Source organism: Mauremys reevesii, linkage group 5, assembly GCF_016161935.1.
Source record: "Mauremys reevesii isolate NIE-2019 linkage group 5, ASM1616193v1, whole genome shotgun sequence".
NCBI classification, from domain to species: Eukaryota; Metazoa; Chordata; order Testudines; family Geoemydidae; genus Mauremys; species Mauremys reevesii.
The window spans coordinates 121,365,295-121,437,383 of NC_052627.1; the positions used below are offsets into that span (position 1 = coordinate 121,365,295).

Consider the following 72,089-nt stretch of genomic DNA (forward strand, 5'->3'; position numbering starts at 1 on the left):
CACTGGTCTACAGACCATCAGTCTGTTGGTCAGTCTGTCAATACACAAAGGAATAGGGGCCGTATTTAGGTCTGGATCAGGATTTGAGTTAGGCTGACTGTTCAGGTTCAAAGCTGAACCAGAGAACATGGTTCCAGTTTGGATTTGACAGCACCAAAGTCCTGATATCTGTTCTCATGAGATTCCAGCCCTAAATGACAGAAAACCCACATAGTGAGCGGATACTGCAAGATTTCCTGACATCTACAGTCCAGGAGGTTTTTAGCTATATCCAAACTAGAACCATAAAATATATCCCTTCTGGTCTGGGATCTGACTTGAAACCAAAACCAAACAGGGTAGATTTAGACTGCCAAAATCCAAAGAGTCTAGACTGGAGGTTCTAGTTTGGTCATATATTTATGTATGAAAAATATTAGATCCTTTGTCAACTGAGATTTAGTGAGAGCAAACTGAAAAATGGCTAATAAAAGTATTACTGAAACATGACTGCCTGCTTCTAGATTATTATTTCAGACAGCTTAAAAAAGTAATGCTAGTGAAATGTAGTTAAACATGAATATCAGTTTGAGACTTCAGTTCTGATCACGCTAGATGACACTTAATAACCATGACCAACCTCTCCTCAAATCATTACCATTCGTATAGCCACAAAAGGCAAACTTGATGAGAGAATGAGGAGCTAGTAGGAGTCTCAGGCTAAGCGTACAACGGTGGGATAGCTATAAATGAACCTTTTCAACCATAAATTACATGTGGCCAGTAATTCCCTTTTCTCTCTCCCCTCCTCCCCTCTTCCACTCTGAAAACCTCAGGACAAAGGCTTGCCTCTCTGAAGGATGCCTTTCTGGAGGATTAAGCAGCTTTTGTTGACAAAATACAAATTACAACTCCTTTACTTAGTGTCCCGCCTTCTCAGCTGGGCTCCAGTCCCTGAGGGACAGGCTCTATTACCCCTGTGTAGATGAAGAGCTCAGAATGGGCAGATGTAATTATTAACACCATTCAATGGGGTGTCTTTCTGAATTATCAATTAAAAATCTTGACTGTTTTTCCTTGCACTCAATAGAATGGTGATGCCAGATAATCTATTGCACAGTGCAGCGTTATATGCATATTTAAACAGCGTGCTTCTTTGCTTTTTATTCCACGGGCTGTACGGGGGTGAGGAGGACTCCTAGGAGGCAGCACAAAGAGCCCCTGTCATTCGTTTGAGTCAAAATTCTTTGGGAAAATATTGTCGCCTTCCACCCTTGCAAACAGGTCCTGTAGCGATAGCCAAACAGGCAAGATGTGCCTAATATCTCCTAAAGTGACAAACGAGCATTCGCGAGAGTGCAGCGAAATGGCTCTTTTGATGTGGCTCCATTAAAATGCATAGTTCGCATTAGAGCGTTCATAGGCAACAGACACATGAGCATAGAATGAAAACAGAACTTAAACAATGTGATTAAAATTAAACAACAATATGCAAGTGGTGCCGAGAGTTGTCATGTCTGGACTGAAGGAGAAGAGGGATAAATCGAGCTGTTGGGGGAAGGGATTGGGTTCACTGGAGCAATGATACACAGGGTTCAGAGTTAGAGTTCTGTTAACCATGCCTCTGGAATCTGTATACTTGTACTTACAGTCTTTCAAGACCATTCTTTCTTGGGAGCTTGCTAGAATATATTGCTCCAGTGGCATTTGAAACCCCCAAATACACAATTATGTGAGTATGGCTGCATGTGTTGGGGAAACCTTATCCAAACAGTTTAGAATATTAAAAAAAAAAAAAAAAAAGCATCAGGCCCAATCCAGTCATATTGTTCTTAATTCTTGTCTCATTGACAACAGTTTGATTTGGGCCAGATCCTCATCTGGTGTAAATGGGCCTTATTCTCCATCACTGATGGCCATTCACAGTATCTGGCCTATTGACTTTAACAGAATTATTCCTGTTCACACAGGCATAGCTGAGATCAGAATCTGGCCCAGAATGCGTATGCTCGTGTAGGATATTTTATTCTCAATTTATGCATCAGTCAGCGACTAATGGGCATTGTCCATTCCAATCCAGTTAGTGTAAAGAAAATAGAGGTTTTCAAATGATCCTCTGAAAGACGACACTTTCCAGGCAGGGGGAATCGCCACTCACCAGTTTTGCTTTCAAAAACAGAGCAGATCAAAAACCAGACACAAATACTGGGAGCAGGGAGGCTGAGCTGAAAATGCAGCATCAGACAAAGAAACAACTGCTGGGCAATTGGAAACCCTTGTGGGCTGGACATGCGCCTTCAGCAGTTTAGGAGCTTATTTTATTAGCACTTAAGGCCTAGAAGTAGCAACTGAACTCTTGACATGCTGGACCCCTTCCATCCATTGCCTAATACAATCCCAGTTCTCTCCCCTCCGCTTTCCAGAATCATGCTTATTTAATAGTAGGCAATACCTAACCCCCTGTTTTGTTTGTGTTATTCTACCTTAACCCCGTAAAAGCTTGCCGACCATAATATACGTCTGAGTGCTTTTAAGTTGCATCGCTCAACTCCAAAGACTTTCTCCAAGATGAATAGCAATTGAACTTTATCCAATTTTTTTTTAATGTGGTATGTGCCCTTTACTTACTCCATCATTTATATCTCACTCCATTTAAAATATTCACAGTTTGTTTTCAATACTATCTGGCTGGGCTTCAATCTGGGTTTAACAAATGTTAGATGTTATATTCACTTGCATACTTCAGTTTTTATCCTGGGGGGGAAAATTGCCTGCACAATGATTTAAATAATATGTTTGTGGCCTTTATTTTTTATTCATTTTTTTTTTGTTTTAAATGCCTTCATCTCTTGACCTTATAAGGTGCAGACTGTCTTTCACTGAACTCTAGCTGGGTGGCCTGACTCAGCCAACAGCCCTGCAAGCTCATCCCATTAAAGTCATTATGTTTATTTCTTATTTCAACAAACCAACCTGGATTTCAAGGCAGAAAAAAAAAGGGGGGAGGAGAGGATGGCTGGGTGGAGGGATGCACTGCAGGTCCATTTGGACACCACGCTAAGATTTTCATATGTAATGCATGCAAGTTCCATTTACAGATATGCTGCAAAGCAGGAGCTGTCTGCTTTCCTTGTTGAGAATGTGTTTCTCCGAACTTGTAGGGGCTGTTCTTTTTCTTACGTAATTTGGGAAACATTTATTTCGGTTAAAAAGAGATTAAAAGGGATGGCCGCAACCAAAATGGCTTCACATTATCAACACCACCACTTAGCCCCCCATCCTGCAGACTCTGACATATTTCTCCTACATGCAACTGGTCTCATTCTCTTCAGAAGAACATGTGAACAAACATGATGACCATACTTAGCTCTTACTTAGCACTCTTCATTTGTAGATGTCAAAGCACTTTCCACAGTAGGGTAAATGGTCATTTCCCTCATTTGATAGGTGAAGAAACTGAGGCATGAAGACTTGTGTTAACTTGGCCCCAAGCCCATTGTCCTACACACTGGCACACATTAAGGATTACTTCCATGAGAATGGGTTAAAATGTAAGTGACTCCGGGCAAGGTTTTTCTTTAAAAATCCACTCTCACCCATGGCAACATAGAACTAGTAAATAACAACCCTCATTCTACACAGGGCACCATTGGCATGCATGGTGCTTTACAGGCATCACAAGACAAAGACCTTGCCTCGAGGAGTTTACAATCTAATGCAGAGAGGGGACACAATGAATAAAAGGTAACAGACCATCAGGGTGGGAGAAGCCGTAGAAAACAGACAGTGGAAAACAAATACAGCTGGTAGGAGAACTGAATGGGAGAAAGTGCTTGGTCCAGTAGATAGGGCACTGCCCTAGGACTCAAGAGACCCACGTATGCTTTGTTCACAGCCTTGCCACTGACCAGGGTTGTGACTGTGGGCAAGTCATGTAAACTCCGTGTTTGCCTGTCACTTCATCTGTCCTGTCTATTTAAGCTATGTAAGCTCTTCAGGGCATGGACCTCTTATACAGTTGTACAGTACCCAGCACAATGGGGCTCTGACCTGGTCAGCCAGTAGGCTGTACAGTAATACAAATGAAAACAATACAAATCCTGCTTATGTACCCCACACACCTTCTGGGTGTGGTGTTCTGACCCAACTAGTGGCTAGAGAGAAGGAGAGAGAGAGAGAGCAATTAATGAGTCTGCTCTACAGCTTTAGCTAACAGCCAGTTGGCTTTTAGTTCATGCAGTAGAGGCTCATGCACTAAGCTCCAGAGGTCCCAGGTTCGACCCTGCCCACCAATGACCGGGCTCTGTCGGCGTTATGCTTACAGCTATGGTAAATTGTGATGGTGGAGCTATGTCCCTCTTCAAGTCCCATACTGCTATGTGTCTTTTTTTCTCGGCCAATGATTATATGTCCCCCTTTGAGTTAAGCAGATCAATAAAAAGGAAGGTCGAGGGGTGACTTGATTACAGTGTTTGCGTATCTTAAAGGGGAGAAAATATTGGGTACTAAAAGGCTCTTTAATTTGGCAGAGAAAGGCATAGCCAGAGCCAGAGATTGGAAGTTAAAGCTAGACACATTCAAAATAGACATAAGGCACACATTTTTAACAGTGAGCATGATTCATCACTGGAACAAACTACCAGAGAAAGTGGAGGATTCTCCATCTTTTAAGTCAAGACTGGATGCCTTTTTGGGAAGAGATGCTTTAGTCAAACACAGGGTATTTGGCTTCATGTAGGAGTAACGGGGTGAAATTCTATATGGCCTGTGATATACAGGAGGTCAGACTAGATGACCTAATGGTGTCTTGTGGCCTTAGAATTGGTGAATTCTGTGGAAGTAGGGAAAGAATTAACAAGGATTTGAAGGGGATCTTAATGCATGTCAGTCAGTTAGCAAGAGTCAGGCTAGTAGTTAGCAAGAGTTAGGCCACACTGTAACCCTAATGACGTGAGACTTGTAGAAGCGAGGATGGTGTGAGGCGAGAGGGAAAGAAACTATGTGAGAAGTTGTTACGACCTTGCAACCGATAACCAAATATATAGACTGGCATCTCCTAGAAGTGAGAAAAATAAGATAGCAGGATGGTTTATGTATAAACAAAATGCAGTTGTTGCTCATTATTCTCTGTATTATTGCTTGCCATTGTATGTAACAAAGGTATAAATGCTTGCTGTAATTGTTTACCTGTTGAGAGACCTGTCCGGGACTGGGGCAACCCTATGTCCTAGGGCACTCCCTCCCTCTTTTGTAATTACTGGAGAAATAATAAAGTATTTGATTTTGCTGCACCCAAAGAAAAAGCGAGAACTGAGTTTTTCTCCGACAATTTGGAGAATTGCTCTAGCTCTGTATTGTTAAGTTTTTTTTGATGTACACAATCCTATCAGTTGCACAGTGAGAAGTGCCAGCACTGGCCCAACATGTCACACAGGGACTGTTCTCCTTTTGTTTCTAATAAATGTTTTTCTCATTTTCTGAATGTTCACAAAGACAAACAAACAAGCCAAGCTAGTGTGACTCACTCACCAGAATTCAAGAACAATGCCAGTCAATGTCTGGAGAAAGAGGTGCATCAGGCCAAAGCACAGAGAGACTGGGAATTGCTTAGCAAACCTTATTAGATTGAGTGGCAGAGAAGCAAATACAAATGGCTGAACTGGTTAAACTGAGACATCCCCTAATTAAATGTCTGTAAAATGGATACACTCTGCCAGATACAAGTGCTGTCAACTGTAGCATGTTTATCACCACTGGGGAGTGGATATAGTCTGAGTTCCTGTTGTCCCCAGTTACAAGAGACGGTCAGGATGAGTTGCAACAGGTAGCTTAATACTCAAGGGACATTCCTCACTGGGGGGTTCTCTAGTTGCTGCTTAAAGCATGGTTCTTTGTGTTTGTGTGCTCATGTAACGTGGTGGTGTCAGAAGTGAATGAATCCCTTTCTCTGAAGGAGTAAAGGAAAGAAAAGAGGCCCCTGGATTGGTGAGTGAGTGGGGGAAATGGAAAATCAGGGAGGAGACCTGTTAGGCAGTGTGTAATGGAAGCTGGGGGAGGCTAAGCCACCCCAAACCTCATGCTGCCACGGGGGGCGTCAGTGGCAGATTACAGCACGGGGCCCCCGGCCAATTTGGGGCCCCCAGAAAAATCTCATCTGCCACAGCCCTGGGGCTGGAGGAGCTCTTGCTTCCTTCTGCAGCCAGCACAGAGCTTTTACATTCTCTAAGAGCTGCAGTGGTGGTGGCGGTGGGAGGGCGGAAAGGAATTAGTGGGGACAGGGCCTTGGAGGGAAGAAGTGGAGTGGGGGTAGAATGAGGGCAGGGCCCAGCGGGAAGTGGCAGAATGGGGTGGGGTCATGGGTGGGGTGGTGGCCATGGGGTGGTGCCACAGTCCCGGCTGAGTTCTCAGCCCCTCCGCCCCCACTGCCTCGACTGGGGCCTTGACCGGAAGAGGCGGGACAAGGGGCTAGCCTCCCCAGTGGGAAGCTTCACCCACCACCCATGAGACCTGTGACAATTGCAGCAGGAAGGAGGCAGAGCCCTGTCTCAGTGCAGCAATGGAGCCCTGTTAGCTCTGTTAGAGAAGTTTAATTTTGGCAACTCAGGACTTGCTGGATCTGGAGAATTGAGTAATTCTAGATGGCTTCTGATTTAACTGAGGAAGCAGGTAAATGCCCTGATATTTGCCATATGTGATGCTAGTGCTGATACCCCTCTCTAATGAGGAAAAGGAAGAATACTCCAAATTGAAGGAAGGTTTTGGTGCCCTTGTCATAGGCAGACAGAATATTATATATGAAAGGGTCAAATGTAATAGGAGGTGCCAGGAACAAAGGGAAACAGCTGAGACTTTTATTACTGCAGTTCGTTGTCTTGCTGAACATCGCAAATACGGAATGTTAAAGGAAGAACTAATAAGAGTCAGGATATAGGTTGGTATAAGAGACATCAATTTATCAGCACAGCTTCAGTTAGAGCCAGATCTCTCACTAGAAAAAGTGAGAATGCGAGAAACCATAACGAAGCAGTAACGTGGCTAAGGGTTTGACTACACTGGTACTTCGTCAGCAAAACTTTTTGTTGTTTGGGGGTGTTAAAAAACCACACCCCCAAATGACAAAAGTTTTACCAATGAAAAGCGCCGGTGTGAACAGTGATCTGTCAGCAGGAGCGCTCTCCCACTGACAAAGCTACTGCCGCTTGCGGTAGGGTGGAAGTTTTTTGTTGGTGGGAGAGCTCTCTCCTGCCGACAAACAGCAGCTACACTGCAAGCCTTCTAGCGGCACAGCTGTAGTGGCACAGCCATGTTGCTAAAAACCTCGTAGTGTGGCCACAGCCTTACATGCTAGCAGCATAGGGGAGACTGTGTCAAACATTAATGACACAGTAAAGAGAGAAGTCACAAATGTAAAAGGAGCAGACAGACCAAATTTACCACATAGGAACAGTGCACAGCTAGAGAATGGGAGAGCAAAGAACCTTAATAGGAGGGAAGCTTGGAAAAGCCGTGGAAGATGTGGCAAGACCCCAAACCACTGCTAGCAACAAAGTCCAGCAGACGAGGTGCCATACAATGGGATATTTTACAATAGCATGCAGGTCACAAAGAGTAGGGGAAACAATCCAACATAGTGTGTTATCAGATGACAAATGAATCCAAACTTCCAGGAACTATATATCCTCAATAGAACAGACAACATCTTGGCCCACAAGCATGAATCTAAATGGTCAAAACCTCACATCTAAAATTAATACTGAAGCTGCAGTCACTGCAATCCGTTTCCCCCCAAAAGAGTATAATCAATCCTGGGATAGAGCTCTGCAAAGACCAAATACGATTCTATTGGGGCTAGTAACAATATATTGGAGATTAGTGGCCAGTTCCTTGGGAAACTGGAGAAAGGACAAAGTTCTTCAACAAATAATATATGTAATTCAAGGACTGACAAAAAGCAAGCTGTACAAGAGATGTATTCACACCTCTTCACAGGCCTAGGGAATCTGTCAGGGGAGTAAAAAATAAAACTGGTGCCACCAGTGATTCCTTTTGTTTTCACAGCCCCATGCCACATTCCCATGCCTTGCTAGGGAAAGTCAAAGAAGAATGGAAGAGAATGCAAGATATGGGGGTTATTTCTCAGATAGAAGAGCTCACTAACTGGTGTGCGGAGATGGTTTTAGTACCAAAAACCAATGTCAAAATCCAGATTTGTGTGGACCTTACACAACTTAATAAAAGCACGTGCAGAAAAAGACACATGATTCCCGCAATTGACCAGACATTAGCTCAGTTATCAGAAGCCAAAGTCTTCTCAAAATCATATGCTACAGCAGATTTCTGGCAAATTCTCCCTGCTAAAGAACCTATACCATAAACATATTCATCATCCCCTTTGGAAAAAAACTGTTTCAATTGTCTTCCATTTGGCATATCTTTAATCCCAGAACATTTCCAAAAGAGAATCTCTCCTATTGTGTTTGGTTTACCTAGCATCCTTTGGCATGCAGACGATGTGTTGGTATATGACAGAGATGAAAATGAACATGATGAGTTACTATATGCAGTTTTGAGATGCTTCCAACAAGCAGGTCTCACTTGGAATGAGAAATGTGAATTTGGAAAGGAACAGACGAAATTTGTAGGACACCGTTCAGAAGCAGGGAATTCAGCTGGATTCAGACAAACTGAAGGCACTATTCACCTTACCTGAACCCAAAGATCTTTCTGTTTTAAGAACATTCCTAGGAATGACAAAACTTTTTTTAGGAGTACTTGTGGCACCTTAGAGACTAACAAATTTATTGTTGCATAAGCTTTCGTGGGCTACAGCTCACTTCATCGGATGCATGTAGTGGAAAATACAGAAGGAAGATATATATATACACAGAGAACATGAAACAATGGGTGTTACCATACACATTATAAGGAAGTGATCAGTTAAGGTGAGCTGTTGTCAGCAGGAGAGAAAAATAACTGTTTGTAGTGGTAATGAAAATGGCCCATTTCCAGCACTTGACAAGGAGATATAAGGAACTGGGGGGTGGGGGAAAGATAAGCATGGGGAAATAGTTTTACTTTGTGTAATGACCCATCCACTCCCAGTCTTTATTCAAACCTAATTTAATGGCATCCAATTTGCAAATTAATTCCAATTCAGCAGTCTCTCCTTGGAGTCTGTTTTTGAAGTTATCACATATATATGCCATCACGTGCCAGCAATGCCCCTCTGCCATGTACATTGGCCAAACTGGACAGTCTGTACGCAAAAGAATAAGTGGACACAAATCAGATGTCAAGAATTATAACATTCAAAAACCAGTTGGAGAACACTTCAGTCTCCCTGGTCACTCGATTACAGACCTAAAAGTCGCAATATTACAACAAAAAACCTTCAAAAACAGACTTTAGTGATATTATTGGGTTCAAAACCATGGGATGAGCTTCCACCTAGGATTTAAAGATTTCAACTATGGCTGATGCGATTTTCTTTCAACACTGAACATATACCAAGAAAAGCACAAGTAGCAGCAGACTATCTAGAGTCCCAATTGAGCAGCCATCAAGAAAATAAGAAAAGGCTGTAGAGAAAGATGTCAAAGTCTACATTGACTGTGTTGTGGTAGCAATTCTAGCATCTGCCAGCCAACTTCAGCAAATTAGAAGATGAACAACTAAAAGACAAAACTTGTCAGAAACTGACTCAGCTCTGCCAAAGAGGGTCGGGGTGGGGTGGTTTCAAAAGAGCCAACTTCCAACAGACATACCAAATTTAGACATACCATATAGGCAGGACTGAAATGACCTTCCCATGGCTGATGGCCTGCTTTTGAAAGGACAATGATTTCTTACACCTATGGTACTTTGGGAAGAGATGCTCTCCAAAATCCATCAGGCAGACGAAGATATAAACAAGTGCAGGGCATGAGCACAACAACCTGTATGGTAGCACAGTGGGGAAATTCAGACTTTAGTAGAAGGCAGTAAGATATATAATGAGGAAAAAAAACCCACCAGAACCATTATTCTCTACAAAGGTACCTGACAGACGTTGGCAGCAGGTAGCCACAGATTATTTTTTTCTGGAAAGAATACACCAACATCATTGTACTCAATTGTTTCTCCAGATGTACTGACTTGGCTATATTGATACAGACTTCATCAACACAGGTCATCCAGAAACTAAATGGCAAGATTTCCAAGACATGGAGTTCCTGAAGTCCACATATCTGATAATGGGCCTCAATTTACCTCTGAAACATTCCTGGCATTTGCACAGAACTTTGATTTTGAACTTCATACCAGTGGTCCACGTTACCACCAGGAAATAGGGAGGTGGAGAGGAATATAGACTTTAAAAAGACTTCTGCAAAAATCAGTGGACCAGTGTAAAGCACTCATGGCACATGGGTGAACACTGCTTGTGTCTGGACTATCTCCAGCAGAATGTCTGATAGCAAGATGACTAAGGGCAACTTTATCTGTGACATTGATACAGCTTAAACCTTAGTGGTCCAACCTAAAGGAGTTTTGAAAACAGGATGCTGAAATAAAAATTTGGCAGCAACAAAGCTTCAATGTTTGGCACATAACAAAAGCACTACCTGAACTCAGACAGGGAACAAAGTTTGGCTCAAAAGCTCCCAGACATTTGGAACTGTTTGGAAATTGGCAGAAACTCCCAGATCCTACCTAGTGAAGATTCCAAAAAGACTTCTCTGGACTGGAGGAATTGTGTTTATCTTCAGTATTTCCCAACACTATGAAGAGAGAATCTAGGACATCATCAAGGGTGATGTCGTGGTGGGAGTCTGCTATAGACCACCAGACCAGGGGGATGAGGTGGACGAGGCTTTCTTCCGGCAACTAGCAGAAGTTACTAGATCGCAGGCCCTGGTTCTCATGGGAGACTTTAATCACCCTGATATCTGCTGGGAGAGCAATACAGCGGTGCACAGACAATCCAGGAAGTTTTTGGAAAGTGTAGGGGACAATTTCCTGATGCAAGTGCTGGAGAAACAAACTAGGGGCAGAGCTCTTCTAGACCTGCTGCTCACAAACTGAGAAGAATTAGTAGGGGAAGCAAAAGTGGATGGGAACCTGGGAGGCAGTGACCATGAGATGGTCGAGTTCAGGATCCTGACACAAGGAAGAAAGGAGAGCAGTAGAACAGAGACCCTGGACTTCAGAAAAGCAGACTTTGACTCCCTCAGGGAACCGATGGGAGAATAACACGAGGGGGAAAGGAGTCCAGGAGAGCTGGCTGTATTTTAAAGAATCCTTATTGAGGTTGCAGGAAAAATACATCCCGATGTGTAGAAAGAATAGTAAATATGGCAGGTGACCAGCTTGGCTTAACTGTGAAATCCTTGCTGATCTTAAACACAAAAAAGAAGATTACAAGAAGTGGAAGATTGGACAAATGACCAGGGAGGAGTATAAACATATTGCTCAGGCATGCAGGAGTGAAATCAGGAAGGCCAAATCACACTTGGAGTTGCAGCTAGCAAGAGATGTTAAGAGTAACAAGAAGGGTTTCTTCAGGTATGTTAGCAACAAGAAGAAAGCCAAGGAAAGTGTGGGCCCTTTACTGAATGAGGGAGGCAACCTAGTAACAGAGGACGTGGAAAAAGCTAATGTACTCAATGCTTTTTTTGCCTCTGTCTTCACGAACAAGGTCAGCTCCCAGATTGCTGCATTGGGCAGCACAGCATGGGGAGGAGGTGACCAGATCCCTGTGGAGAAAGAAGTGGTTCAGGACTATTTAGAAAAGCTGGTCATGCACAAGGTCATGGGGCCGGATGCAATGCATCCAAGGGTGCTAAAGGAGTTGGCGGATGTGATTGCAGAGCTATTGGCCATTATCTTTGAAAACTCATGGTGATCGGGGGAGGTCCTGGATGACTGGAAAAAGGCTAATGTAGTGCCCATCTTTTAAAAAAGGGAAGGAGGAGGATCCGGGGAACTACAGACCAGTCAGCCTCACCTCAGTTCCTGTAAAAATCATGGAGCAGGTCCTCAAGGAATCAATTCTGAAGCACTGAGAGGAGAGGAAAGTGATCAGGAACAGTCAGCATGGATTCACCAAGGGCAAGTCATGCCTGACTAACCTAATTGCCTTCTATGATGAGATAACTGGCTCTGTGGATGAGGGGAAAGCAGTGGATGTGTTATTCCTTGACTTTAGCAAAGCTTTTGATATGGTCTCTGTCAAGGTTCCTCCCCCACTCTGAACTTTAGGGTACAGATGTGGGGACCTGCATGGACACGTCTAAGCTTAATTACTAGCTTAGATCTGGTAACACTGCTACCATCCAAAAATTTCAGTGTCTGGATCACTTTCTGTCCCCCCAAAACCTTCCCCTCCCTGGGCAGCCTTGAGAGGCTTTTTCACCAATTTCCTGGTGAACACCGATCCAACAAGGAGAATTTAACCATTCCCCCTCCCTTCCCCCACCAATTCCTGGTGAGTCCAGATCCAATCCCCTTAGATCTTAACACAAGGAAAAAATCAATCAGGTTCTTAAAAAGAAAGCTTTTAATTAAATAAAGAAAGGTAAAATTTATCTCTGTAAAATCAGGATGGAAAATACTTTACAGGGTACTCGGATTTATATAGCCCAGAGGAACCCCCTCTAGCCTTAGGTTCAAAGTTACAGCAAACAGAGGTAAAATCTTCTCAGCAAAAAAGGAACATTTATAAGTTGAGAAAACAAAAATAAGACTAACACGCCTTGCCTGGCTATTACTTACAAGTTTGAAACATGAGAGACTGATTCAGAAAGATTTGGAGAGCCTGGATTGATATCTGGTCCCTCTTAGTCCCAAGAGCGAACAACCCCCAAAACAAAGAGCACAAACAAAAGACTTCCCTCCACCAAGATTTGAAAGTATCTTGTCCCCTTATTGGTCCTCTGGTCAGGTGTCAGCCAGGTTTACTGAGCTTCTTAACCCTTTACAGGTAAAAGAGACATTAACCCTTAACTATCTGTTTATGACAGTCTCCCATGGTATTCTTGCCGGCAAGTTAAGAAGTATGGGCTGGATAAATGGACTATAAGGTGGATAGAAAGCTGGCTAGATCGTCGGGCTCAATGGGTAGTGATCAACAGCTCCATGTCTAGTTGGCAGCCGGTTTCAAGCGGAGTGCCCCAAGGATCGGTCCTGGGGCCGGTTTTGTTCAATATCTTCATTAATGATCTGGAGGATGGCATGGACTGCACTCTCAGCAAATTTGCAGATAACACTAAATTTGGAGGAGTGGTAGATACGCTGGAGGGTAGGGATAGAATACAGAGGGACCTAGACAAATTAGAGGACTGGGCCAAAAGAAACCTGATGAGGTTCAACAAGGACAACTGCAGAGTCCTGCACTTAGGATGGAAGAATCCCATTAACTGTTACAGACTAGGGACTGAATGGCTAGGAAGCAGTTCTGCAGAAAAGGACGTAGGGGTTACAGTGGATGAGAAGCTGGATGAGTTGACAGTGTGCCCTTGTTGCCAAGAAGGCTTAACGGCATTTTGGGCTGTATAATAGGGGAATTGCCAGCAGATCAAAAGACGTGATCATTTGCCTCTATTTGATATTGGTGAGGCCTCATCTGGAGTACTGTGTCCAGTTTTGGGCCCCACGCTACAAGAAGGATGTGGAAAAATTGGAAAGAGTCCAGCAGAGGGCAACAAAAATGATTAGGGGGCTGGAGCACATGACATATGAGGAGAGGCTAAGGCAACTGGGATTGTTTCATCTGCAGAAGAGAAGAATGAGGGGGGATTTGATAGCTGCTTTCAACTACCTAAAAGGGGGTTCCAAAGAGGATGGATCTAGACTGTTCTCAGTGGTAGCAGATGACAGAACAAAGAGTAATGGTCTCAAGTTGCAGTGGAGGAGGTTTAGGTTGGATATTAGGAAAAACTTTTTCACTAGGAGGGTGGTGAAGCACTGGAATGGGTTATCTAGGGAGCTGGTGGAATCTCCTTCCTTAGCATTTTTTAAGGTCAGGCTTGACAAAGCCCTGGGTGGGATGATTTAGTTGGGAATGGGTCCTGCTTTGAGCAGGGGGTTGGACTAGATACCTCCTGAGGTCCCTTCCAACCCTGATATTCTATGATGCTATGACTTGCAGCTGCTCTGTCAAGAATTCTTTCCTGGGTGTTGGCTGGTGAGTCTTGCCCACATTCTCAGGGTTTAACTGATCGCCATATTTGGGGTTGGGAAGGAATTTTCCTCCAGGGCAGATTGGCAGAGGCCCTGGAGGTTTTTCGCCTTCCTCTGCAGCATGGGGCACGGGTCACTTGCTGGAGGATTCTCTGCAGCTTGAGGTCTTCAAACCACAATTTGAGGACTTCAATAACTCAGACATAGGTTAGGGGTTTGTTATAGAAGTGGATGGGTGAGATTCTGTGGCCTGCGTTGTGCAGGAGGTCAGACTAGATGATCATAATGGTCCCTTCTGACCTTAAAGTCTATGAGTCTATAAGTGAGCCCTCTCCACGGGGAACTCCAAGCACAAATTCAACAGAAGTGAGAACAGAGGCTGGAAGATAGATCAGACCCACCATGACCCGAAAGAGCTGATCTTTAAATATTGCTCACGACTTTAAATTAAATTGATAAGTGTAAATAGTTTTAAGGAATTTGACGTTTATTTTGAATTGCTGTGTGTACATACATTGGTTGTTAATTTAATCCTTTATTATAAAGAAAGGGAGATGTGTAGTGGACCTTCACAGTTACCAGGGGGGACCAGGCTGTGCTGCATCAGGGAGCTTAATAAATATGGAAACTTCCTGGGTTGGGAGTTCTCTGGTTGCTGCTTAAAGCCTGGCTCTTTATGTTTATGTCCTCACACAGCAAGCATGATTTTGGCCCTTGTTGCAGGCAGTCTCGTGATGATATAAAAAGCTCTAACCTTCATATGCAGAAAGCAACTCTTTCCCTGTAGTCTAGGGGAAGGTGTCCTAAGCTGCAAGCCCAGAGCCTGGGACAGTTCTCATCCCAGCTTTTTCACACATTCGAGTAAATGCTTCTCAGAATTCTTAAGAACCATGGCTGCATGCTCCGAGGGTGTAGAGGAGGAGACGACCATGATCTTTTCATAGGGAACTGATAGCTTGCTTAAGGTCACTTCAGACAGGGCTTGAAATAGCCGGTAGATTTCTAATAGAAAATATCGCCAAATCTCATCCAACTGGCTACACAGTTTTTCAGAAAGAGTATGCCAGATTAGGTGCTGCTGTATCCCATGCTAACACAGTATGGCTCCGTCACCCTCTAATAGTTATGCCACACTTTGCACTACAGTGTAGGCTCTTTTGGTCAAGGACTGTCATTTATTATGTGTTTGTACAGCATCTAACATGACAGACCCCTGATCTCAGCTGAAACTTCTAGCAAGAGCTCCAACTGCAGAGGCCAAAACCGCTTCACTCACTATACATTTGCAAATGGTGTCAAACAGTACACTTGTTACACACACATTGAGGGATGGGTGGCGGGGGCGAGGGGGAAAATACAAAAATAGAAGAGAGGCAGAAAATCCTAATGGTTTGGGGAAGGGGGAGTCTAACTCATGATTTCTGAACTATTGGGGTAGGCACTAGTGACGTCCTCAGCTGGCAGAAATCAGTGTATCTCCAGCGATGTCACTGGTGCTATGTCAATGATGTGCATCAGCTGAGGATCAGAAGCAATAAGGACTAGTTTACAGAGCAGGGATGGGCAAACTTTTTGGGGCTGAGGGCCACATCTGGGTGGGGAAATTGTATGCAGGGCCAGGGAAGGGGGGTGGGGCACGGGAGGGTGTGTGGTGTGCACGAAGGGGCTCAGGGCAAGGGTTTGGGGCAGAGGAGGGGTGTGGGATGTATGAGGGGCCTCAGGGAAGGGGGTTGGAGTGCAGGGGGGGTGCGGAGTGCAGGAAGGGGCTCAGGGCAGGAGTGCAGGACGGGTGTGGACTGTGGGAGGGGGTTCAGGGCAGAGCGTTGGGGGTTCAGGAAGGGTGTAGGGTGTGGCAGGGGTCTCAGGGCAGGGGCTTGGGGTGCACAAAGGTGCCGGGTGAAGCAGGGACATCAGGACAGGGAGTTGGGGAGCAGGAGGGGTGCAAGGTGCAGGCAGAGGGCTCAGAGCACGGGGTTGGGGTGCAACAGGGGGCTCAGGGCAGGGAGTTGGTGTGCAGGAGGGGTGCAGGGTATACGAGGAGGTTCAGAGCAGGGGGTTGGGGTGCAGGAGGGGTGCAGCAAGGGGCTCAGGGAAGGGAGTTGGGGTGCAGGAGGGGTGTGAGGTGCAGGCAGGGAGTTGGGGGGTGGGGTGCAGGAAGGGTTCAGGCTCTAGCCTGGTGCTGCTTACCTTAAGCGGCTCCAGAGTGGTAGCTGTGTGCACCGGGGCCGCGCCACTCCCAGAAGCGCTGCGGCCCCTGGGGAAGGAGGGGCTGAGGGCTCTGTGTGCGCTGCCGTTGTCACGTCTCCAGGTACCTCCCCTGAAGCTCCCACTGGATGCGGTTCCCCATTCGTAGCAATGGGAGCTGCAGGGGGCGGTGCCTGTAGGCAAGGGTGATGCACGGAGCCCTCGGCCCCCCTGCCCGGGGGCCACAGGGACGTGGTGCCGGCCACTTCTGAGAGTGGTGTGGGGCCTACGGCGCCACGGGGGACAATCCTGTGAGCCCCGTTACAGAGGGTTTGGAAGGCTTAGTCCATTACAGTGGTTATAGCGTTCTGAGGTTCTCTGATGGAAGGCAGTATAAAGTACATCAAGATCTTGCTGTCTCATAGTCCCACTACGTTAGAATGACTCACTTTTTGCTGTAATTACAGTACATAATCCATTCCTGTGTAATTTCCGGGGGGAAAAAAAGGTTAAACATTCAACAAGTTGAAATTTTAGTTGGCGCCCAGTGTGTTTTACCCACAAATATGAAGTTGGCAAAGCAGAAAAGCTGGGCCCGATCCTCTAGTGGTGTAAATTGACACAGCTCCTTTGAAGTCAATGGACCTATGCTGATTTACACCAGTTGAGGGGCTGATGTATATACCAGAATGAAGGGGGTAGCAAACGACTAAGGGGAAATATGATGAAGGTCTATAAAATCATGACTAGCGTGGAGAAAGTAAATAAGGAAGTGTTATTTACTCCTACTCAACACAAGAACTAGGGGTCACCAAATGAAATGAATAGGCAGCAGGTTTAAAACAAACAAAAGGAAGTATTTCTTCACACAACGCACAGTCAACTTGTGGAATGTTTTGCCAGAGGATGTTGTGAAGGCCAAGACTATAACAGGGTTCAAAAAAGAACTAGATACATTCATGGAGGATAGGTCCATCAATGGCTATTAGCCAGGATGGACAGGGATGGTGTCTCTAGCCTCCGTTTGCCAGAAGCTTGGAATGTACGACAGGGAATGGATCACTTGATGATTACCTGTTCTGTTTATTCCCTCTAGGGCACCTGGCATTGGCTATTTTTGGAAGACAGGATACTGGGCTAGATGGACCTTTGGTCTGACCCAGTATGGCCATTCTTATGTTCTAAGAATTGGGAGTAATTTAATGAGAGGATCTCTGCAAAATTGGTCTGAGGAATTAGAAATTTCAAGGCAATTAGATTTAAAAAAAATCATGTGTCAGGCCCTTCAAAATCATGAGATTGGCTTAGAAATCACAAAATATTAAAAATAATAAATATGGGATTCTTTTTATTTGTCTTTGGGTTTCTGAGCTATTTGGGGTCACATTTTGAAGCTTTCAGTCATAAGAGCTGGAAACTACTTTTTTAACAAAAGCTAAGATTCTCATGCCTCTCTCTTCATTCTCTCATTGCTTTAAAAAAACACCAACTATCACAAGACAGTCAATAAAATTGTGAAAGTTGGCAACAGTGCACTGCAGTTATGCATCTGACTAGTCATTTGCATATGCTGGTGTTGCTAACTTCTGTGATTTTATCATGAGTGGCCTGTGGTGTTTTTCTGAAGGCCCAAAAGTTTGGAGTCAGGCAATTACCAGAGAATCTCAGCTTTCATTTGATGGTTGGGTGAAGGAGAGGGGAAGTATGTTTCTAAGCCTTGTGGTCATGAAGAAAAAACTTGAAAATATGAACCACAAAGTCTCAAAAATCAGAAGGCAAATTAACACAATTGGCTTCCTATTGCTTTTTAAAGTGAAAGCTTATGATTTTAAGCCAATTTCATGATTTTGGAGGGCCCGACTTTTGATTTTTCAACTTTGGTGGTAGATTATTCAATCATGCAAATACCTGTTCTATCTACATGCTCACTGGTAAGGCACGTGCATATTAGATACACAAGTGCCATTGTGTTACATGGGTGCCTTTGCGCAGACTTTTTTTTTTTTTAATCAGGCCATTAGTGTCAAAGGGACTAGAAAAGCAAAACTAACATTCAAGACCAGTGATGGAAAATTTGTCAATATGGCCAGGCATTGCCACTCCTGTTTTCTAGTGAATGCAACTTTCCAAAGGCCAGAAGGAGTACCTTTGCATTGCAGCTGCAACAACTTCTCTGTCCTGGCAATTCATACTGTATCATGGAAAGAACAGTTACCTGGCCTAGGAGATGGGGGAATCAAGTGACAGACACTTTGACGATTCAGCTCATATGTTCTCCTACCCAGAACTTCAGTGACTCCCCCGCACCCTACAAACAGTTCAATAATTCATTAGGGCCCATGTATGAACAACTGAGCATGTGCGATCTTGTGATCTTAGAGTGTTGCATTCTGGAAACTGTACTCCCCAGTCAGCTTCGCTCTGAATTTAGACAGCAGACTATTCTATTTACGATTCATCTTAGGCAATTTCCAAACACTTCAATATACTGAATTCTTCCTGGGCGAGACTTTTGATATTTATGGAATCAGATTGGGCAAGGTCAGGCAAACATTATTAGGGTAGCTACGTATGCATGTTTTTCATTAGAAAAGAAGAACATCTGCTTTCTTTTCCTATTATTCTATAAATGTCACATGATCCGATACCGGTAATCTTGTGGCTGGAGAGGACATTTGCAATGTGTCACTTTGTTGTACTGCCAGTGTTTTATAGTTCAAAAAATATGACCGAGTTAAGTCCTGTGTAAACCTCTATTGCAGGGAGAAGGGAGAGGGAGGAAGACAGTGGAATGTTTAGGGATCGTTTTACCCTCCCTCCACTTGTCAAATATTTTTGCGATTGTGGGGGTTGGGTATTTTCAGTGTTTGTCAAATTTCAGGGCTGTGTATTGCAGTTCTACACATGCAAAGATACATTGATTTCAGTGGAAATTTTGCCTTCATAAGAACTGCAGATTAAGTTAAGGTTACACTTGAAAAGAAAACGTTTAAAAGTGTCATCACAGTTATGGTCATCCAGATAGCCTTAACTCTACCCCCTTAAGACTCCGTGTGTGAGAGAGATCCACCATCTTGGATGATGCCAAGTACGGAACAAGGGACCTCCAGAGCTAAAAATAGGAGTGTCTACAGTTTAAACTAGAAAACTAGGCTTGGTAAGGAGAGCTGTAACAGACTCTCAGCCTCTGGCACAAAGGGTGGCCTATAACACACAGTGACCAATTTAACCCACTGAAAGCCAAGAACAGTCCTTATTCCTGAACATAATACAGCCTCACTACTAACAAGACGAGCTACAACCATTGGAGGGTATCATTCATAATGGACATATTAAAATGCTAATATACCTAGAGATAATCTCCCATCCTCTCACCACATTAGTTTCCATTCACTGCAAAAAATAAAAAATAATCTGACCTACTGTGATTCATAAAGGTATTAAGGCCAAAGCAATGGGCAAAGCCCTTCAAAATTACCAACAGACCTGGCATTATCTGGGGACCTGAGTAAGTGTGTAACTGCACTGCTCCAATAGCAAGCCACTGACCTAATGTCTGAGTGGTCAAACTCCAGCCAGACTCCATCTGCCATCATGCAAGATGGTGGCTCAGCAAGAGGGGAAGCTATGGTGCATCACTGGAAACTGTGCGGGGCTCCATAGCCACTCTCCATGTAATGATATCCCCTGGGCTCCCCTCTTGCTGAACCCCTGTGGAGAATCATGGGAGATGTAGTCTGCCTGGGGAGCTGGCCCACAGAGGAGAATGGGGGCATGAGATACCTCAACTACAAGTCCTAGGAGGCACCACAGTGAAATTTCTGAATCAAATTTTTTCAGTTTTAAACTGAAAGTTTTCAGCCCAAAATGTTCAGCTTCTGACTTTTTGCCCAAAAGTCAAAATTTTCCATTGGAAGCTCTCCTTCTCCTCCCCTTTTTCCAAGCAGTTCTACTTAAAAACCTAGTGAAAGGCATCATCAATCCTCATTTGGATGGCTTTAGCTGTTTGAGATACGATGAGCCAAAACCCCCACAAATTGGGCAATCTCTCCAAAAGTGAAAACACCTCATTTGTTGAAACCTCCTGTTTCAAAGACGCTTTGTCCACTTTCAGAATGAAGAGTCTATTCTGTCAGAAGACCATGCATATAAAATTCCAGGTGGATTGTTATAGTATGAGAAAAAATAGGGTAAAAAAAAAATCAATCTTGTAATGGTCAGCTACTGTAACATCAATCTTAGCTGTTTCCTTCTACAAAACACCCACAGGAAAACAAGCCTGCTGCAAACGCTATATTTTGTAGCTTAAACAAATTAGCTGAAAGACAGTGTGTTCATTATTTCAGCCACACAAATTGTATTTATCAGTTATAGAAAGACTGGATACACTATGGTACATTTAAATACAAATTTCACAGGGTATTAAATGGGGCAGCATTCAGCTGGCTTTAGCAGCAGATTCACAGGCATAAATGTATTTATTTTTAAAAAAAGCTTTTTCATACATCTGAACACTAATTGAGTTTTCTGGCATGAGGATAAGTAAATGTTTAGTCATCTTGATTAGCAGGGTTGCTATTTTGGCAGTGAGAAAATATGACTTACTAGACACTCAAACATATTGTCTACCTATTACTGTGACTTCTCTCCTCATTTGCCTTCTTCCATCAAACCTCTCTCTTATCTCTGGTGCTGGTCCATCTCTCTCCTCCCTTGATAACATACTTGCTCTTCTACATCCAGTGCTCCTATTGGTGAAAATCAGTAGGATTTGAATCAGCCCATAACGAGGCCCTGCTTCCAGTTAGGATGATTTAGCATTTAACAGACAGGCTAGCCAGGACTAAGGTATTTAAACTCTGCATTTGGGGTGAGGTTTTCTGTCAGAAGATGGTATAAAAAATGCTCAGTAATATGCTTATTTTAACACCCTGATGGCTCAATTTTCAAAACTTAATGGGATGTTTAAATCTTACCTCTGTATCTCAGAATGGTGCTCAGGTGTGTAAAATGAGCTTTTATTCCCCTAGATCTTATACGAACATTGAACAAGATTTGAGCTACCTACTAAGATGCCCCAGCTGAAAACTGGGCTTCCTTGTTGGTGAGTTGACTGGAGTTTAACCCTCTCTGTTTCTCCCTACTCTTGTCATGCAGGCTAAAACCTGGCCAGCTAGATCTTTCATCAACTTCGAGGGCTAAATTCTGACCTCACAGGCAAGGATTGGTGTGCAATTTAGGACAAAGTTCGGCCTGTTGGCTGTATTCATCTGTAATTTTTACTTTTTGGTTAATATAAGGCTATAAAAATGATCAGTCTGAAGAGTTAGTCCAATACACACTCCCTGTTTGATATTTTCATAGCAAGATTTTTATTTAGCAATGGAGACTGGGGTTCGGGGGGGGGGGGGAGAAGAGAGAGAAGGAGGAGGTTATTTTGACCTATTCTGCACCAAAAATCTTGGCATCAGTTCAGAAAGTGCCTGCGCATTGTAAAACCGACTGAGAACATTATAGGTCTACAGTGCTTTGATCTCTGTACAATGCAGTCAATTACAGGGCGGGAATTCTCAAATAGAAGTTTTATTTTGGTTGCTTTCAAATTAATTATTTTTAAGGGTGGGAGGTGGAAAGCACCAACCGAAGGAAAGAATTGGTCACTATTTGCACATTTTGCTAAAATGTGAACAAGTGTGTGTGTGTCGGGGGGAGACAAACTTCAGAGAGTCAGTGTGGGTATTATTATTATTTAAGTGTTGAGACTGCGCTGAGTGCTGTAAAGGATACTGAAGATGACATGTGACCTTTTTTTCCTCTCTCTTAGATCCATTTTACATTTGATAATGAAAATACCTAGCTCTAATATGTAGATTTCATCTGTAGATATCAAAGTGTGTCACAAAGGAAATATTCTCATTTTACTATTGGGAAACTGAGGCACAGAGCAGTGAAATGACTTGCCCAGGGCCATCCAGCAACCCAGTGGTGCAGCTGCCACCAGAATCCAGCTCTTCTGAATCCCAGCCCAGTGCTCTAGCCACTAGGAAACACTGCCTTACTTCCATGGCAGTCTTCCTGACCGAAGTGAAAGGATAAGCCTGCCTATTATATGTGGGGTCCATTTTTGCCACTCGTATCCATGCTGAGTAATGTCAATGGGACTACTTGGGAATAAAGTACTGTTCACTGTGGGGAAAGGTTGAATCAGACTCTAGGGGCTAGATTTTAAACAGGTATTGAGATGCCTAGCTCCCATTGGTTTGGGAGCTAGGCATTGGTTTGGGAGCTAGGCAACCAAATATCCAATAAAAATCTAGGCCCACGTTGCTAATAAATCCATTAATGAGGTAGATATTATGATACCCACTTTCAGATGAGACAAATGAGGCACAGAGAGGTACAAATCCCACAGTGAATGAGTTGCTGAATCAGAAATACAACCGAATCCTGAGTTTATGATGCCATATAGCCAGGAGAGCACACTTGCTGCTGAGCACAGGCTACACTTTGAATGTGCAATATAACCTCAATTCTCCAAAGGCCTTGGGACACATTTAACATTCAGATAATAATTGTGGGGAGCAAGTTCTTTTAATCTATGCTTAGAGTCAGGGAGTGGCAGCTCTTACGAAACTCATTCCTGTGGATCTTCTAAGAAAGAATGACACTCCCAGAAAGCAAAAACAATGAGGCATCCTTGTGGCGCCTTAGAGACTAACACATTTATTTGGGCATAAGCTTTCGTGGACTAAAACCCAATGCATCAGATGTTTTAGCCCACGAAAGCTTATGCCCAAATAAATTTGTTAGTCTCTAAGGTGCCACAAGGACTCCTCGTTGTTTTTGCTGAAACAGACTAACATGGCTACCGCTCTGAAACCACTCCCAGAAAGGAGCTGCAGGGGCTTGATTCTTAGGTTGAACCAGAAGGACATGTCCAGTTTCAGATATCCAAGAATCTCGGTTAATGGGGCTCACTTAACAGAGGCCTGACTGTTCTCAAATTTCATCCTTCCTTAAAACCTGTAAGTTTTTAATTCTAAATTGGAAAGTTCATGTATTTTTCTTGTTCTCTTTCTTTCTCATTTCAGACAGTTCAGCTGGAAGCCAATTGAAACACTGGTGGGTGGTTATAGGCCCGTGGAAATGTTTTCTCCTCTTTCTTTTCTTTTTGTAGAGGTGTCTTAAAAACGTCCCCACAAAACCCGGATAGAACCTGACTGCTGAGACACACCAGTAATTTATAACGGATCTCGGTCTTTGATCACTATACGATTCTCTTCCCCTCTTCAGCACAGTTGCTGAAGCTCAACCATGCAGAGAGTAAGGTTAAAGGAGGAAGATTTTCATGGTCAGGCAAAGCAGCAAAATATATAATTTTTTCCTCTCTCATTCTTTTTAGCTGAATGTGATGACAGTAAATATACCAAAATACACCAACTTATATGCTTCCCTCCTCCACAAACATTTTTCCCATGAAGGGTGTGGCAAATGACAGACAATAAATGTTCATATATCTTAGAGGTTCTATGAAGGCAGTTTCACATATCCAATATGTCAAACAGGACTCTGGCCAAATTCAATGATACAGGTACTTGAAATAGAGACACTAAAAACATTTTAACTATACAGACATCTATATTAGAAATGGGCCTAACTCTCCCCTCCCTCCCTCCCAACAAAACAAAAACCCATCCAGATCCATCCTCCCCACAAGCCTTAGGAACATCCAAATTCGAAGGCTGCAGTTGGCCACTCTTTCTAAAGGGAAAAATGTTCCCCCAATCCAAACACCACTGGACTCTGGAATCTTGATCTGGAAATAAACTTTATGACTCTGTTTCATCTCGAGTCAAAATTTAACCCAAACAGGATCCCTGCAATGGATTTGGAGCAAACCTCTATGAGAGGCCACAATGAAACTCTGAATGTGAAATCTTCTTTAACTGGGAGGGAGAGAAGTGTGTGTCAAAATCGCTCTTTAAAAATGAAATAAAAAACAGTCCAAAGAGAGCTACTTTGCACATTTACAGCTGCTAGGCCAAACACCTTACACATATAACTAGATGCTCTGGCGCATATTATTGCATTCTGTACAGTTAAGGGCTGGGCCCTCAATATTCATCTTGCATGGGGAGGATGAATAAGCAGGTAGTATACAGATGAGCATATATCTAACAAAAAACATATGCCCTAATAGCAGGCTAACTTTGAAGGAAGGATGATTGTGTGGTTAAGGCAGTTGGCTGAGACCTGGGTTCAAATCTTGGCTTTGCCAGAGACTTCCTGTGTGACCTTGGGCGAAGTCACAACCTCATTTCCCCCTCATCTCTAAAATGGGGATAACACTATTTTGTAAGCTTTCCAGGGGCTGGAATCATCTCTTCCTTTGTGCAGAATGGGGTCCTGATTTCAGTCGAGGCCTCTAGGTGCTGTCATAATATAAACAATAATAGACATGCACAGGGACTAGAAGTACTTGGAATGATCCATTCTATTCAGCAAAGTGCTTCTATCACAGGCATTTCTAGGGTGCCGATCATTCTGGTATCTAAATCAAGATGTCTAGCCTCTTTCGTGGACAAAGCTCTGTTTCATTAAGGAACCAGGAGCATTGCAGCAAAGGCCGCATGAATATCTTGGCCTTTAAGCATTAAAGAGTTAAGGACAAAATTATTTTTGAACATACCAAGCTATGATAAATGGATTTAAGAAAGTGCAGGTCTTGACAGGGACTCTCAGCATCCACAAAAAGCCCCGCAGAATCACCTTGCTCCCAGGGCTGACTAATCTTCTAGCTTCATGCTGAATCAGAACACATTAAAAACCACACTCTCCTACTGCAAGAACATGTATTTGTTTTTGGTTAGACAGGTGAAATGTGTAACATCTGTCAGCATTGTCTGCAAGCATTAGGGAGGAGGACTTTGAGGCTGATTTGCATGGGGCTTACGGTTCAAATAATTCTAAACTGCAAACAGCTGCTGGCAAGTTCTCTCTGATTAAAAAAACCCAGCAACAACAAACCCAGCAGGTAGAGAGAGCTGCAAGCAGAACAGAACTTGTATTGCATCAGGCCAAAACAAACTCCAACTTAATCCGGTGATGAGCATCAACCTGATAATGAGTCACCTGCAAAGGGAGGATCTCGACTGTCATCACGTGGCTTTATGTAAAATGTGATCAGCTTTCATGCAGGGAGGGAAAAAAAAGCAAACAAATGAGTGCATTGCCGGTGATTTCAAACACAGCTCCAGTCCAAACCTCTCAGGGAGGAGTTTGCCACATTCATCATCTATCTTATCAGTGCTGTCTTGAACTAAATCTAGGCACAGCCTTTGTAATGCCAGAGCACATGAACAATGGTGAAATCCTCGAGGATGATAAAAGCAAATTGCAAAGCACATGCTTCTATTGCTACCTTTTTAACCAAGTGTTGAGGCCAGGGATCTGAGGCTGGGCTGCGTGCCAGCATTTCCTGCAATTTAATCACACAGCCCTCAGATCAGCAAGCCTGATATGCTAGCCTTATGCCAGTGTCTCCCCCTTATCTCACATTCTTAATTCTTTAACCACTTCAAACCAAAATATCAGTGAGGAACACTTCAGAAAATGTGTTTTCTTTTGTCTCCAGAAAACACTGATGAGAAGAAAAGTCCCTTTGTTTTGTGTAAGGAGGCTTTCAACAGCTCGGCTCTAAGTGCTCTCTTCTGTCCATTCACTTTCCCCAAAGTCTCACTCCGAAGACAAATAGCCCGTTCCTCATGGAAAGATGAAAACCTACGAGCCCTGTATTCAAGAATAGGACGCTTAGGCTATGGGCAAAGCACCATACAAAAAAACATTAAAGCAACACCAAGAGGCTGAGCAAGACCCAGAACAACAATGAAGTGGAGTTAAGACACTGAGTGACATGCTCTCCTTCCAAACCCTCCTTAAAGCTCCCCTTTGCCTTGATGCCTACAAAAGAGTTGACAACAGGTAGACCACTGGTGTGCTGAGACCTCTGCCTATTAGGCTGGCCAAGATGATCTCAGTGTTTCCTTGTGCTTCCCCATCTGTAGCCATCTGTTGTCTCTTATTTTATACTTAGATGGTTAGCTGTTTGGGGGGCAGGGACTGTCTTTTTGTTCTGGGTTTGTACAGCCCCTGGCACAATGGGGTCCTAGTTCATGGGTAGGACTTCTATCCACTACAGGAAAACAAATAAATAATAAGAATAATCATCCCTCAAAGCATGGCTTCAAGCTGGAAAGTCACTATGTAAACATGGCACCTTTTGTCTCTTTGAGCAGTATCTTACTACCAATGAGACCAAACCACACACCACAGGAGCGAGTCTCAGAGCCCAGTTCAGTTGACTGGGGCTTGAGCTACAGAGCTAAAAATAGCTGTGTAGACGTGCAGGCACACTTAAAACCCTAGAATCAGTACATCAGACCCCCCCATTTGCTTAGACAGGTTCCCTCAGAATTCCACCTTGCTGCGTGCTCTCAGATTCTCAATCAATCCCTTCCAGGACAAAATGGCAGGCAAGCAAGGAACCCATGCTTTGCACAGGTATTTCTTAAGCAAATGCACTTTTAAGAAAGCACTAGAGAGTTATAGATCTTTGGAAAACAACACAATCCTGAACACACCTCCTTTGGTCTGATCTCACCCCTCCTGAGAGTCTTCCTAGGTTTGGTCAACCCTTCCTGCCTTCCCTCTTTAACCTGATCTTTTTGCATGTGAGAGTGGCCTGGCCCCTTGCTCAGAGAAGCACCAACCCTTTAAAATAGACTCTCTCTCTGCTTTGCCTTTGTGTTTCAGCAAGGGGAAATTCCATGCTGGAGGCCTTCCCCGCCCTCCTGAGCTTCTGGGTAGACAGTCATTCAAAGTAAATGCAGGGGTGCTGGGGTGGCAGCATTCTCTGGCTTGAAGTGGTTTCATCCCTATACAGGGTTTACAGTTTGGTTCAATGGCTTTCAGTACCCCCACTACACAAATTGTTCCAGCATCCCTGAATGAGTGGCCCTACTGGTAGAAAATGGATTGCTTCAGTAGGGGAGACTCATTTAGTGTGGACAGGCCTGGATGGCTCTCATTGCTAGCCCTCTCTGAGGTGTCCATGTCCCACATCCCAGCATGAGGAGGAGTGTCTAGAATACATTCACCTTGTCAGAGCCAGGTTGGCTTTCCACACAAACTGGATGGCTTAATCCATTGTGAAGGTTACAATACCAAGTGACGGTCACAGTGAAGGTCGCAGCAAAAATGGCCTTTGCAAAACAAAATGACATAGACATACCTCTCGTCTGTCAGAAACACGAGAGTTTTAAATAGAATTAAATGAATTAATAAATCACTCTGAATCCAGGTTTGATTTCAGTCTAAATAAGGAGACTGAACTGTGACGTTGCACTCCATATTTTGTTAATGGAAATATGCTTATGATATGGATATGACATACTGACATGTACTTTATGGAGGATGGGTCCTCTAAGATATCATTGGAAAGGTTATAATTTATTGAATGTGGTTATCCAATTTGTATGTATGTATCATTTCTATATCTAAAGTTAGGATTATGGACTATGTAACAATCACAACTGGATGTGTATTGGGAAGACACCCACTGGACGACAGGCCATCAGATTTGATGAGCCATCGGGAAAGGACAACAAAGCCATGAAGATACTAATCTCTCTCCCTCCTGGGAGGATGCAACTGTGACACTACTAGGTCATGTGGTCTTGTCACCTGATACTAAACATTATCTGGGACTTCTTGTAACTTTCCACTGAGGGGTGTGTGTGTCAAATTTGGGAAACAAAGGATTCCCGCCTTATGTAAATCCTATTTAAGGGTGTCCAGGCTGGCATAACAGGCAGGATCATTGGCATCTCCGCACATTAGGGAGCACTTAAGGGGGACAACTCGTCAAATGAACTTTCTTAAATACACCCATATGTCCTTGGAAATAAAAAGAACAGTCATGTTATTTATTAAAAACGCAGGCTGCAGCATGGTAGAAAAACAATACCTCTTCGTATAATCCTTGTATTTTATAGTACCTCTGTCTCTGGCACTGGTGAGACCATTATGGACATGGTGGAGCCACCATCACTTGCAATAGTTAAATCAAAACTGGCTATTTTTCTAAAAGGTATGCTCTAGCTCTAAGTTACAGGTTTGACGCAGAAATTATTGGGGAGGTTCTATGGTCTGTGTTAGGCAGGAGATCAGGCTAGATGAACATAATGATTCCTTTTGGTCTTAAAATCTATGAATTACTGGAATCCTGTGACCCAGTTTGCATGTCTACACTTCAAAAAGGATTTTGAAAAACTCAAGAGGGTTCAGATAAGAGCTACGAGAATAATTTGAGGACTTGAAATCATGCCTTAGAGCAGGGGTCAGCAACCTTTCAGAAGTGATGTGCCGAATCTTCATTTATTCACTCTAATTTAAGGTTTCACGTGCCAGTAATACATTTTAACATTTTTAGAAGGTCTCTTTCTACAAGTCTATAATATATAACTAAACTATGGTTGTATGTACAGTAAATAAGGCTTTCAAAATGTTTAAGAAGCTTCATTTAAAATTAAATTAAAATGCAGAGCCCCCTGGACCGGTGGCCAGGACCCGGGCAGTGTGAGTGCCACTGAAAACCAGCTCGCGTGCTGCCTTCGGCACCTGTGCCATAGGTTGCCTACCCCTGCCTTAGAGTGAGGCGCGTGTCTTTCTAAACATACTAAAACTGTTTTACTAAAAATAAAAAAAATGTAAAATTAAGGGAACCTAATCTACATGATGGACGTGTGGTATGTTAATATTATATTCTGTACCAGGGGTAGGCAACCTATGGCATGTGTGCCAAAGGCGGCACGCGAGCTGATTTCCAGTGGCACTCACACTGCCCGGGTCCTGGCCACTGGTCCGGGGGGCTCTGCATACAGCAGTTTAGTTATATATTATAGACTTAGAGAAAGAGACCTTCTAAAAACGTTAAAATGTATTATTGACACGTGAAACCTTAAATTAGAGTGAATAAATGAAGACTCGGCACACCACTTCTGAAAGGTTGCCGACCCCTGTTCTATACTTTAGTAATCAACGTCCCTCTGAAACACTTGTGTATATTTAGAAGTGATCAACTGATTTTTAAATTTTGGAATTTTTTTTTTTTAAAGGTGAGAGGTTATTCCCTTCTTGAGGAAGTTGTTTTCAAAGTTTCATCTTACAGAACAAATTTTTATGGCTGACTTATAAAAGCCCTAAAATACTATGTTTATGACCTAAGTGCTGAGATAGGCTTTAACTAAACTACAGCAACACTAGCAGGCTTAACATACAAGGTCTTTGTCTGGGAAGATATATATATATATATATATATCTTTACAAGATGGCTGAGTTTTCAAATGTAGCTGCTGAGCATGTGCAGTAATTAGTTTTTATAATTTTGTTATTATGCTTTTAGTGTTATAGACTCATAATATACAAACCACTCTTATTGTGCTATGGCAAAGAAGCTCTTATAGCATATAGTTATTGCTCTGAAGGAGCCGTTAGGGTGTGCACTGCATATGACTGTGTGTGAACAAACAGCACTCTAAACTTGGCTAAATCTTAATGGGTCCATTGACATGGTATCAAGGGTGACCCCACAGCATGTTCAAATTACATTAAAAAAAACCAACCCTAAAGTGAATTTAGAGCTTATAAAAAGCTGGTTTGACAGCACAGAAAAGTCCTCTGTTTACCTTCAGAACAGAGATTACATGGACAGAGGGAGTGCAAACATAACCCCCACTGGTGAATGTATTACAGGTTCCCCTTTGTGCAGTCCCAGAAGAGATATGTTTTACAGCCCCTCCCTGCAAAGCTTTAGCTTTATTCTGGAGGTCCCTGATTCAATCCCTGGTGTGTTAGCTAAAAGGGAGTTCTCAAACTTCCCCAACAATGTCTTCCAAACCCTGACCCAGAGAAATCTTTGTAAGGGCCAAATTATATTATTCCATACCTGGTAAATCAAAACCACCGGGGGAGTGATATACCTATTGCAACAAGAGACCTGGGGCAAATTAGATAGGAGCTTGCAATGTGTGGTGGCAACAAAAAAGAAAAAAACAATCCCCCAAACCTATTGCAAAATAATGCTAAAAAGCTGCAGTCCAATAATGGCAAAGTCAGTCCGATATACATCTACCAAAGCAAAGGAATGAAGAGCTCAAGCTGTCACTTGTATGCATGTTAAGTAGAGGTTTCCAAACTAGAGCCAGGAGAATCCAGGAAATCTCCAGTTCTTCCCTTTTGCTCATGCAAAATTTGCAAGATCTCCCAAGGGAAGCAATGGAAAGGGCCTCTTTTCCCTATTACTGGGGAATATGGACAACATCAAAGACTGCAGTAATTAGTTTTGCACTGGCAGGGGGATGGATTAGATGCCTGCTGGCCAACTCCCCCAGTAATAAACAAATGGGTCAACTTCCCCAAAGCAGTCAGGCTCAGCAGAGATTCTAGAGAAAGGGTCCCTAGGACAGGGGAGAAGATGGATGGATGGGGGAGGGAAATGGGCTCGTGGAGGTCATAAGTAGACTAGGCAAAATTTTTCAGACAAAGTTTATTTGCCAAAAAATGCAGTTTTGGTCAACCCCAAACTATACAGACATTCAATGAATAGTTTTAGGCAAAACATTGTTTTTCAGGACTTAGATGCCATTCACAAAATAGCAAAGGGCAGGGGGAGGAGGAAAGTGCCACGCTCTAACCATTAGGGCACTAATCCATGATTCAGGAGAACCAGCTTCAATTCCCCCCTTTGCCTGAGGTGGAAAAGGAATTTGAACACAGGTCTCTCTCTAGCTCACTGACTGTGAATTGCCGCAGTGACTGACAATGAATAGTCACTGGGCCAGAGACAATGAGAATGACCACAGACTGATGGTTAGGGTATTTCCCTAGGATGTGGGAGACCCAAGTTAAAGTCCATTCTCCAATGACTATACAAAGTGGAATAGCTTCAACAGGAGAGACCCTACCCAGAATATGCCATAACCCAGTTCTTAGAGAACTCCTGAGAAGAGGGAGCCCCCTGTTTAAATCCCTTCTCCACATCAGGCAAAGGAAGGAACTGAACCTAGGTCTTTCCCACATCCCCATGTGAGTGTCCTAAACTCTTGGGTTAAAGGTTATAAGGAAAGGTCCCCCTCCTCCGGCCACTTTGTCAATCTAGTCCTTTAATAATGCCTAGAAACAAAACATTTTGGGCTGAACAATGTGTTTAGTTAGATCCAACATGGACTTTTTCAATTTGCCAGTTTTTTTTTTTAAATGATCTTTGGTTTTAGTTCAACCCAAATTATTTTTTTATTTTTTTTATTTTTGAGACCTGCTAGCGAACAAAAAGAAAAGAAATAATGTACCCAGCTCTATCCATAAGCTCCCCGGGCCAACATGTAGATGCTTACCTAGCTGCACACACATGCACAGTGGGTCTGCATTGTACTTCAGCACTGTTAACTTTTGGACCCAACCCAATTCCCATTGAAGTCAGCAGAAAGGCTCCCATTGACTTCAATCGGAATTGGGTCGGGTCCGTAGGGAAGCATTGTACTGCAACATACAGTTTTCAAGCTGCCATTCAATTGTTTTCAATCAAAGCTAAGATCTTTATTTCAGATCAAATAAAACTGCCAGTTCTCTGTGAGGGCTAAGCCAAGCCCACCTTCAAATGATAAATGGTTTGGGGATGTCCTGTTTAATTAGATGTGGCTCAACATTCTTTAAAATAGGGGACGTATTTCTTTGTTTTATCACTTTCCTATAACTCAAATGGATGAAGGAATTTCCCTCAAGCTTTAAAAAAAAAAAAAAAAAAAAAACCCACCTTTGGATAGAGATTAAGCATGGAAATATTCAACCCAGGTAGTCAAGATTTTTGGAAAGCTACAAGTGAACAAATATAGATAGGAACTGTTTATAACCTTGGGTCAGATCCTCTGCGGGGATAAATGTGCGTCATGACAACAGAACAACACAGATTGACACCAGCAGAAATTCTGGTACAGCAGCTGCCCAAGACCCATCCTGGGCACTCGCATTGCTTCACAGTTCTGTGTGTGATCACTTTTAAGAAGGTGATTGCTCTTTACTCTCCATCCTGCGAGGAGGCTGGATTCTGGTCATGCTTACGTTGGTGTAAACTGAGAGGAACTTAAATGGTGTAAGTGAGGAATCAGACATGCTGTGCTGTGAAACTGCTGAGAGTTCAGAATCAGACCCTCTTTACTTATATAGTAAGAGTGGAGGTGAATACTGGAGTCTTTTCTCCCCTCCCTCAAAACTAATTTTCCTCTGATTCTTTGATCCACTTGGTTGTTTATTTTAGATTTGGTTGCTGCAAAAAGGAGGAGATTTAAAAGCCTCTAACATTTTCAATCCTGTTTTACTTTGTAGCTCAGATTCTGATCTCACTTAACCTGGTGTTAATCTGGAGTAACTCCATTCAAGTAAATGAAGTTATTCTGGAAACAGAGAAGCAAATCAGGCCCTGTATGTTTTGTTTGGAAGCAGTGGCAGAGCGAAACAGCAGGCATTACACCCATTTGCTTAATGAAAACCCTCTTTCTTACTTACGAACTAATCACAGGCTTCTTTCACAAGTAATTGCTTCTAAAACGTACAGTATCGGCTTTCTAATTAAAAGGCAAACTACAGCAGTAATTTTATATTCTGGCTCCGTTTGGCTTTGATTGCATCAGCAGCAGGTAACAAGGGTGGATGAACAACATTTCACTGTTTGGTAAAATAATTAATGTCATAGCTCAACATTTCAATTAATCCTTTCAGTGCTGCTGAAAAACATGTGGGCCTGTGAGTCCTACCCATTCATAATCAAACTATTTTACATAGTGGTCTCTCATACAAACTGTGCCCCTAGACGGTGAGCAAATTAAATAAATTCCAATCATAAATAGCAGAAGAAGAGAGGAATTAAAAGGTACAGACAAGGGAGAAAAACATATGTTTTCAGCTGAGATCTGAAAGTAGATGGCTTCTAGCCCCTAGCTTCCAGCCCTTTTCCACTGCTCTGGTAGCACAAGAGACTTTAACACTGCCCTACCAGACAGCTGAGGAGTCCCCTGGTGTGGAGAAATCTTGTAGTGGCCTAGATCTAGCATATCTGTGCTTTGTCATGGATGTTACAGTGTATTACTTCTGTTCCCTAGGGGAACGTCAGGGGTGTCTGGAACATCCCAGCACCTGGCAATCCCCAGTTGGTATAAAGCCCACTGAGGACTGTTAACAGCTGGCATATATTAGAGTGGCCCTAAGGTTGCCCTAAAGGGCCCCTAAGTTGCACTGGGGGCTGAACTCGGCTTTCCCTGAAGTTGAAGACTGAGGCCAGAGAATCAGTGAGGTGGAGAGTTACAGGAGAATTATTCTAGACATCAGAAACTGCAGAGGTGAATTCTCTGCCACTAGTAGCACAGAGGCTGTATGAAAGGACACAGAGGAGCTCAGTGCTAGCTGAGTGGAAAGGGTGAAGATAGGAGTGGAGATGGGCAAAGTCTGTGGTGTAAGCCAAGGCAAGTCCATGGAGGCTTTTTTTTGGAAGGTTCTCATTACACAGTATCATTCATTATGCACTGATTGCCAATGGTGAGCTGAGACACAGACAGTACAGTTCATAGACACAGGGCCCAGTTCTGCTACCCCCTATTCACTCCGAGTAGTATGGTGATCAGTGATCCTGCAGTGCTTGAGGTGCTTGGAAGAGATCTGCTTTATTCCATGTCTGGTATCAAATGGCTGTGTGCATAACGAAAGCTTCACAGTGCCCCACCTAGACTCTCTGTCCGGGAAGCTCAACCCTTAAAGGCACAGTCCCCAATGCTACAAGTAGTACCATAGTCTATCCTACTGAAATTGATAAGGCTGCTTCCGAAGAAAGATACTCCTCAGTGTGAACAAGGATGGCAGAATCGGGCCCTGAAGGACAAAGCGCCAAATGGTTCAGTTTTCTGTTGGGGTGTAGAGGAGACAGTCACATAAAGAGAATTCCAGGACTTCTCAGCCAGGAAGTTGCATGTTTTCTGAACTAATGATTAATGTTGGAACTAATCATATACATTGTACAGATCTCATTAATATCCATGAAAATTACACGACTGCATTAAAATAAATAGCAGGTGAATATTTGAGCCCAACTAGATGCATACATTTTATAACTAGAAGGAACTATTAGATCAAGACTGACCTCCTGAATATCACAAGGTCATAAAATTTCACTCAGTTATCCCAGTATTGAGCCCACTAACTTGTATTTGACTAAAGCACCTCTTCCAGAAAGGCAGTCAATCTATGAGAGATTCAGAAGGTACAACTTCCCTTGGTTTGTTTCATTGGTTAATCATACCCACGGTTAAAAAGTTGTGCTGGATTTCTCTCAATGGAGTATAAGGAAAAAACATTTGTGAATATTTTTGATTTGACTTTGACTGTGTTCACTCCTCTTTTTATTTGCTTTTTGTGAACACTCGTGTGAGTGCAGTTCATTCAGATAAATGGTCACAAAAAATGTGACATTTGGACTTGGGGCTGAAATTCGCTTTTAAGAATGAATTGAAATTGGCTTTATCTGGGAAACAAAGGTAGTTTAGGACATCAAATCAGGAAACCAACACCGTGATCTGACTTAGCTCACCAGTTCACCTCTTTGGCAGGTAGTGAGCACCCCTGCCTGCCTGCCTGCCATATGGGAGACTGTGGGGTTGATTGCCTGACCAGGAAGAGATGATTTTTGGTTGCAGAAAGGATGGTCATGCAATTAAGGCACAGACTTAGAAGGAATGGGTTCTATTCCTGTCTTCGCCCCAGTCTTCCTGTGTGACCTTGATCTCGCTGTGCTACAGTTACCCCATATATAAAATGGGAGATACAAATTCCCTACCTCATCTGGATGTTGTGAGGATCAATTCACTATTTATGAGGCATCCAGATTTATAATTTTTATTAAAGCTAATGTTAAAAGTATATAATACACAGGCTGAGAAAAGAGTGTCTGTACATCTGGGTATAGTGCTTAGATCAGGGCTGGCTCCAGGCACCAGTGCAGCAAGCAGGTGCTTGGGGCAGCCAAGAGGAAGGGGTGGCATGTCCGGCTCTTTGGTGGCGGGTCCCTTGGTCCCTCTTGGAGGGAAGGACCTGCTGCCGATCGTGATCACGGCTCCCCCCCCCAACCCCGCCGCTTGGGGCGGCAAAAACCCTGGAGCTGGCCCTGGCATGGATTATCCACAAATACAAAGTTTGTTTTTCAAGGTCATATGGTACATAATGAACTACAGTCATTGAGCATCCAGATAGATACAAAACAGCTTGGATAATAAATATTCGCAACAAGCAGATTGCAAGCAGTCCATATGCTGACATTTGTCCACATGAGACAGTCACTGAACAGTTCTGGAGAGAGAACAAGTTCACAACACCTGCGGGCTATTCACAGATAATTAACACACAGAGGAAAAGGCTGAACTCCCCAAGTAAATTGTTTGCTGCAAACTGCTCACCTAGTTCTAATCCCAATACAAGGCTACTTTCATATTGCATTCATAAGGCCATCAGCCTTGCTCAGTGTCTGTCAGCACAAGGGATTTCTGTCTGTGAACAAAAGTCTTTACACATTCTGGCTCAGAATGTGTGCACTGTCCTTTCAAAGCCAAGAAAATCTCTCTCCTTGTGCCAAGATGCATTTCCAAAGTCACTACGCATCCTCTCCTCAGCCAAGCTGCTCTGAGTGTCTGAACTGCGGTTGTGGAGTTATGAAGAAAGTTGCTCTAAAGGGAGAATAAGGACAGGTTTTACTCGCACTGGGCCAGACCATGTCAGCCTTACTCATGTTGAGCAGTGCTTTATTCCAAGAGTAAGGGATTAGGCAAAGTGAATACAGCTGGCAGAATCTGGCTCAGTTACACTATGTTATATCCAGCATCATTCCACTGGACTTCGGTGAAGCGACTCAGGATTTACACTGGCATAACAGAGCAGGATCTGGCCCATCTGCTGATCAGAAATAATAAGATCTAGCTCATATCTGGGGTCCTTCATCTGTAGATCTCAAAGTACTTTGCAATGAAGATTAGTATCATAACCTCATTTTACAGGTGGGGAAACATTTTTAGAGGGGTGAAGCGATTTACCCAAGCAGGACTAGAAATCAGGTCTCTTGAGTCCAGTGCATTGCTCTAGCCAGTAAACCACATTGTCTCTCATATTGGTACATCTATACCAGTGGTCACCAACCAGTAGATTGCAATTGACTGGTTGATCGTGAAGCCTTTGACAGTCGATCTCAGTCTAGGGTTGCCAACCCTTCTGCATCCAAACCAGGAGATTGGCTGCTAACAGTCGGGTGGTGCAGTGGGCCTAAGGCAGGCTCCCTGCCTGCCCTGGCCCCGCGCTACTCCTGGAAGCGGCTGGCTAGCTCCTAGGAAAGGTGTCCACTTAACCTTGGCAGACTTGTTGGCTGTCTCAACAGAGAGCGAGGTCAAGGATGAAATTGGACACGGGGCTAGAACATGACTTCCTTGGATCTACACATGGATGGGTATGGCTCTTTCTCTGCAGTGTGAAAGAGGTTATTGATTAGCTGTTTCTGCAGCACCATCCACCCTCTGTAGGGTCAGGGACCCAAGCACAGGAAGGGGAAGGTGGTGGGGCGGGAGGGAATAGGACTGGCTGAAAACAGAGCCAGGCCAGACACAAAATTTCCCTCATCAGTTCCATGCTTGATCTGCATTAGACTTCCCCAAGCATCCTCTTCATGCTGTGCAAACCTTCTTCAGGTGGGAGGCTGGAGCAGGGAATAGAGCTCAGATCCGTTACAGTCACACTACCAGGTTTCTGGAGGGGTATAAAGTGCCCTTAAATGGATGTGGAGGCAAAAGGCCTCTGTGCAGGTGGCCCTGTGCCTCCATTAGATCAAATGACTCTTGGGGATTCTGTAGGTGCCAAACCTCTGGGCCCATTGTATGTAGGGGGAAAATCCCACCTCCACAATGGAGAGATCTGGGGGGAAATATAGGAAGGGAATTTGAGAGTTTTCCTCCTCCACTCACCACCTCCCATGGAATTTTCCTGTAGGTGAGGGTGATCTAGCCACAGAGAGTCATTTATCCTTCCTCCCAAGGTCCCTCTAGATAAGGGTCTGTTTGGGCGTGTTGATACAGAGGAGCAGGGGAGCTTACCCTCCCATTGCTTATTCTGAGGAGAGACAGAGGAATTCAGTGTCCATATTGTCCACCTGGCACTTTCCATGATTGCCAAACTCACTGAAGGGAATTCCCCCATCCCTCAAAATTGATTCTGAAACACAGGAAATAGTAAGTATTGAGCTCTTTCGTATGAAGAACCCTGCTACCTCCTCACAGAAGTCAGTGAATCTAAACTCACCATGTCCCTGCATAATCACCACAAAGTCACTCTCAATCATGATTTCACATGTGGGAGTATAGATGCCAGCCATGTTTCACAATCCACTGTCCTTAAAGAATTCTATCATACACCAGGGATGAGAACAGTGAGACGCCTCTGAGGTGTGATGTGCATGGTATCTAAGTAGGAAAATTCCGCTAACAGCTCTTCAATGTTTAGAACGAAGAAGCCTCAATGAAACCATTTGTGTACAAAACATATCTGACTACAGGCTAATGAAATATCATCGTAATGAGGTTTCTCACTGTGGATATTTATAAAGTAATTATTAAAAAGGTAGCCACTGTTACTGCTATTCTGTTCCCCACTCCTTGCCTCTCCTCCCTAGGTTCAGACCATAATCCAGCTGTTTACACCACACTGAAATTGCCATGCAAGGCACTGTGAAGAAGAATCAAAATTAAGTTCATGATAGTTTAATATTTCTTAATCTTCTTCTTTAAAAAGATTAGAACTGTCCTTGTGTGTCCTCCACTGTTTATCCTCTTCTTCCCACATACCATTATTTTAAATCAGCCACAGATTTTTTTAAAACAATAGAAGTGATGGTCACCAGGGCATGAATTTCTTTTGCTGTCCTCTATGCTGTATTTGAGACCTGGGGTGAAATGTTCCAACAGCGAAATATGCATCATTGACATTATATTAATATAGCATTTTTAGTGGGCAAAAGCCCCACTGATTTAAATCACTGGACAGACCAAATTTTGTGAAGCTTTACACAGGGCTATAAGGAATTGCTGCACCAGATGAGACCATTATTCCATTGAACCGGGAATCCTACCTCTGGCAGCAGCCAATATTGGACTTTTCAGAGGAAGGCAAAAGAAGTCAGTGGGAAATTCTTGAATGTACAACGGGAGTTTGGTGAGTGAAGTTAGTGAGAGGAGGAGATCCAAAGCTACACAGAAAGAACATCCTACCTGGCCTATTCCACAATGGTAGAGTGTTGCATCATGGAACAGGCCATCCAAATACCTTGAGAAAACCTACTTCAATATGGACATAAATCCCCCTCCGACCACACATCCTTAGTTATCATCTACCACCCCACATTGGAACCCATATGGGATATCATCAAACAACTACAACCCACACTCTATGGAGACCACATCCTGAAAGAATTTTTTCCTGAATCTCCTTTTCTGACCTTCCAACAACCCCCAGTCTCTCCAAGCTCATCATCAGAAGCAAGCTCACCTCAGACCAGGAGATACCAATTCAAACCAGCACAACCTGCAGACATCTCTCCACTGCTACAATGATGAATGCCCCACCCCCACAACACACCTTTCAAGATCCATGGGTCCTACACACGGTTATCACACCATTTTGTGCATCTCATCCAAGCTCACTAAATGCCCCAGTAACTAAGTGGGTGAAACCCAACAATCACTACACTCTCAAATGAACTCACACAGAAAAATGCTAAGACAAAAACACTCTACCACCCGTGTATGAACACTTTTCACAAAACAATCACTTTATATCTGACCTCTCAGTCCTCATCCTCAAAGGAAATCTGCACAAAAAATGAGCCTGGGAGTTTAAATTTATAACTTTGTTAGGCTTTGTCTACATACCACTTTTGTCGGTAAAACTTTTGTTGGTCAGGGGTGTGAAAAAAACCACACATGGACCGACACAAACTTTGCCGGTAAAAGTGGTGATGTGGACAGCACTGTGTCAGTAGGAGAGACTCTCCTGCTGACATAGCTAATGCCAGTCATTGGGGGTGGTTTAATTATGTTGGCAGGAGAGCTCTCTCCCACTGGCAAAGAGCGGCTACACGGGAGACCTTACAGCAGTAGCGGTACAGCTGTGCCACTGTAAGGTTTGTAGTGTAGACAGAGTCTAAGACACTAAAAATCATGGACTGAATAGGGACACTGTATTTATGGCTTATTACAACAATCTATAACCCACTAACAACCCCCTCAGCTACCCTCCCCCCTTTCCTTTTCCCTTATGACAGAAAAGGTCTTAAGGGGCCATTTCACCTTGAAAAGTTCCCTTGAAATGTGTTAACTGCTACCTTTTATGTAAATGTACCTTCATTGTCGCTGCCTGACAAGCAGGCTGGTCAAATACCCATTCTTTTCTGTAGGGCAGAATGGGCTTGTGCAGAGCTTGCCAAACACAAATGTAGCACATATCCATAACTCACACGCATCCTGTACATACATCACACAAGAATACTAATGATCAGTGAATTATTAGTTTTCCAGTGATATACGATATGCCACTTTTTGGATATATATCATCACAACAGTGTGTTAGGTGCAGAGCATGTCAGGCCCGACAAAAGTTGCTAACAGAGTAGCGAACCACAAATGGGCCTCAGTGTCACACAGCTCATCACATCCAAGTGCCTGTTCACAAGTGTATGTACCTCTGTCTGTGTGGGAATATGCTCTGGGTAAGACATAGGCTCCTATGGTTGAAAAAAATGGCCCTTTAATGCCATTTTAATATGATTTTTGCTTTTACAGCCTGTTCTTGAGAGGACAGTGCTCTTTGGCACTGAACCCAGTGAGAGCTGAGGGCTCTCAGCATCTGCAAGAAGTGGCTCAACACCTTCCCAGACTGGTCCCTCAGTGTATACAGTGTATAAAGCACGTCGGCTAATGATTATGTCCTTTAACATGCATTTTAAAAGTCTCTTGCCAAAAACTAATTTCTTAACTTCACTAAGCACAAAAGAAAACTCCCATTTTGAGCTATATCCAAAATGCCGATTATAAAAATAATAACAGGGTATTAGAGCCTGCAATTATAATTATGAAGCACAACATACTGTCTCCATGGACTATACTGCTGAGAATGAAAAGCTTTGCACTCCCAGCAACCAGGTCTGCTTACTTAACAACATGGAGGTGATTCATCCTAATGACCATGCAATGCATTTTCTTCCCTGCCTCCTTGTAACACTGGTGCCATAAGTAAACTAGTTTGCAGAGCTCCTCTATTTAGAGCGTGTGGCATAGTCAGCAATGCATTCCAGATTGCTTAATTCAGTTTGTGAGTCTGAAAGCTAAAGAGCCACGGCAAGGTACAGGTGCGTGTCCAGCTTCCTGAATCAAGCGTCCTCCCTTGTACATACTGTGCCGGAACTCTGTCTCTTTTCTGTTGCAAGGGACACTACAGACCCAGGCCCACAAACTCATTTCCCAGCCACTTGGCCTCCGCTAACATGGGTGCTTCTTCAGACTGTGATCCTAATTCAGCAAATTGCCTTTTTATGGGCTTGACTTTCCTTTTGCATTCTTTACACTGTGACCGTTCCTTTGATTTACAGGGGTGTAAGTGAGAGGAAGATCAGGCCATATGTGTGTAATGAGCTAAACCAATCCCCTAGATTGGAACACACCCAAATTTGGTGGGAGGAGTGTTGAAATCCATCAAGTTTTGTGGCTTGGACCCCTATTTAACATTTATCAGAGGGGTAGCGGTGTTAGTCTGGATCTGTAAAAGCAACAAAGAATCCTGTGGCACCTTATAGACTAACAGACGTTTTGCAGCATGAGCTTTCGTGGGTGAATACCCACTTCTTCAGATGCCATCTGTTAGATGGCATCTGAATACCCACTGAATACCCACTTCTTCAGATGCCGTCTGTTAGTCTATAAGGTGCCACAGGATTCTTTGTTATTTAACATTTGTTTACTGATTTGGCCTTAATTTTTAACAGAAGACTTAGCGGCAGAAGACTTACCTGGCCAGTAGAGGGTTACTCTTATGTAGGGAAATCTATGAGTGGCACAAGGCTACTGTAGTAGTTCCTACACCACCCCTGTTCCTGGTTACCAGAGCCCGGCTACCATAGCCCAGGGCAGAGCTACAACCTGAGAATTCTCAACTCCTAGATCAGGATCCTGGGAGCCTTTGACAACAAAGCTGCTCTTACTTGTGCTGGAGAGTGGCCTGCCACCAGGGAGATGGAATCAGAACTGGGGGGATTTTGAGTCACATTTCATGATCCCCTTCCTGAGTTGTAGCAAGGCTTCCTAGATGCAGCTTGGTATCTGGATCAAGAAGAATCAACTGCTTAATTTTCAGTGATAAAGCAGATGTAGAGACTGAAGATGATTCATCACTGCAGCACACTAATGGGTTTGTTTGCTTTCCTTAAGAAGGGGCTAAGAAGTAGGAGCTTGTAAAGTCTAGAGAGATGACTAGAGAGATGACCGTGCTGCTCCTTGCCAGATTTGCTATGGGGTAGGTGGAAAGTGCTTTCAGAAACAGAGTGAAACAATAAAAGTTTGGGAAATGAAAAAATTGTACTCGCATGTGACATTTCAAAGTTAATCCCATTGCTGCAAATTAGTTTTGTCATCTGTAAGAATGCATCAAGATGTTAGCAATGCCCACAAGAATTGTAATAATATAGCAATGTAAGTAACTGTTTTATTATACTTTCACCTGAATCTAATTTTCCCCACTTCTGCAATCATCCAGTCTATTGTTCTCCAGGGGGATGTTTATATCTTCCTTCAAATTTATAGGGATTTCCTCTGAGATTTAAAAAAAAAAGCAAACCACCTCTAAAAACAGTTGAATGCAGTTTCAGGCTAAACAAAAATCTTACTATACACCACAGGCACTGTGTGCTCTAAATCCCTTCTGAAGTGATAATCCTCCTTGGAGTCAGCTCGAAACAGTGGACATTTTCGAAATGACTCTTATTAAAGCCGCTTTTTTGAATGTCAGCTTCAGATTTAGGAGTTTACCTCCAAAAGGTAACACCAGGAAATTAAATTATATATACACACCAATAAAAGATAGTCGCTCACAACCTGTATTTGGCTGGATGGAAGTGAAAAGCAAGTCAATGAAAGATACATGTGTAAGTCAGTGAAAAAAATAATTTTTAAATTAAGACCATGTGTTACTATATTCCTCTGTAAAAGCAGCAAAGAGTCCTGTGGCACCTTTGCTGCTTTTACAGATCCAGACTAACACGGCTACCCCTCTGATACTATATTCCTCTGTGCTGCAAATTAGAGGCCTAAGTGTTTGCAGGATTATTGGTGGGTATACATCTTGCTAATGTGAGTTCATAGAAAATAACCTTAGAGAGGAAGGATGGTCCAGTGGTTTGATTGGTAGTCTGGGACTAGGATGATCTGGATTCAGTTCCCTGTGGTACCACAAACTTCTTACATGACCTTGGGCAAGTCACTTAAGGTCTGTCTATACGCCAAGCTGGCGGAGTAAAGTCTAGCTCGAGGCGACACCCATCAATTTTCCCCTGTGGGTGCTCCAGCCCCGGAGCACCCATGGAGTCAGCGCCTATGCCCCCAGTGCCACGCTGGCTGCTTCCAGGCGAGACGCGGGGCCGGGGTAGGCAGTCTGCCTTAGCGGCAGACACGCTGCACCGCTGGAGATTGTGATCGACCGAGAGATCCTCTAGGATCGACCAGTTGATTGTGATTGACCAGTTGGTGACCATTGCCCTAGATGCTACCTCCAGTGGTGTGTTGTGTAGACCTAGCCTAAGTTTTAGCGAACGTTACCTCCTTAGCATCCAAGTCACTTTAAAAATGGGGCTTAGGAGTCTAAGTCACCCTAAGTGCATTATGGATTTTTTGCCTTCCTCAGAAGTCTTAGATGTTAGCCACTGCTAGGGGATATGGCACTAGTGTCTGGACAGCTTAATGGTATGATCCTGTTTGGGATCGTTGGCCTCATGGCTAATACCAATGAACCATTATGTAAATATTACAATATGCTGCTTCTATGATTATGATTTGTGCCCCTTTTGCTGGTAAAGATGGAGAAAGTAGCTCCGCCCAGGCAATAAAAAGCAAAAATGTTTTTAAAATGCTTCTCAGTTTTGACAAGCTAAATGCAATAAAATACAGAGTTACGGCATGAGATTAGCTGCCAGTAAGTTCCAACAAGCAACCCATTTATCAAACCTGCCTATGTGCCAGAGGATGGGAGCAAGGGCAGCATGGGAGATGGATTTGTTCTATGATGACACATGCTCCTGAGGGGGTCATACATAAAATCATTTGTTTAAACCAGGGGTAGGCAACCTATGGCACGTGTGCCGAAGGCAGCACGCGAGCTGATTTTCAGTGGCACTCACACTGCCTGGGTCCTGGCCACCGGTCTGGGGAGATCTGCATTTTAATTTAATTTTAAATGAAGTTTCTTAAACATTTTAAAAACCTTATTTACTTCACATACAACAATAGTTTCGTTATGTATTATAGACTTATAGAAAGAGACCTTCTAAAAATGTTAAAATGTATTACTGGCATGCAAAACTTTAAATTAGAGTGAATAAATGAAGGCTCGGCACGCCACTTCTGAAAGGTTGCCGACCCCTGGTTTAAACATTTAACATGTTAGGTGATATCACTCCTGACACGTTTCAAGCGCTTCCTCAGGAATGGAGGAAGAAAAATGGAATTTGTCTATCTTAGGTCCTTAGATGGGCCCCATTTCCATAATACCTGAGGGAAATATTTTCAATAGTCAACAACATCATCTTTCTGCAGACACACTGCATAGAGTGACTCGATTCCAGTGCTTCTACTACCAGGCAAGATTGAAGGCAAACCAGGAAGAGAGAGAAACATCGCCAGATGGACTGAAATCCACAGGAGAGCAGAGGTTTTACAACTTTGTCGCAAGTGCGAAAGACAGAAGGTGTTGGTTGACAACCTCCCTATCAGAGATGGCACTCGAAGAAGAAGAATACTTTCAAAAGTGATGTAGGTACTTAGAAGCCTAAGTCAAATAGAAAGTTAGTGGGTCTTGGGCTCCAAAGCACCCAAGTCATTCACTTTTGAAAATGCAACTTGGTCTCTCTCAAAAATTTTACCATGAGCACCTCACAATCTTTAGTATAATTATCCATGCAACATCCATGTGAGGAAGGAAAATAATATTTGCACTATTTTACCAGTGAGGAACTGAGGCACAGAGAGGTTAAGTGACTTGCCCAAGGTCACACTGGAGGACAGAGATGGAGCAGGGAACTGAATTTGTGAGTCCCTGGATCCTAGGTCAGCGGCCTAGCCAGGGAGCCATCTTTCCTCTCAGCAACTGGAATGTCCAATTTCTGAGTCCTGTGCATCTTAGTTTTCTAGGGCAGGGTTAACCAGGGATGAGATGAGGAAGCTAGGGGAGTTTGGCATTTCGAGACACGATTTCCTGCATTTACAAAATCTATAATAAGCTGGTGCTTTGCCTCTGAGCAATGTATTTGGTTAATAAAAACATTTTAATTAGCTTGGATTATATTAATATTTTCACAATTTATTTATATTACAGTAGTACCAGAGAGAATCAAATCAGGGATTCATAGACTCCAAGACCAAAAGGACCCATTGTGATAATCTACTCTGACCTCCTGTATACCACAGGTCATAGAACTCCCCCAACACAATTCCTAGAGCAGATCTTTTAGAAAACCATCCAATCTCGATTTAAAAATCGATGTGATGGAGAATCCACCATGACCCTTGGTAAATTGTTCCAATGGTCAATTACTTTCGCTGGTATAAATTTACTCCTTATTTCCAGACTGAATAGGTCTATTGCATCATGTTATACCTTTCTCTGCTAGATTGAAGAACCCATTACTTAAATATTTGTTCTCCATGTAGATGTTTACAGACTGTAATCAAGTAATTCCTTAACCTTCTCTTTGTTAAGCTAAATAGATTGAGTTCCTTGAGTCTATCACTATAAGGCATGTCTTCTAATCCTTTAATCATTCTTGTGGCTTTTCTCTGAACACTCTCCAATTTGTCAGCATCCTTCTTGAATTGTGGGCACCAGAACTGGACACACTATTCCGGCAGTGGTCACACCAGTGCCAAATACAAGACACAAAATAACCTCTCTATTCCTACTTGAGATTCCCTTGTTTATTCATCTCATTATTTCTTTTGGTCACTAGGAGCTTGTGAAGGTTCATGCCCCACGTTGCAGGGTAGCACGGCCTAGTGGCCAGAGTCCATAGAATTGCCCCTGGTTACGGGGTAGCACGGCCTAGTGGCCAGAGTCCATAGGATTGCCCCTTACAGCGCCATAGAGCCTTGCCATGGGCTCAGTGGCGGGTGGGGGTGGTTCTACCAAAACACACTGAGGTTTACCGGGGGCCAGGTACCAGTCCGTCACTCCCCCTGGGTTGCTTCCTACATAGTCGAGCGTTGGGGTCTCCCATGAGTCTCCAGGTTCTCCGTGAGTCTCCGGGTCCATTGCCTCCTCAGGCTCCTCGGTATCTTCCTGCAGCAGGGCTTCGTGCCGGCCAGGGGAAGCTTCAGGCCCCAGCGAGTTCAAGGGCGGTGACTGGTCTTCCGCAGGAGCTTCCCACGTAAGTCCTTCCCCTATGGCCACCCGCCCAGACTGAGCTGAATTCCCTCTTTTTATACTCCCAGAGCACTTGGAGCATGCCCAGTACAACCGGGTCAGGACTTCCCCCATCAGAGCTACTGGTCTGACGCTGCTGGGGCTAGTGCGGGGCGGGGCCGCCCTGTCACAGAGCTTATGTTCAGCTGATTATCCACCACAACCCCAAATCTTTTCAGAGTAATTGCTTCCCAGGATAGAGTCCCCCAAGTATTCTTTGATTCCCCCACTTTGTGTGCCATCTGCAAACTTCATCAATGATGATTTTATGTTCTTTTCCAGATAACTGATAAAAATATTAAATAGCGTGGGGCCAACACCTGATCCCTGCGGAACCCCTCTGGAAACACACCTGCTTGATGATGATTCCCCATTCACAATTACATTTTGAAACCTATCTGTAAAGCAGTTTTGAATCCATTTAATGTGTGCCATGTTAATTTTATATCTAGTTTTTAAATCAAATAGCCTTGCAGTATCAAATCAAACACCTTAAAGAAGTCTGTGTATTACATCAACGCTATTACTTTTATCATCCAAACTTGTAATGTCATCAAAACAGATAAGTTAGACAGGATCTATTTTCTATAAACCCATGTTGATTTGCATTAATTACATTACCATCCTTTAATTCTTTATTAATTGAGTCCTGTATCAGCCACTCCATTATCTCGTCTGGGATCAATGTCAGGCTGACAGGCCCAGTGTTACCTGGGCCATCCTGTTTATACTTTTTAAAGGCTGGTACAACATTAATTTTCATCCAGTCTTCTGGAACTTCCCCAGGGTTCCAACTGGACTCAGTTGTGCATGACACTGCACAAATAAGACATGGTCCCTGGAGTCCTTCCCAGACACCCCTTTTGCTCCCTCCATGTTGGTGCTCAGTTCCTTAGACTCCCTCCTAAGTGGAAGATGAACACCAAAATGCCCATGTTCAGCTTGAATTTTCAAGCACGCTGTGTCCATGTTGGCTGAGAAAACAAGAAAGTGAGTTAGACCATGTTTGGAATTTAGACAAATTGGTATGTAGTTTACCTATCTGTTTATAGCAGACGTTTGGGACCAAATGTAGAGTGGATGCATAAAGTGTTGAAAAGCAGATTCTCCTTTACATGGATTTTGACTCCTTTATATTCTCTAAAAACTATTCCACTGCTGTGTGAAGGGGTCTGAAGCGTATGTAAGTCACATGCCGGAGAGTCAGAAAATGCAAGTTAAAACAGCTCTTACCTCGGCCATCATTCCTAACCTAGTTTAAGTGAAATATAAATCCAATAACTTCCAAGATCAAGTCAAATTATTATTTTCTTTCTGAAATGATAATCTGAGATCCCACAGGACTTTGATTTTCCAAGCAATCAGACAAGCCTACTACACATCATTGTACCTTGCCAAAAAAACTGCAAATTTTTGGAAACATTTTGGTTCTATTTCTCAGTTTTTCATTGGTGACATACTACAGAATTCCTGAAACCTATTTACATATGCCTGGGCTCTTTTCCGATTTCCACTATTGTACATTGGAGTTGAACTTTTGAGCCCAAGATGTTCATGAAGGTTTGAAATGAGGAAAAGCAACTTTGTGCAGCTCTAATAATGACTTTCTGGCAGAATAAATAAGAACCCTTTACTATTCCTTGCCCATTTCTGGAACTGAGCCCAAACTAAACGTTGTGTAAGGTTCTGAATTCTTCAATTCCATTTTCATGAATCCATGCTGGAGGATTCTGGAGAAGAGCTGTTCTTACAGTGCATCCAGTCTGGCTGAAAGCTGGAAGTACTGGAGATCTCGCAAGAAAGTCCATTCTCATTCAAGCAAATTTAACAGACTCAAGGGATATGGGTAGTTTGCATGAGCATCTCAGACTCTGGGCACTTATCTGAACCAAATGCATTTCTGGTGTGGTGGCAAGTACTCCCCTTGTTGAGAGCTGAGAGAGATCAGCATCTCTCAGAATCGGGCTCCTTCTGAGATTCACCCATTATTGCTCCTAATGTCCTGAGTTATTTCTAGGCCTCCATCGTTGCCACACCTGATGTGCAGAGGGTGGTTTTACTGGCCTACAGTCTAGGGAACACAATTCCAGCATTTATTAAGCAGAGTCAAAACCAACCTTTATTTTTTTTAAGCATCAGATGACTTATTACATTGAAGCAAATGAGGAAGCAAACATGAACGAGTAGTTGTGCCATTCAGATGCCTTCCCCAGAGGGAAAAGAACACGCACAGTGTTTTCTTTCTAGCTGGACTAATAGGTTTTTGGAAGGCTCCTTTGCCACAGGCTCCTACGGACATGAATGTTTTGCTGAACTTGCATGCACTTCCTCCAAAATGCAGGTAACTCAATAAAAGTTTACACTGATGTATGAGCGCCTGGGTGGCACCACGCACAAATTCCTCGCAGAAGGTTTGTACAGTTCATATTACAAACAAGCTATTTTACAAGCATTTGTCAGGGGATAAAACTGCACCATTCCCCCTTCCTTCCCCCCCAACGAGACTTCACTGAAAAATTGCATTAAATATTAGATAGCAAAAGGGACAGATTAAAACTCACTAACACCATTACAGCTTCCTGCCACTAACCAACATTAGCTAGTGAACTGTCATTGGTAAATCTAATTTTTCACACTGTCGTCCTTTCCTGAAGCAGCAATGACAGACTTGATGGATTATAGCTATGCCACATTTCTACTCAGTAGGGAGAACGCCAATAGGAAATGTTAATGCTATGCACACTGTACACAAACCTCTTCTAAGAGGTGAATTCTCTACTTGAAATGGAGACCACAGAACTTCTCACTGCTACCACTTTTTCTTGTCCTCATCCTCTTGGTTCTGATTGTCTGAAAGAGCCTCCCAGAGACATCTATAACCCTGTATTGTTATGCAGAAAGTGAGGCAAATCATTCACAAAGTGCTGGATCTACTCTGGATCTAGCCCTACTCTGTAGGCAGGCCCGTTGAAATGAATGGGATGGCTTGTAGAGTAAGGTGCTACTCAAAATCTTCAAAGGTGGCAGGATCAGGTCCCATGGCAGGCATTTGTCACTACACAGACACAGAATGATTAGAAAAACCTGCTGCCTTTGCCTACCCCTGGGCTGCCCTCTGCAACCCCCAGTGCCTGTTGACCTTATGCTAGGCTGCAGCCTGGGGCTTTCCAGGCTGGCGCTCCCCAGCTCCTCTGCCTTTCCCCAGCCCTGCTTCACTCAGGTACCCTGTCTCTAGCTCCCTGCAGCCAGTCCCTTCTCCGTCTACAGGCAGAGGGAGACTGCTGAGCTCCTGGCTCCCAGCCTTTTTATACAGGCCAGCTGTGGCCTGATTGGGGCATGGCCCAGCTGCAGCCACTTCCCAATCAGCCCAGCTTAGCAGCTCCCAGCCACAACCTGCCCACAGGGCTGTTTTAAGCCCTCCAGGGTAGGAGCGGGGTAACCACCCCGCTACACCCCCCACATACACACACACACACACACACACACACAATACTCACAAATGGCTGACATGACACAACTGTCTTATTTAGATCCACTAGTGTACTGTTCCTCCTTCCATTGTTGGGAACTGATGGTGTGGAGCAGGCCCTCTTGATCCTGTGAGATGATCTGAGGAGGACTGTAGAATCATAGAAATATAGGGCTAAAAGTCACCTCGAGAGGTTACCTAGTTCAGCCCCCAGCACGGAGGCTGGACCAATAAACCTAGACCATTCTTGGTAAGTGTTTGTCCAACCTGTTATTAAAAGATCTCCAATGATGGGGATCATGGGTGGTGGGTATAATAGGCCCGGGGAGGAGTTTTTGCTTTATTATGCCCATGCAGGTTCCAGAGCAGCTGAGGAGGTGATAAGTGCTATTCAGCTTCCTGGACACCAGAGAGATTACTGATGAGCCCTGGAAGCTGAGTAGCAAATACCACCTCCTCAGCTGCCCCGGAACCTGCATGGGGCATATGAAAAGCATCTTCGGAGAAGAGTGAGAAGCTTTTTCCCACAGCGACTTGGGGTCTGGGGAGGGGAGATGCAGCACGGCTGCGGCTGGCCTGGGGTTCCTCCGGGCAGGTGAGGTGGGGAGGCTCTGGGCTTCAGCTGGCCCTGGACTCCTCCAGCCGAGGGGGGAGGGCACTCAGGCCTTCGGCCAGCCTGGGGCTTCTCCGACCAAGTGGGGGCCCTTGGGGCTTCTTTGGGCTGGCGGGGGACTTGTGGCTCTGGCCATGGGGGAGGGGGTGAAAGAGGTGGAGCCGTGATGCCCATGATGGGGATTACACAATCTCCCTTGGAAGCCTATTCCAGAGTTTAACTACCCTTATAGTTAGAAAGTTTTTCCTAATATCTAACCTAAATCTCCCTTGCTGCACTTTAAGCCCATTACTTCTTATCCTACCTTCAGTGGACATGGAGAACAATTGATCACCATCCTCTTTATTACAGCACTTAACATACTTGAAGACTGTTGTCAGGTCCCCCCTCAGTCTTCTTTTCTCAAGATTAAATTTATCATTTTTGTTGCTCTCCTCTGGACTCTCTCCAGTTTGTCCACAGGTACTTTTGCTTTATTCTTCCTTTGGAAAATTGCTTTAAACTTCTTGGCAAAACCCTTCAAACTCCTTCTTGGTCACAATTTAGCCCTTAATCTTTTACATAATCTGATAAAAAAAAAAGAGCAATAGCAATAAAACTCGGCTCTCTGGATAGAAGCCACCTTGTGAAATAATACTTCAGTAAAGGATTATGGATCCAATCAGCGCCCCATTGTGCTAGGCGTTGTACAAATTCCTAGCAAGAGACAATTCCTGCCCTATGTACAATCTAAATAGGCAAGACAGACGAAAGTTGGAGAAAGGAATTATCAGATCTCTGAGGCTAAACTATGTCTAAACTATGAACTAGGGGTGTGATCCCCCTGCTTGCATACACCTACACCTCATTGAGCCAGTGCAAATATAAAGAGCAGTGTAGCTGCAGTAGTTAAGCAGAGGCATAGCCGAATATGTACCTGCCAGAAACCGGTGGGTACATATTCAGCATGGCTAATCTGTGCCTCCACTGCCATCACCCCTGTTATACTGCTATAGGGCATATGTGTATGAAGCAGGGCTGGCTCCAGGGACCAGCCCAGCAAGCAGGTGCTTGGGGCGGCCAACGGAGAGGGGCGACACGTCTGGCTCTTCAGTGGCAATTCGGCGGCAGGTCCCTCACTCCCTGTTGGAGGGAAGGACCAGCTGCCGAAGACTGGAGCGGCAGTGGTAGAGCTGATTGCGACTTTTTATTTTTATTTTTTGCTACTTGGTGTAGCAAAAACCCTGGAGCTGTCCCTGGTATGAAGGCAGGGGGATCACACCCCTACCTTGCAGTGTAGATATAGCCAGCTTGTCTGTAGTCACAGGACGCCTATGGCCGAGCTGGGAGTTGAACCCCAAACATTAACCACAAGATCCTCCTTCCTCTGAGCTCACACAATCAAGGAAGAGGAACAACATCACGAGACGTGTCTGATCAGTAACAACTAGCCAAGACAGCCTGAGTTGCAAACATACATACTTCAAATAATTTTGAATAATGAACAAACCCATTAAAATGTGTCTTTAAAATAGCAGCAATACACCTCTACCCTGAGATAACGCGACACGATATAACATGAATTCGGATATAAAGCGGTAAAGCAGCGCTCGGGGGGGGGAGGGCTGCAAACTCCAGCGGATCAAAGCAAGTTCGATATAACGCAGTTTCACCTATAACGCAGTAAGATTTTTTGGCTCCCGAGGACGGCGTTATATTGGGGTAGAGGTGTACTATAATCTCAGTATTCGAGGCATTTTCTATAGTAGTAAAGGGAAGTGCTAGGGCATATTGCAGGTACTAAGGTAACTTTATTTAGCTATCTAAAATAATTGACAAAAATTTAGATAGGTAAAACCTGCTGATTTTTAAAGGGCTGGCTATCACTACCTGAAAGGGGGCTCCAAAGTGGATGGATCTAGACTGTTCTCAGTGGTAGCAGATGACAGAACAAGAGTAATGGTCTCAAGTTGCAGTGGGGGAGGTTTAGGCTGGATATTAGGAAAAACTTTTTTACTAGGAGGGTGGTGAAGCACTGGAACGGGTTACCTAGGGAGGTGGTGGAATCTCCTTCCTTAAAAACCTCTAAGGTCAGGCTTGACAAATCCCTGGCTGGGATGATTTAGTTGGGGATTGGTCCTACTTTGAGCAGGGGATTGGACAAGATGACCTCCTGAAGTCCCTTCCAACCCTGATATTCTATGATTCTGTATCAGTTGAAAGTGTAATTATTTGCACACACAAAATTGCACCCTGGAAATGAATAGCAACCAGAAGGGGAAATGGACAGATGTGGGGCAACACTCAGTTTTTTTCCACCTTAAAGAAAGAATGAAGAAGTCCAATTTTAAGCCTCTCTCTCGCCTCCATCCAAGTTGCAGACATGACCAAAGCCTGAAGGGTATTTGACCAGCAGCTATTTTGGAATGTTTTCTCCTTCCTTAACTAAAATGGGCTATTTCTCTAAACCATTTGCTAATTAATATCCACAAGAATGTCCTTATAGATAGGACATAGCTGCAACACTTTCAACTGGTGCCAGGGTTTGGAACTAGACAGAAAATTCCACTGGATTCAAGTATTTACTTATTTAGTGAATCTTTCCAAGGTCATATTTTTTAAGCTGTAAGGGAAAACCATTCTGAAGAGTAAACGAACTGACTGGGAGCTGCAGAACAGAAGCTTGCTGTGGCGGGACTAGCAATGCTGACTTTAAACAGTGGTCCCACTGAAGAACTGAACTTAAGTGCCTCGGTGCAGTAAAGCCGACATGTTGTCTTTGGGAAGCATTTGCAGCTTAAGAGGGACGGGGTTTGCTTTAGGCCTGATGCAGCAACTCATTTGGTTTCACAGGTTTCCTTTCCCACCTACGTAAGCAATTAGATTGCAATGAAAGAGACTGTTAGATGGATAGTATTTCATCAGATGAGTATTTCCTTAGCGAAGCTATAGAAACTTTAGCCCATAGTTCCCTCTCCTATCTATAACCACCATTTTGCCTTTTGGCACAGCCATGAGGATTGGGATGTTGCCTAAGCCTTACCAACTCATCAGTAGCCTGAGACAGCCCTCCTCCCTGCTTCTCCCTTGGGGGCCTATTTCAGCAGCAAATTACATCATCTCCTCCTGTTAGGCTGGCTCATTTGAACTGGATGTTGCTTTGGGGTAAGGAGTAGAGCTGAGGGTCTGCTTATTCTACACTCCTCCGCACCCAGCAATGCTCGCTCACTCCTGTGCACTCGTATCCAAGTTCTGGGTAATCTGCACAGGTATTTGATGGAGGTTTTTACTCATCCACTCTGCCTTGCAAGTCATAACTGAACCCTGTAATAATGAGCCTTCTTTCTTGACAGATCTGCTGCTGTGTGTATTCCAAGGCCACTCTGCTTCTTTGTCATAGCCAGAGGAAGAGGAAGAGGAAAGAGGGGAAAGTTCATTCATGAAGGGGCAGAGAATGGATGTTCCTTTGGACAATATAGATGCAACGTTAGGGCCCAATTCTACTTCTTTTTCCCATGCTGATTAACTCCAACCCTGTGAGTTATTTAATTGACTTCAAATAAAGAGTGCTTAGAGCAATCACTTTGTAAGGTGCTCCCAAGGTGACCAAGGGACAGAATCAGGCCTGATTTGGGTTCCTCACCAAAGGCTCTTACGCAAAGTAACCTGTCATGGGATAACAGGGAAGGTTCTCTCATGGACTGGTAACTAATTAAAAGTTAGGAAACAAAGGATAGGAATAAATGGTCAGTTTTCAGAATGGAGAGAGGCAAATAGTGGTGTCCCCCAGGGGTCTGTACTGGGCCCATTCCTAGTCAACATATTCATAAATAATCTGGAAAAAGGGGTAAACAGTGAGGTGGCAAAATTTGCAGATGATACAAAACTACTCAAGATCGTTAAGTCCGAGGCAGACTGTGAAGAGCTACAAAAGGATCTCTCAAAACTGGGTGACAGGGCAACAAAATGGCAGATGAAATTCAATGTTGATAAATACAAAGTAATGCACATTGGAAAACATAATCCTAACTATCCATATAAAATTATGGGGTCTAAATTAGCTGTTACCACTCAAAAAAGAGATCTTGGAGTCATTGTGAATAGTTCTCTGAAAACATCCACTCAATGTGCAGTGGGAGTCAAAAAAGTGAGCAGAATGTTGGGAATCATTAAGAAAGGAATGGATAAGACGACAGAAAATATCATATTGCCTCTGTATAAATCCATGGTATGCCCACGTACTGAATACTGCATGCAGATGTGGTCGCCCCATCTCAAAAAAAGATATATTGGAGTTGGAAAAGGTTCAGAAAAGGGTAACAAAAATGATTAGGTGCATGGAATGGCTGCCATATGAGGAGAGATTAATTAGACTGGGACTTTTGAGCTTGGAAAAGAGACGACTAAGGGGAGATACGATAGAGGTTTATAAAATCATGACTGGTGTGGAGAAAGTAAATAAGAAAGTGTTATTTACTCCTTCTCATAACACAAGAACTAGGGGTCACCAAATGAAATTAATAGGCAGCATGTTTAAAACAAACAAAAGGAAGTATTTCTTTACACAATGCACAATCAACCTGTGGAACTCTGTGTCAGAGTTATTAGCCAGGATGGGTAAGGAATGGTGTCCCTAGCCTCTGTTTGTCAGAGGGTAGAGATGGAGGGCAGGAGAGAGATCACTTGATCATTACCTGTTCTGTTCATTCCCTCTGGGGCGCCTGGCATTGGCCACTGTCGGAAGACAGGATACAGGTGTCTAATTTCAGTGTAGACATACTCAGACAGACTGCAGCCAGTCTCAGGTGGATGGGTTACCGGGGCAGTGACTTGGCTGATAGAGCATTCCACTACAGCTATCCAGGAATTTTTTTGATGGAAAATGCCACTTCATCCAAGCCAAAACTTTTCACAGAAATGTATCAGTTGTGATGTAACTTCTGTCAGGAAGTTTTCTCTGGATGGAATTTCTGGACGGTGGGGGCAGAGACACCTCCCACCCTAGGATAGCCAATAACCCAGTGGTTAGAACATTCATGGGTACAGCACTCGAATCTGGCCTCCCATATCTCACTAACAACCAAGCGATTGGCTATTCTGGAATCGGTTGTCAGTCTTAGTTTTTCATGACAATTTTTGAAAAGTCTTAGTTCCATGCCGATGCTGAATGAAAACAGATTTCAAAACCTTAATTTTTATTTTTAAAGACAATTTTTTGTTTTCCAGCCAGCCCTACATTCCACAGCAGTGAAACAGGTAGCGCAACACAGCAGTAGTCATGCACTTGGCCAGGATGCTTTCATGTAGGTTTCCCGACTCTCTGGGGACATGATACTTCCAGCAATGCTGCCATACCACGTGTGTGTGAAATGGAGGTCAAACCCACATTAACAGTGTTACTCTATGAACTGAGGACCTCTGGATCTAAAAGCTCCTAGAAGGAAACAATCACCTGACTCGGGGACAGGGTTTAGTTACAGAGGCATGTGCATTGGGAACAGGGATTGTTCACATTTCAATTTAGAACTAAATCCTGTGGGTGTATTTTGCACAGACTTCTGATTTTTGACCTTGGCTGTCAGTCAGAAATTCCCACATCTGATTCCACTAATTCCCTGCTGTAGGTTCATCTCCCATAACCCCCTTAGGGAACTAATAAGGTCATGCCAAACTCTGACAAATTCACTTCAATTCAACTCTGATTCTGCCCTCTAGTATTAAAAATCAGTTCCCTGCTCCCTCAGATGAAAAGGAACAGCTTTATAGATAGAGACCAACATTTTCAAACAGAAACATGGACACTTAAGTCCATATTTAGGCTCCTAAATAAAAGTTGCCCTGATTGTTAGAGGTGCTGTGAACCCACACTCCCCTTAAAATCAATAGTAGTTCTGGGTACTCAGCACCTTTGAAACTCAGGTCAACTTTTATTCAGAAGCTAAGTTTGGCCATGCTGAAAATTCCACCATAAATGAGAGACCTGCTACTTCTTGGCAATACATTTAAGCCCTTGTTGCTCACAGGACAAGCTGCACCTGAAAAGGAAAATTTCCCTTGACCTGCGAAGCACCCTATAGTCTCCACTTTTGATAGTAAAGATCTCTCTCCTGGCAGGAATTATTCGAGCAGTAGAGCTGAATCAAATGCAAGCGTGCCAGGTTGACATCAGTGTTGTTTTAACTAACACTCTGCTTAGATTTAATTTTATGTTTTTGCGTTGTCACTGTGATTTCTCAAATCTTGAAAAGTTAAATCCAATTAAAATGTGAAGTAGACTGCAATGATCCATCCAGCAATGATTTCAAGACATGCTTGCCTTCTGATGGAAGCTACATTGTGAAATCATCACTGACCCAAGGATGAGGCTGTACCCAAGTGGCATACCTCATGTGAGCTGTAGCTCACGAAAGCTCATGCTTAAATAAATTTGTTAGTCTTCAAGGTGCCACAAGTACTCCTGTTTTTTTTGCAATAAGGATTAGTAGATCCACTGAGTTATCACTGCCACATGTGGCTATTGGTGTTATTCCATCTTCCCTTAAGCAGAGACAGCCAACCTTTCCAAACCAGGAGAGGGATGTGGGAGCTAGGTGAAGACAAACAGTTATTATTTGATCTTTGGATGCCTGTGTTCAAATTTTATCTCCACTCTAAAGAGGAAGAACTAAAGCACTAACACGGGATTCTCCAACCTGGCCCACGACCACCACCTAGAAGCACTCCACCTCAGTCATCAAACTGATATAACATACCTCTCCTTGTGTCAGCTTTTCTGACTACTCATGCAAACGTGTGTGCATTTTAGTAGGCAATTTTTCCTGCAAACATGTTCTGGAATTTGGCCCTTTCTCTACTAGAAATGCAGTGAGACTGCATTACCTCCAGGAAGAAGGAATGGTGCATAGTGGCTGGCAGACTCTCAGAAACAGATCTCCTGTGGGGAAGCTCTCAATAATGAAAACACTTTCCAGAAGTGGTAAAACAGGTAACAGTATGCAATACTGTACGTTCACATATTCACTACAGAACTGCATTAAGAACACAGGAATTGCAGTACCTTAACAGAGCATCAATCCATTTAAGTATGTCCACATAGCACTTAGAAACATGTCTTTCAGCTCGGGTCGACAGACAGTTGTCGCAGGGCTCATGCTAGCACTCTAAAAGTAGCTGTGCAGACAATGCTTTGGAGTTGCTGCTTGGCTGGAGCTCAGGCTCTGAAGCCTAGGAAGGAGTGAGGGTACAGAGCCCAAGCTCCAGCTGTTTTTTTAAGGGTGCTAGCTCAAGCCCCAGGAACCCAAGTCTGTCAAGTTGGGCTGGAAGGTTTGCTCCAAAATACTGTGTAGACATACCCTAAGTCAATGCAAACTCCTCAGGGCAAAGATCTTGACTGAGATGAGACACTTTAAGGAGGGCTGATTTTCAGAGTGCAGGTGCTCAGCACTTTTTGAAAATCAAGCTCCTTTAAAAGTATCCCTATGGGCCTACAAAAATGGAGGCTCTCAAATTCAGAAGCCACGTGAAAATCTTGGCTCTTGTCAACAGACACCAGGCACACTTTGATCACCACATAAATAATGCCCTGTTTCCAACAGCACCCCGTGCCACAGATTTAGGATGACTGTAGAAAAAACATAGTGCTTCTAGTAATTGTGCAAGACACTACAAATCGATATGAGAGCTTTTTTCCCAAATATATGGGGTGTCAGCTTATGTCCTGAAGCATGAAGACTGAAAATCCCTGTACTTTGTAACCCTTACTTACTGAAATACAGATGATATCCACATTCATGTGCGTCCAGTCCTCTCTGAACCTTAATAGTATTATCCTTCTGCCACAAGACTAGCTATCTAGGTGCCTACGCTGTGCCTAATCACAATAGTATCTAACTGAGGGCCTGTGGCATGTTGTACTGAAGAAACCCTAAACCTTTCCCACCACTGTTTATGCTTCTGAAATACTTTACAAAGCTCAGTTGAAATATAAATTCACTTTGGACAGATGGCTGCTTCGAGTTAAAGTTTATTTTCCAGGAGCTAGCTGTACTCTTTCCATGGCTACTTGAGTCATTTCTTGATATTATGATGCTGTTAGTCCTTCAGTAATCTTCAGAATTTCCATACCATTTGCCAAACGCTATGAATCCATTTAGCCTGCTGTTGACCCATGTGTGTGAATATTTCAGGGTGAATTTCATCACCGAGCAGGGATTTACTATCCTTTGAGTTGCCAGTAGTAGCCTGTGACTTCTCCTGTTATAAGGTTGTGAGGTTCACTGGCAGTAGGGAGTCAGATGGACAGACCACACGCCCAAAAGTCTCGGGAAGTCTGTTCACTTTTCCAACTAGGTCACTAAAAGTGCCCTTAATTATGCAGGGCCAAATTCTGGCACCCTTCCTCATGCTGAGTAACATCTTACTTTACAAGTAAACTAATTGGAATCAGTGGAACTACTCATGGAGTAAGAGACTATGCAGCATTAGAGGGGCAGAATCTGGTGTGAAATAAATGCACATAAAAACTGCACATTGTTGTGTGTAGGACACGTGAATAGTTAAATCTAAATCAATGGACCAAATTACCACTGATGCAAAGAGAAGCAACTCCAACGTGAAAAATGGAAGTGCACTTGTTTTTACAGGCTGAGAGTTTTGACCTTTTTATTTTTTAACATAATACAAACTAGTACATGGGCTGTGTGGGGGGGAATAAACTGAAATATAGATGTTTTCTGAGCAGGAGAAACATGCAAAGCAGAAATTCCAAAGAGAGGCTTGAGGTGAGGGTGGGAAGCAAGTTAGACAAAAGCGTGTAGTGCAACTTGGTGGACTCAAGGCTAATGCAGTTTGTGACTGCATGTGAAGAGGTGTGATAGTTATTTATTTCTCTGGGGCTGGAGCACCCATGGGGAAAAATTAGTGGGTGCTCCACACCAACCGGCTGCCAAGGTCCCCACTCCTTGCCTCCTTCTCCCCCCTGAGCACGGCACATCCCTGCTCCTCCCCCTCCCTCCCAGTACTTCCCGCCCCCCACTGCCTAACAGCTGTTTGGCGGCGCTTAGGACTTTGCGGGAGGGAGGAGGAGGAGCATGGATGCGGCATGCTCAGGGGAGGAGGTGGAGAAGAGGTGGGGCAGGGGGAGACTTGCGGGAAGAGGTGGAATGGGGACAGGGCGAGGATGGTGCAGGGGCAGGAAGAAGCGGGGCCAGGGCGGCGGGGGCAGGGTGTGTGTGTCAAGCACCCACTGGGCAGAGAGTCAGCGCCTATGATTTATTTGTATTATAGTTTGTAGCACATAGATTGTGGTAGGCCCTGTAGAAACACATAGCGAGGGACAGTCCCTGTCCTGAGCAGGGAATCTGCAATATAAATACGACAGGACAGACAATGGGAGGGAGGGAAAAGAGTGGCATAAAGTAATGAAATAACTTGCTTAAGGTGACATAGTAGGTCAGCACTAGGGAACAGAATCTAGGTCTTCCAACTTCCAGCCCAGAGCACTACCCACAGGACCAGACTCCTCACTCTTGTTTCCTCTCTCTGACTCCTGTGAAGTGTATTTGGACCCTGTGTTCAGTTCTCAGTATCTCGAGACTCAGACAGTCTCTCCAGTTTTATTCACAAAGCTACACCTCAGTGGTAGCTGAACAGTTGACAAACTGCCAGGAGTTTATAGAAAAGCAACAAAAATGGTTAGGGAGATAGACACCCCAAACACCCCATCCAACAGTTCAAACACATGGACTTCACAGGGTCAGCAAACACAGGAAAGGGCCCTGCCAGAGGTCCAGTCTCTTTTATACCGAGGAGAAGGATCTAGCTTAGTCACCTCCACTGATCTCAATGGTGACTATGACACATGTAAACGGGTATTTGTGTGTGTCTCTCAGCTCAGATGGTCCAAGGCCATTTATGGCCACAAATGAGCAATGGTCACTATTGTATAAAGCAGTGACTGCTGAAGGTGCACACCAGCCCCATTACCAGACCTTAAATAAGAATAATAATTAGTATCTAGCTCTGGTATAGCACTTTTCATCAGTAAATCTCAAAGTACTTTACAAAGGAGGTTACTATCATCACCTCCCATTCTACAGATGGGGAAGCACAGGCACAGGGTGGTGAAGGGACTTGACCGAGTTCACCCAGCAGATCAGTAGCAGAGTTGGGAATTGATCCCAGGGCTTTTGAGTCCCCGTCTAATGATTTATCCACTAGGCCACATGAGATTGGAACTTTATCCTCCCGCCAAACCTCAGCATAAGGCACAAGCGCTCTGGTTTTATGAGGGTTTCCAGACATTTTAAGAGCATTATTATTTTTGTAGAAGAATATTTGTACTTGATGGACTTTATTAGATGAATATGCAGGTAATTGCTTTGTTCAGCTCTTGACAAATTGTTCTAATCCTACCTTTAACTCCAAAGGGGCCAGGAAATGAAAATATAACTTCATTGCTCATTAATTATTCATTTCCTGTCCCTATTTTCCTTACTTCAGGCATTTGGACTGGCTAAAAGGCTTGATAAGGAGAGTGTGTGGGGGTGGGGGGAGAAGAGAAATGTTTCTGAACACTAAAAATAGTTTCAAATTCCCACCAAGAAATGACAAATTGCTACATACACACTCAGACGTGGAGATGTATATTTTGTTTTAAATTCCGATTTCCAAATGCGCGGTGTGAAGAAAAACCACAAATTGAAACTCCATGTGCTCCTACTGGCAGGAGCGCCAAAGTTAGTATTTTTAATAAGAAGAATAATAAAAAAACCAGCAAAAAAATCCACCCTTTTTTACATAAAGTTGTTTTGGCCTATCACTGTTTTTTTCCCTTCTTTATCTTGAATGATTAATGATGGGCCAGATTGTAAGATCCTTACTCAAGCAAAATTCCCATCGACTGAAATGGGAGACTTGCCCAAGTGCGAACGGCAGGTTTGGGTTGCCAATTATATAAACAGAAGCAACGGGAAAGGTCTTAGCGAGAAGGCTAAAAGCAAAAACCATTTAAAAAAGAAATGGATGTCAGGGGAGGAGGAGAACAATAACTTGGGGAAGCTCTTAGGAGAATACGCACCCCTGCTCTCTCTCCTCTTAGCAGAAGGGACTCTGAATCCGACACAAGTTTCTAAAGAAAATGAATCTCTGGGGACTCAATTCAGACCACAACAAACAAGCCACATTAAAAAATCCAAATAAATCACTTCTAATCTGGGCACAGCGATCCCAGGGACGGAAGACAAACTAGTCCTTTCAGCTCTCAGAAATGGAGCCAGCATCAAAGTCAACAGAAGAGGAATCCAAAGGGGAAAACTGACTTTCTGGGCTTTGCTGGTCTCTTCACACTCAGATTTTCTCTCTCCCTCCAAAATTATATATACACACACTGAAAAGAGGAAAAATATGGTTTGAAGCAAGGGAATGACTTATTATTTACTAAGGGGTCACTTGTCAGTAGTTGGGGTGATTGAAGAGGCATTGTACATATTGGTGGGCAATTTTGTTTGACCTAATATTGATTGCTCTGCCTTGGAAGTTTTAGTTTGCATTCCATTTAGGAGAGCGTGTGGAAAAAGGAGCCGAGATAGGGGAGATGGAAAATATCCCTTGGACACTTGCCAGAAACTTTGGCTGGTACTCATGAGGTGCTGAACACCCACCACGCCTATTAACGGGAGCAGCAGTATTCTAATTAGGGCTGTCGATTAATCACAGTTAACTAACTAAAAAAAAGTAATCACAATTTAAAAAGTAATCACAATTAATGGCAGTTCTAATCACATTGTCAAACAATAGCATATCAATTGAAATGAAACAACTATTTTGGATGTTTTTCTACATTTTCATATATATTGATTAAAATCACAACACAGAATACAAAGTGTATATTATTTTTTATTATAAATATTTGCACTGTAAAAATGATAAACAAAAGAAATAGTATCTTCACCTCATACAAGCACTGTAGTGCAATCTCTGTCCCGAAAGTGCAATTTACAAATGTAGATTTTTGTTACATAAAGGCACTCAAAAACAAAACAATGTAAAACTTCAGAACCTAAGTCCACCAAGTCCTACTTCTTCTTCAGCCAATTGCTAAGACAAACAAATATGTTTACATTTACAGGAGATAATGTTGCCCTCTTCTTATTTACAATGTCACCAGAAAGTGAGAACAGGCATTTGCATGGCACTTTTGTAGCTGCCAGATATGCTAAACATTCATATGCCCCTTCATGCTTCGGCCACCATTCCAAAGGACATGCTTCCATGCTGATGATGCTCATTATAACAATAATGCGTTAATTAAATTTCTGACTGTACTCCTTGGGGGAGAATTGTATGTCCCCTGCTCTGTTTTACCTGCATTCTGCCACATATTTCATGTTATAGCAGTCTCGGATGATGACCAGCACGTTGTTAATTTTAAGAAAACTTTTCACTGCAGATTTGACAAAAACGCAAAGAAGGTACCAATCTGAGATTTCTAAAGATAGCTACAGCACTCGACCCAGTGTTTAAGAATCTGAAGTGCCTTCCAAAATCTGAGAGGGGCGAGGTGTGGAGCATGCGTTCAGAAGTCTTAAAAGAGCAACACTCTGATGCGGAAACTACAGAACCCGAACCACCAAAAAAGAAAAATCAATCTTCCGCTGGTGGCATCTGACTCAGATAATGAAAATGAACATGCATTGGTCCACACTGCTTCAGATTCTTATCGAGCAGAACCAGTCATCAGCATGGATGCATGTCCCCTGGAATGGTGATTGAAGCATGAAGGCACGTGTGAATCTTTAGCTCATCTGGCACGTAAATATCTTGCAATGCCTGCTACAACAGTGCCTTGAGAACACCTGTTCTCACTTTCAGGTGACATTGTAAACAAGAAGCGGGCAGCATTATCTCCTGCAAATATAAATAAAATTGTTTGTCTGAGCAATTGGCTGAACAAGAAGTAGGACTGAGTGGACTTGCATTCAAAAATAAAACAATCTAAAATTTTAGAGCCTGCAGGTTTTTATTTTTTTTTTTACATAATTCTATATTTGTAAGTTCAACTTTCATGATAAAAAGATTGCACTACAGTACTTGTATTAGGGAAATTGAAAAAAATACTATTTCTTTTGTTTTTTCAGTACAAATACTTGTAATCAAAAATATAAAGTGAGCACTGTACACTTTGTATTCTGTGTTGTAACTGAAATCAATATATTTGAAACTGTAGAAAGAATCCAAAAATATTTAAGTAAATGATATTCTATTATTGTTTAACAGTGTGATTAATTGTGATACGTTTTTTTTAATCGCCTGACAGCCCTAAACTAACACACTCCCACGCCCCCAGTTCTAACAGGAGAACCCCTGTTATGCGAGCAGATAGTGGTTGGGGTTCGGGCTGTCAGTCCCACGCATTAATGACTAATATAGTTGCAAGAAAATGTCTGGTTATTAAAAAAAAAAAAGCAGGCATAACATAATACTTGAGTGTTTATATTATTCCAGCAAATTTTTCTTAAACAAACAGGTCTTCTCTGGTTTTTCCAAGTTACAGCAGTTAATAAAGGTCCATTATTACTTTTCCACGATTTTCCATGTCTTGTATGCAAGTCAGCCTCAATGATTTGACAATCATCCTCCAGTTCAAGTAGGCCTTTATTATAATAGCCTAAAAACCCTAACCAAGATTAGGGCCTCAGTGCTGTAAACTAATTACACATAGTAAGGGACAATCCCTGCCCCAAAGAATTTACAATCTAAATAGAAAAGACAAAGGAGACACAGAGAGGTTAAGCAACTTGCCCTAACATCACACAGGGAGTCTATAGCAGAGCCAGGAACTGAACCCAGATCTCCCAAGTCCTGGTCCAATGAGAAACGGAGCCATGTTCAGTGCCTCAGGAGACCGGTGCCTTACATGGTGAGTTTCCACAAGCGGTTTAAGGTTCACCCAGCTCTATAGTGAATCAATACCTGTTTTTTTGTGGGAGGGAGCTGTAGGAGGACAGGGAATCACGAAAGGTTTTGTTACGGCCTAGCTTAGGGAGTTCCGCTTTCTCAGCGCCCGGTTACTGTAGGGCATGGCATGCTAGTTCCAACCTGCCATAACCGGCTGGAACCGCTGTGTGGAAAGCCCCTAGGCTGTTGGCCAAGGGGGGCGGCCCCAGAGGGTGAAAAGTCCCTATTGCATTATGCATAAGATGCTTTGCTGCTATTTATATAAATATGAGCATGATTTGTGCTTGCTTTTGGACTCCGTACCAGGCCGAGCTCCGGGGCGCTGGGTTCCCCGCCTCCGTGACGGCAATGCTTGGAGTCCCCGTTGCAGGTGTGTCACTTTACCTTCATTAAAGCCAATAACTCACAGTGTGTGTGGGCCTCGTTCTTGCAGAGCACCTTAGGACGGCCTACGGCCTCCATAGAACCTAACAGGAGCCTAGAGCAAAACGTTACTGATGTATAGTAACATGTTCCTGCAGCTTAGCATTTCATTGTGAAGAGGGCCAAATGCAAGAGAGGGAGAGGAGATTAAAGTAAAACGTTTATAAATATTGATCAGGCATACTGATAACTGCTCCCTAGCCAGCCTGGTAAAGCATGGCAAGAGGGCAGCAGATCCAGCACTCTGCATTAGCATACAGGGCTCCTTTGTTTGCCACTCTACACCCAGATGCTAGAAACGTGCATAGAAACAGAGAGGAATTATTGCTGACTTATGCTGGCATGTAGAATTTGTGAGCCCTGACCAGGAAATACGAGAGTTTTAATCAGGGCCTTCCTTAGCCATAGGCAGCTGCGTAGGGCACCAGTATGTCTGGGACACCACTCTGCTGGGAGCCGGGAGGTACGGGAAGCATTGGAGCATGTAAGAGCAGGGTTGGGTCCTAGAGACTGACTCACAGCCAGCCCAAGCAACAGGGACTGGATTGGAACAATCACACACAGCTGGTAGCATGTGTGAAAAAATCAGGACGGGGGTTGGGGTAGGGTGACCAGATGGCCCACTTTTATAGGGACAGTCCCAATTTTTGAGTCTTTTTCTCATATAGCCAGGGGCGGCTCTATGTATTTTGCCACCCCAAGCATGGCGGTCAGGCAGCTTTTGGTGGCATTTCTGCGAGAGGTCCGCTGGTAACGCGGATTCGGCGGAGGTCCGCCAGTCCTGCGCCAGTCCTTGTGGGAGGTCTGCCAGTCCTGCGCCTTCAGCGTACCCGCCACTGAATTGCCACCAAAGCCGTGGGACCGGCGGACCTCCCGCAGGCAGGCCACCGTAGGCAGCCTGACTGCCGCCCTCACGGCGACTGGCAGGCCACCCCAGGCATGTGCTTGGTGCGCTGGTGCCTGGAGCTGCCCCTGTATATAGGCTCCTATTACCCCCCACCTCCTGTCCTGATTTTTCACAATTGCTGTCTGGGTACCCTAGCTGGGGGGTAATTGGTGCCTATATAAGACAAAGCCCCAAATATCGGGACTGGCCGTATAAAATCAGGACATCTGATCACCCTAGCTAGGGAGCGTGTCTTTCCCCTGGGCTGGCAGCAATCCATCTTATCTGGGGGGAGCTGCGCAGGGCAGGATGAGCTGCTTTGGCTCCGTGGGTGTCCTGTCCCTGAGATCAGATGCTGTGCTAACTTCACCATGGTCCATGGCGCTGGTGGTGGTGCCCAGTGGTGTGTGATCAAACCTGAGGGTTTGCTGCTGCTGTTGCCACTCTGCACCCCAAGAGGTGGATTTTGGGGTCCTGCAGTTTTCCACCTCTCTCCTCTTCTACTGCAGCTGTTGGACCAGCAGGCTGGGGGTGAGCCAAGCATGAAAACAGTACTGTTTTGCATTTAGATGGTCATTTAACAACTTTGTTTGCCAAAAATGCTTGCTAACAATCCTGAATCCAATTTCAATTTAAAAAAAAAATCCAAATATCTTAGCCAAAAACAGAAAATTAAGTTTACAAGTATTTGTGATAAGTTTGGTTTGGGGCAGGGAATGGGCCAGCTTTCATCAGAGAAACAAAAAATGTTGACTGGCTTTCCTATAGCCCTATTACTGCTCAATAGAGTCCTCCAACAACTGTCACATGCTCATCTTCTTACTAGTGTATAGAATGATCTTATGTTGTACTAAGATTCTCTTTCTTTTTTCCCCTCAGTGAGTCAGTATAGCTTTTGCCAGCCTAGAGGTTCGGCAGCCAATGTCTTATGCTTTCACAATGTTTTGTCCAACTTTCATAAAGTAAATACATGTTTAATATGAGTTAAAAAGGCCAGCGACACTTTCTTGTGAAGAATCTCTGCAACAGATCATGCTAGAACTGTGAAAATGTCAGTTTTTGATGGAACTTTAGAGGCAGTGAATTTTTATGTATTTCTGGCAGTGCCCAAAATGTGCTGCTATTGCTAACGTCTTTCCAAACAAAAAGACTTCTGTAACGTTTCTGTGCTACCTTAATCTAGATGAGATGATTTTGTGCTGACTTCATTTTGGTTACTTTGTGCTTTACCTAGGAATAAAACTAAGGTTATATTTTCCCACTGCTTGGAAACCCATCTTATTAAACTGGATAATGCCATTGATCTATTTACAGTATATGGTTGATATAGAGTTGTAACGAACATTAAGACTGATGCCCACTATACATTTAAAACTAAAAAGTGGCTTTGTAAAAATGACATGGGTTTCCAACTCTACTGTGTCTCAGTCAGGGCAGAGCGCCTTGTGAGGTGTCTTCACACTAGCTCAAGGTCACAGGCTCACGGCTATTCTATATTATTTATTTTAAATAATATTTCTGATAATCTGACAATAATTTAAACAGTTATTTCTTTAAAAAAACATCCTTATAAGTTATGTCATATTGAAAACAACCTTCCGGGTCACAAAAAAGAAAATGGAAAGATGAAATAGGATGAGCTATACAAGCACAGAAGGGCGGAGGGAATAGCTCAGTGGTTTGAGCATTGGCCTGCTAAACCCACGGTTGTAAGCTCAATCCTTGAGGGGGGCACTTAGGGATCTGGGGCAAAAATCAGTACTTGGTCCTGCTAGTGAAGGCAGGGGGCTGGACTCGATGACCTTTGAAGGTCCTTTCCAGTTCTAGGAGATTGGTATATCTCCTATTATTAATTAAGTTTGTAAGAAGTTGATCAAGATCATCAAGTAACTGCTGAAATTTTTTTTTTATGCAGACGAAGCTCTAGAAACAACAACACATGGAACAATCATTTTAAACAGATGCAGACACAAAACAAGGAATTACAACAGTTGAAACCGTACTAGCATGGGATATAGATAACATTGGCACATGGCTGCAATCTCTAAACAACGAATTACGTGCCATTATACTTGAGAAAGGCCCTATGAGAATAAAAGGTCTTGAATATCCTAAAGACATTAGAAGTAGGAAATTCACAGAACACAATTACTACAAAAATACTTTCTAACAGTGAAATTGTCAACAGACAGTGGCTTGTGAACTCTAAATGCTGTATTTTGTTTCCAATGCAAGATTTTCAATAGTTGCAATTTTAAGATAGCAACCATAGGTATTAATGATTAGAAAAATCTTAGTCACACATTACTGCAACATGAAAAGGCACAACACCACATTGAAAGTATGCAAAAATGGTGTGAGCTGAGAGTAAGGTTAAAAAAATCAGACAATTCTTGATGCCCAAAATCAAAGATTGCTGGAGTCAGAGAAGCAGCATTGGCATCATGTTCTTGAACATCTATTATTGAATATCTATCAACAAACAATCTTGCTTTTAGAGGAAGTGTTGAGAAATTATTCCAGCCCCAAAATGGCAATTTTTTGGGCCTTGTACAACTACTGGGAAAATTTGACACAGTGATGAGTGAACATCTCCAAAGATTAACTGAAAATTAAATACATGACCACTATTTGAGACCAAAAATTCAAAATGAACTGATCATGCTAATGAGTGATAAAGTGAAAGACAAAATTGTTTCATTGGTTACTTTGGCAAAATGTTTTGCCGTAATTCTAGATTGCACTCCGGACATAAGTCATCAGGAACAGATGTCGTTAGCAGTGAGATTTGTCGACATTAGTGATTCAGCACAGATTACAGTTAAGGAATCATTTATAATATTTTTAGAAGTAGAGGACGCTACAGGTTTTGGACTTCAAGCTCTCCTTGATGAACTAAAATGAATGGGATTGTCCATATTGAATATTAGAGGACAAGGCTATGATAATGGTGCCAATATGAGAGGATGCATTTCTGGCGTGCAAGCTAGATTGCTGGCAGAAAATCCACGAGCCTTTTTTGTTCTTTGTGCATGCCACAGCCTTAATTTGATTTTGTGTGATATGGCCAAGTCTTCTGTAGAAGCTATTTCTTTTTTTGGTTTGCTGCAACGCATTTACGTGCCCTTTTCAGCTTCCACTCAACGATGGCAAATATTCAAAGCACATTTCAATGGTATTACCATTAAGCCCCTATCTGAGACATGCAGGGAAAGCTGAGTAGAAAGTACAAAAACGTTGAGATATCAATGTGAGGAAGTTTATGAAGAACTGGTTGCTATTTTGGAAGAAGCCAGAGATCCAAAAGCTAAGTGTGAAGCACAGTCATTGGCCTCTGAAATATCCAGCTTCAAGTTTCTAACATGTGTCGTAATCTGGTATGACTTTCTTGTTAAAATCTCAAGTGTAAGCAAAATAATGCAGAGTCCAGTGATGCAGCTTGATTCAATACTTACCTTACTAAACAACACACAAGACTTTTTAGTGAAATACGGAGAAAATGGATTCAAAGCAGCACAGTTACAGCAAGAGAGCTTGCACAGGCACTCGGTGTAGAACCAAAATTTCCATGTCCAAATGTGACACGAGTTTCAAAGAAAAAATGGCAAGCGGAATATGAAGGAGCAGATGACCCCATAGACGATCCAGAAATGAAATTTGAGGTTGAATTTTTTAACGTTGTGATGGATAAAGCAATATCTGCCATTGATGAAAGGTTTAATACCTTACAAGTACACCATGAACAGTTTGGATTTTTGTATGACATAACTAAATTCAACGAAATAGGAAAACAAGAGCAGCAGATGACCAAGTGCAAGAACCTAGAGGCCCTCCTGAAGCACCATTTGATTTAAATGGACTTGAACTGTACGAAGAATTGAGTACATTGTCATCAATGTTGCCACATGCAAAATCAGTGATGGACATTGTACAGTTGATTCATACCAGCAAACTTCTTGACATATATCCTAATGTGTACATTGCCACTCGTATTCTACTGACAATTCCTGTAACAGTAGCATTGGGAGAATGGAGTTTCTCAAAATTAAAGCTCATTAAAAGCCATCTCCGTCCTACAATGAATCAGGAACGCTTGGCTGGTCTTGCTTTCTTGCAATCGAACAAGACATCACTTTGTCTTTGTCATACGATGACATTATTACTGATTTTGCGGCCAAAAAAGCCAGAAAGATTGCTTTTAATTAAAAACAAATCCTTGTTTTAATACCTCTTAATAGAAATTTCCAATAAAATGTTGACAAATTTTAATATTTGCATCCTTCTGTCAATAAATCAGATTTTTTTCTATAGTGCTACTTCTTTAGTGGAGGTATAGTCCATCAGCATTAGTGTGCTTAATTAAGTTAAACTGTTTTTAATAAAGTGCATGTGGCAAGTTTTCCAATACTGTAAGCTTATGTTTGTGTTGCTAAAATTAAGTTGGCCATAGGGGCACCAGTTTAATAATCCCACCTAAGGCACCATAAATCCTAAGGACGGCTCTGGTTTGAATTGTCTTGCTGAGGGCAGAGCTAACAAGGGAGTGGGACCAGATCAGTCCTGCAGAGAAGCCCTAGAAAGAGCTAGGCTTTAGGAGAAGGTTTAAACTTATGTTTGATTATTATTTGAGTTAGCAATAAAGCTAAACCCTAAGGGAGGGGTCAGTTTAGCCTGTACTCTGTGGGTATAGACTCTGCTCAAAACAGGATGGGAGCTTCACCTGATTATAAGCACTTACGTTCATAGAAATGGAACTATAATTCCAGTTATTGTTATTGTTATGCATCACCAGATGAAAGATTATTCTTTACAGCATTGCTCAGAAAAACTGGAATAGGTCAGTGTAGAAAAATAGGACAATGATACTGTTAGCGTCTTCAAGAGATATGACTGCAGTGAAAAACATACATTGGCAATTCTGCCTGGAAGTTATGTGAACTCCGCAGTATTTCTAGACATCTGTCGCCACTGTTATTAATTGCCAAAAGCATAACATGGAAATAACCATTCTATTTAGAGCAGAAACAACAACAAATTAATTTACATGAAACCACATCAATATCATTCTCTTCAATTGACTTTTTGATAGTCTTTGCAAGAATAGTTTGCATTTTGCAGTTTGAAAGACTCCACACTGCTCTCTGAGAGCTGTACATGTGGAAGTTTTTTTTTAGTGGTTACAAATCCTTGTATATTTTAAGTTGTGATGCCTGCTGACATTTCATTAGTTGTATTTTCTCACATTTAAGTCTTCCTCCAAATGCACTGTGGTGTACTGGATGGGACTGCAGACTGGAAGCCAGCGGATATAGGTTTAGTTCATGGCCTTGACACAGAATTGTTTTGGGTCAGATTTTTGAAAGATAAATAGATGCCTAAAGATGCAGATGGCCACTGACTGGAATTTACAGAAGTGCCTAAGCAGCGTAGGTGTTTTGGAAAAGCCCATTAGTCAGCTCTGTGCATCTTTAGGTGCCTAAATACCTTTCAAAATCTGTGCCTTTGTGACTTAGGACAATGTTTTCTGAAAGTCAATTGAATTTGCATAAATCATCGGTACACCAAGACTCTAGTTATGCACAAATGACCCCTTTTGGAAGTGCTCTTTCACCCTCCACCCCAGGAACAGAATCTTCTCTAAGTAGGTGCACTGGCATTTCAAGCCTGTTAGCATCATTCCTCTGACTTTTGAGGCCTGGTCTACATGGGGGGCGGAGGAAGGGGGAAAATCGATCTAAGTTACGCATAATGTAGCTGAAGTTGATGTACTTAGATCTACTTACCACGGTGTCTTCACTGCGGTAAGTCAACAGCTGACACTTTCCCGTTGACTCCGCCTGTGCCTCTCGCCCTGGTGGAGTACTGTAGAGTTGATGGGAGAGTGCTCGGCAGTCGATTTATTGCGTCTAATGTAGACGCGATAAATCGACCTCTGCTGGATTGATCGCTGCCTGTTGATCCAGTGAGTAATGTAGACAAGCCCCAAGAATTAATTCAGAACATAGGCCAAACAACAGCTCCCAAAATGTCATCAGCGCTAAAACCATTGGCCAAGACTTTCAAAAGTGCCTAGTGATTTTGGGTGCCTCAATTTTGTCGTGTCCAATTTGTGACACTTTAAAAGGGGCTAGATATTCAGAGGGTGGGTGCTCAGCACTTTCTGAAAAATCAGACCCTTTGAAGTTACCTAAAAAATAATCACTAGGCAGTCTGAAAACCATGGCCATTGGGATTACGCTGTATGCCCCCCCCCCCTTTTTTTTCAAAAAAAAAAATTTCCACTGCCCCAGCCAGTGCTTCGATTGACAAAGGAATACAGAAACTGGTCCCCATGCATCAAGGAAAGTCCCTGTACATTCAGCCTCAAAATCCCCATAATTGTGTTAATAATTATTCTTTAACACAGGCATGGATGCCTGGAAATGTTGGCGAGAACTAGTGATCACAGCAAGGGTGCTAAAATATAATATGTCCTGTACATCTGTTAGTGGCCTTAAGCCCAGCAGGAACTTGCACTTTCTTCCCACTCTGTGGTTTCTCAGATTTTATTAATGTGTAAACTGAATCTACAAATAAGGATATTAGGGAGAGTCAGC

At 43.2% G+C, this 72,089-nt stretch overlaps 1 long non-coding RNA gene across 1 annotated transcript; it reads left to right on the forward strand.

Moving 5' to 3' along the window:
- The first annotated feature begins 3,599 nt into the window (after positions 1 to 3,599).
- LOC120406766 lies at positions 3,600 to 53,787 on the forward strand. Its single transcript, XR_005599568.1, has 3 exons — positions 3,600 to 3,723; positions 44,307 to 44,522; positions 53,582 to 53,787. It is a non-coding gene; the product is annotated as an uncharacterized LOC120406766 (long non-coding RNA).
- Positions 53,788 to 72,089: the final 18,302 nt, after the last annotated feature.